Source organism: Sesamum indicum, linkage group LG6 (genome assembly GCF_026168435.1).
Source record: "Sesamum indicum cultivar Baizhima isolate 11 linkage group LG6, ASM2616843v1, whole genome shotgun sequence".
Taxonomy (NCBI): domain Eukaryota; kingdom Viridiplantae; phylum Streptophyta; class Magnoliopsida; order Lamiales; family Pedaliaceae; genus Sesamum; species Sesamum indicum.
The window spans coordinates 16,541,541-16,608,891 of record NC_142662.1 but is presented as its reverse complement, the minus strand read 5'-3'; the positions used below and the strand labels follow the sequence as shown (position 1 = coordinate 16,608,891).

Sequence of the window (67,351 nt, the reverse complement as noted above, 5' to 3'; positions counted from 1 at the left end):
ACATTCTCGATATTACATGATATTATTCAGTAAATAAAATGAGTGTTCACAATTGACCTTTTTCTTTGTTGTGCTCATTCTGTATGTTCGTATTCGCTTAACATCACAACAGAGGCCACAAACCATTTAGACAATCGTGCAGTTGGACCGCGCATTGGGTGGTGCTTATGAAATCAACCGTTAAGAGATTGGGCTTGAAACATTCCAAGTCGAGTACCTCGAGAATGGGCATTGAGTGTCCTATGGAGGCTTGCGCTAAGAGTCGCATTCATTTGATGAGTGCCGCATTTCATCGGCGACAAATATGGGACGTCTATGGGATCCTAGTGGGTTGATTGGCTAGGTGTCAAATCGATGGAACTGACTCGCGGGGATCGTCATATAGAAGCCTTAGAGGTTTGGTTGGTATGAATTGAATCCCCAGCTCTAATAGTATGGGAGTAGTCCCCAGACTTGATGAACCATGACAGTCACGTGCGTGCAACGACTGTATCTAGATCTGATGAGAGGTGATTGTGTTACAGACATGATTATTATAAGTCTTGTCCAGTGCAATCAGAGTATGTCGGGAGGACGGTGAGCTTCAAGAATAGGATCTTTTCCCTGTCAGTATATGATGGAGATATCTCCTATGCACTTGGAGATACGTTTACGCCTTAAGAATCGACCACAGTGATTGGTCGAATAGGAAAAAGAGTTTTAATGTCGAAAAATTAAGCGTGGCGAGGTTTCAAATATTAAAGCATAGACGCCTAATCAAGGATGGGAATAAACGCCAAATTTCACGTCCTAGACTAAGGCCGGAGATGGTAGACGGAAGGACTGCACATGTATGGAATCGAGAGCCTAACATGGACATTTACCTAGTCTTTAGTGCCATGGACCGTTGTTAGACGACCACCCATGATAGTTGCCGTTCTTGATCAAGGGGTTGATCAAGAACGGTTAATTATATTGGATTTAATAAATCGATAGTGTTGGACAGTAGTCCAAGTCTAGTTGAAATGTGAACTTAAAATGTCACACACAAATCACATAGAAAGAATAAGAATTTAATTTGGAATTCTGCAAGGTGTAAGTAATTAGATTACTCACACCGGAGGGATCTATTGGATGGATAGCCAAGTTTAAATTAATTGAATTAATTCAATTGGACTTGTATTGATTAATTAATGAATTGAATTTATTAATTAAGAGATATTTTTGGGCTTGTGTATTTAATTAGATTAAATACCTATTGGGCTAAATTAGTTGGATTTTATTAAATTGAATTTAATTAAAATTCGTTGGACCTTTAATTTATTTTATATAAATTTGGCACAGTAATTGAGGCCCACTAATGGAAGGAGAGTTGACCAAGAAATTACACTTTTGGAAAGTGCAAACTTGGCCATAATTAGAACCCTCTCTATATGGCATGATTGGATCATACGATATAGATGGATGGGTTACCTTATAAATAAGTTGAATGTATCTAGACACATTCCTACTTATCTATATATATATGTATTGTATATAATTATTTAAGAAATAATTACACAATACACAACACACAAAAATCTCTACCTCTCTCCAACAATTCGGCCACCCCTCCCCTCTCTCATTTGAGGAGATTTTGATCTTGGTCTCCTCTAGCAAAGGGATCAAGGTCTCGTTCGTTACGGTGTGGTGTGGAATTTCTTTATAGGATTCCTATATTGGAATCTTGGATGAACAATTCAACACACCTAGCTGGTTGGAAACTTGAATCTTTCAAGAGGTATTTTCGTTTTTAAGTTTATGCATCTCATCTCGTTTTACAATCATAGCCTCGTATGAATATTTCTATTCTTGTTTTTCATACTACATCAAACATTCGGAAACATCAAGGAGTACACCCCTTGGTAAAGTCGTTTATTTTTTACGCTATAATTTCATCTCTCGCTTTCGCTAGTGCGTTCTCAATCCAATTCGCTTGTCATTTTAAGTACAAGGGCCAAAGAGCGTAGTCGAGATTGAAGATGGAGAGAGGTGGGGACAAGCAGGGTGTGGTGCAGCAGGAGGTGGTGACGTGATTTCGTGGGGCACCTTCCACAATGCAAGGAAAGGGGCATCGTTTGGCAAGTAATTCACAGTAAACGACTACTTCCGCCCTAGAGCAACAACAACAGAATTCCCATTATCACTTGCACAGGGAGCCGACAAGAATGGCAACATGAAATTCGACAGCAACAACATAAGCAAGTAAGGTGCAGTACGAAAGTAGTAAATTGAGTGCAATTTCAGAATGTCAATTTCATTGATAGGGAAAGTAATAAATATTATAAGCGATGCTAGCGCAAGGAAATCGCCTTGAGGGGAACAGTAACACGTCGACTATACCAAGCTTCGAATACTTATTCTCCTTATAATAATCTTAATTTTTTTTTTCAATTTACAACTCTAGATATTGAAAGGTTGAAATTCGCACCTCTAGAGGCACAAAGTCCCTCATGAGTAACCATAAGTATTTACAAGTGTGCACGACAAAAGATCTATGCCTAAAACTCTAAGACTGTGGAATCCAGCATCTGCCGATGAAAGTTGTTGGTAAGCCTAAGTGAGTAGTTGCTTGGCGAATATGCGTCAAGGGTGCTTGGAGTGGGCGATCCCAAAAAATATTAGGTTTTTTGGACGGCGTTTGGGATGGCCAGAGCAATCCCAAATGCTATCCCAAATATAATAAATAAATAAAACGGTGCCATTTTGTGACAAGCGTCCCAAACCCTATCCAAAATATAATAATACCATCCCAATAACCGTCCCAAAATAATTTATTAAAATTATTTAGCAATTTGAAAAATTTGAAAAAAAAATCTAAAAATTACTTCTAGGGAACCTAATTGTTTAAAATGAAATATTAAAATTTATGTTGCAACCCAATCAAATTGCATATTAATTTTTCTTTTTATATGTTTATTAAAAATAAATACGATAATTGAATGTTCATACTTATAATAAGAGCTTGTTGTTGTAATCAACAATTGTTACATTGAATAATTCGATCAAACTATCCAATTTTATATTAGTCCGTTGGATATGATCACGTTGATGCTATATTACTTTTCTTGAAGCTCCAAGTTAATCTGGATGACAAATGTCCATATGTCGTATCTAAAAAATTAGGCTATTGTTAAAGGACAACACTTTGGGACGATGTTTAGGGCCAAACAACTCCCCGACGAACTAAAATGGGGCCACAAAGGAGATTGAGAATTTACGTTAGTTTTGTGTCTATCCCGATTATTACTTATCTTGGATCAATGACCGGTGATCAATTCACTACTAGGTACTTGGATTGTCATTCCATTGAGATAATATCCAGACATTAGGCCATTAGGGTGAGAAGATAAAGAAATTAAAAAGAAAAAAGATATTGTATGGAATGCAACATCGATTTCTTTTATTGTACCACAGACTAATGACAGTGAACTTGAACTTCAATAGATCATACATTTGCAAAGTGTTGCAAATATGCTATTAGATGCATTTATAGATACCGAAAAGGTGATAAAATCACATATGCCAATAGAAATAATCTAGCTCGTTTAGAAGTCTCTAAAATTATTCTTAATCAATAGAAGGCATTTGAATCACGAATGCCTCGAAAGCGTGGTAGACCACTTAGCCTTAAATATACAAATCCTCGAAAGAGAAAGAACCACGTTCTCTCAATTGATCATGATGTTAATGTGACCACTAGTAATATCCCTGATGATAAAGTTTCTGACGATGTTTTATCTAAAGAACCTAACCATAATGAGCAAGATCTCGAAGGCAGTTACGAGATGTCTATTAGTTTGCTCACAATAATTTAGGTTGATACCGAAAAGAAATTAAAATAAATGAGATTTTTGCGTATTCTATAGCCATTAAAATCATGGGCAAAAGTAAAAATGATTGTCAAACTATAGAGGAATGTAGACACTAAAATGATTGAAAAACTTGGAAGGAAGCAATATAAGTTGAGCTTGACTCGCTAAATAAGCAAGAAATACTTGGACCTATAACTCCAACACTAAAAGGTTTGAAGCCAGTTGGTTATAAGTGAATTTATACGAAAGAAAAATAAACAAAATAAAGTTGTAAGGTACGAAGTTAGACGTGTGGCCCAAGGCTTTTCTCAAAAGTTAGGAATTGATTGTACTTAAACGTTTTCACCTGTAGTGGATGCAATCAGACTTAGATTTTTAATTAGTTTAGTAGTAATTGAATAATTGCAAAAGCAACTCATGGATGTTGCAACTACATATCTATATGGGTCATTAGATACAAATATATACATGATAATCCCAAAAGGATTGAAAATGCTCAAAGAATTGAAGTCAAAGCCCCATCACATGTATTCCGCCATCAAATTGAAAAGATCTATATACGAACTTAAATAAGTATAATCGTCTTAGTGAGTGCTCAATAAAGAAAGAGTTTTGTAATAATAGAAAAGTCCCTGTTTATTCAAAAAGAGGACAAAGTGGGGATTTGTATTCATAATTGTGTATGTTGATGTCTCTTGAAGAGATTCGACAAGCAGTTGATTACTTAAAAAGTTAGTTTGAGATGGAATATTTAGGTACTACAATGTATTGTCTCGGTCAGCAGTTCGAACATACTAAAGGTGGAATTTCGTTCACCAATCGAACTATACAGAAAAAGTCCTTAAGCTCATACAAACAACACTAATCCACTAAGTATACCCATGGTAGTTCGATAGCTTGCTGTTAAGAAGTATCCGTTCTGTTCTCGAGCAAATAATGATGAGATTTTGGGTGTAAAAGTATCATATCTCAATGCAATTGGTGCATTGATGTATCTTGGTAATAATACCCAACTAAATATAGTCTTTTCAGTTAATCCACTAGCAAAATATAATTCAAAACCAACAAAGAGAAACAGGAATAATATCGAACATATTCTACGTTATTTATGTGAAACAAATGACATGTGACTATATTTTGAACGATATAATGATACCAAATCAATAAATCTAGTTGGTTATTCAGATGCGGGGTATTTTATATGATCCAGATAAAGCTATATCTCAATTTGGATATTTATTCATGTATGGTGGAACTGCTATTTCATGGCGTTCAACCAAACAAACTTTGGTAGCCACCTCATCAAATCATGCAGAGTTAATTGCATTTATACGAGACTGGGTGTGAATATATGCGGCTTAGATTACTGATATTATACATTCGTGAATCATGTGGACTAAAATCAATTGAGAAAATTCCAACAGTAATAAATGAAGATAATGCGGCTTGCATCACCAAATTAAGGAAGAAAAATATTGAAGGCATCGAAACCTAGCACATATCACCATCTTTTTTCTCCACTCACGAACTTTAAGTGGAAGGCAAAATTGATATTAAACAGTATCTATTAAGTCAGAATTTAGCAGATTTGTTTACGAAGTCATGACGAATAAAAGTATTCAAACAACTCGTACATAATATTGGCAAGCGATGTATAAAAGATACTTGCCTAAATCGTGGGGGAGATTATACAATTGTATTCTTTTTCTTAGCCTTGATTTTTATCCTATTGATTTTTTCAGGCAAGATTTTGAATGATGCAGTATGTATATGATAAGAGGTGTGTACTTAAGGGGGAATATTGTAAATACATATAATTAATCATGTATGCACATACCTCTTGGAATTCCCCTCTACTGCTCATAACCTTTTGTATCCCCATAACATTTGTAATTATAATCTTTTAGGCCTCCTTTACTTAGCATGATGGGATTTAAGTAGTATAGATAACTTTAAAATTGCAATCCAGCCATAATTAGCTATAGTAGCGGGCTTTAGATACTAATAGAGGGCCAATACAAAATAAAATAAATAAAAAATTAGATGTGATTAAGTGAAACAACCCAACTAGTAACTTAAAGTAAAAGTGGCCTAATAGTATAGTTTGTAACAACCATTTTGGTGATTTGTAAATACCACTATGTCTTCTATATGAAAATAAGCTTTTTGAAGAATAAGAAAAGTGATTTGGAGAGAATACTTATCTTGTTTTTCTTATATACTAGGAGTGATAGGCTAATAAATTTAAAATTTCTCTAAATTTATAACACAACCGACTTTTGCCCAGGAAAATTAAGAAAACACATTGCATACTCCTGATGGAAATCTCAAGAGACCTTATCACAATGTTTTCTTGCAATAGAATCTCATATCCTTCGCAATTCTTTTCTTTTCTTTTTTTTTTTCAAAGACATAGAAAAACTTATTTTGCGACCACGTTTTTGAAATGGAGGATGGTTAAAATAACGGACGACAATAATGTGAGATGATAAGCCTTCACAAATTCAAATTAATGTTGTCCACCATTTCGATGAAAACATTTATCGGCCATACCATTTTTTATAGTGTATGATAGTGTAAATGTTGCAACGGGTTAGGGTTGTAGTTTCGTCTCTCATTTTGCGACGGACTGCCCTTTTCATATTATTAATTTGCAAATTTGTAATGACTTTGCAACAGATTTTGCTTTATTTTTTAAAATTGATTTATAAATTGCATAAGAAATTTAACCATAGAAAAAAAGTTAATGCATGTAAAAAAATTTAAAATTTGAATTTAAATTAATGTAAATAATTACAACGGGTATGTTAAGGATTATAATTTAAAAAATAAATGAATACATAAATCCTTATCTAGGTCCATTAGCTTCTAATCGTCTTCATCAAGAGGCTACTCTATTGGGATGGGGCTAAGTCGGCTAGAGGCTCGGCAGCTAAGGTGGCTAAAATGTTGGCCTTCTTTTTCCAACATTCGGTGAAATCTCCATGAACTTTGGTGACCTGCTTAGCTGGGTTCCTATTTATAGAAAATTCTAATTTGAATCCAACTCGTCTAATTTGAATCAATTATATGACAAGTGCAATACACTTGTCACGTAATTAGTGTACAGTTCAGTAAAAATGATTAATCACATAGCAAATGTGATACACCTACTCTATAATTGATTTGATTCGACCAAATTTGAGTCGGACAAATTTTTTTCCCTATTTAGACGTTACAAAATGAAAAAGGCTAAAAGATAGGATGTATATAAGTATTTATTAATTCAAATAAATTAAATTAAAATTGATTAATGTTTTAAAACTTACCAACTTTCTTCTATGCTGGCCGACGGAGGGCGAACTACCTCGGTAAACAGTGTTGGCCTAATTTTGATTTGTGACCATGACGGTCCAAATCAGGTAGGGAGGTAAATTGTTTCATTTTTTAAAATATAATGGGGTAAATTGCTATTTATTTTTTATAAGGGAGTAATTTGTTCATTTTTAATATCACAAGAAGGTAAAATATTGATAGACAGACGAAGGCATTCAATGGAAAAAGTATCAAACTGTATTATAGAATAGGTGATTTATAAGTAGCCTGAAAATGTGTTTTAGTTAGGTTTCATTTGGGCAATAGATATCGTTGCATGGGATTAAATGCAATTTAATCTATCTCATATGTGAAACGAGTAAAAAAATCTTCCTGTAAAAATATTTTTGGCAAATTATCCCATGTGTTTTAATAAATGAAGCAAATTACCCCTATTCATACTTTCAAAACACAGGGGATAATTTCTTTTATTATTTTTTTTTCACATGAGCTTTTTTACTTATTTCTCGTATCACAAGAAAATCATTGTATTTTCCCTTTGTTGGATGTAAAGAACCATTTTCACTGAGAATGGGCAATCCAAACAAGTTTTGGCTTTTAAAACTGAAAATGGAGCATTTGAAAATAGATCCAAACAAGAGCTCTCTGAGTATTTTAGTATTTTGGTCCTACATCTTTTAAATTTTTATCATTTCAGTCTTTTTATTCGTCGAAAATATGTTATTTGATAAAAGTATTTAGATAAATATTGTCGTATATATGTTTGCAATGTGCAATAACAATTAATTAAAACCACTAAATATTCTTTTATACATATTTTATTGTATAGTATATATAAATATATTAAATACCAATATATAGAAAATAGATAAATGTCTTATTTAGTATATCTATATAGTCTATTGTGTGTGTGTATATATATATATATATATAGAGAGAGAGAGAGAGAGGTGGGGGCAATTGAGTGAAAATTTGATCTTTTTGCTTATTGGGCCTGCGAAATATTTTATTATGGGCTCACATTTTACTACGGACCATATAAAATGAAATAAATATTGGGTCTGGAGGGTTGGAGTGGTTATCCGTTCCAATTCCTCAATATAACTATGGTCTGAATATATATGTATATATATATATATATATCAATAAAATATATATTCGATAATATATAATGACATCGTCGATACAGTAATATTATCGATGATATTGGGATGTTATTGATGATAATTAATATATATTAATTATACCATTCCACATAAAAAATTATTTGACTTGCAATAAGTCAATAATCAATCAATCGAGGGTAAATATCTATTTTCATCCATCTTTTTTTAATATCAGCAAATTCAATGAATTTTGACTGACGGAGAGACTTATTTATTAGGTGGAAGCAAATCTAATAGGTTTTAAATATAATTTTTTAAACCATAAGGGGTCTATGTGTAATTATATCAAACTTTAAGAAAAGGGAATGTAATTATCCATTAATTCTATTTAGTTTTATTAAGGAGGAGGAGGAGGAGAAGGAGGATATATTTTGTTGGGTTTTATTTGTTAGAGTAATTTGTTGGATTAATTGTTATTTGTTTGTTAATTGTTGATATATTTAGTGTTAATTATTTTTTTGATATTTTGATGATAAAAACTTTTTTTCATTATTTTTTTAAAATAATAATTTCTTAAAGTACACATTTTCTGAAAATTTGTAATTTTTTTTAAAATAAGTCTATATATTTTATAAAAAATTGTTGAAAATGTATTATTATGAAAATAATATATTCTGAAAAAAATAATTTTTTATTTTTTTTTATTCTGTTAATTTTTTGAAAATCTGTTAATCATGTGTGTAATTTATGTAATTTTAGGATATTTAAGAAAATATGTGAAATTCTTGTAATTTTTTATTTTTTAAGATAACAATGATTGTAAATTTTTGAAATAAGTATTTCTTAATTTTTTGATAATTTTATTTAATTTCTGTTATTTTTTTATTTTTTTGATAATTTTATTCAATTTTATGTAACTTTTTATAATTATTTGTAACTTTTGGTAATTTTCTGTAATTTACAAACTATTAAGACATTTTCGGATAATTCAAAAAAATAGTAGAAAAATTAGGAAAATTATTTAAATTTAGTACGCATATATAATTGTTTGGTTTTAGTCTCATTTTAGGAAAAATGACTAGGATTTAGTGCACATTTTCTAAAACTTATTAAATTTAATGCAAATTTGAAAAAAAATATAGAATTTAGTACACATTTTAAAACAATTGATAGGTTTTAGTCTGATTTTAGAAAAAAAAATGTTGGGTTTAGTCTCATTTTAGACAAATTATAATACAATGATTTAACATACTTTATAATAAATAAAATGATAATAATATATATTCATATCATTATAGTAAAGCTTATAATAATTTATGGAATTTATAATAATATAATAATAATATAATAATAATTTATATACTTTATAATAATACACTTTAATATATTAGGAAAAAATTAATTTTGTACATAATATAATACAATTAGAAGCTTTTAATTGTATAACTTTTTTAAAGTTGTAGATCCATGATAATCGGTGGTTCGTCCCCTCTAGGACATGGTCATGGCTGCGATCATAGCCTGCCCAGTCCTCTTCCAGCCATTGATGCGAAGCATGCACCTGCCATAGACCATGCCAGTGGATCCGATCACAGATGGGTCATCGATCGGGAGCTGTTCTTGAAAATGGTGGAGGAACGTCAGAGTCAGCACAACAATAATCAAGACCCTCTTTTGTCCTCTTGAAGCTCGGTAACCCCGAACGAGTGACAAGTGTGTCTGTCAGTAGCGAGCGGCCGGAATAGGGGCTGAGTCTTCGATCTCGGCTCCGAGACCCACCACATTGTTGCTGGATCATCTGACACCAGCAGGTCCACTGCTCCATCACCTCGCCACCACAATCGTCGCGCCCCGACCTTGATGATCAAGTAGCGAAACTCGTGGAGTGGATGCAGCGACTGGATCCCACCTGGCCCGATCCTCCAGCGCCCCAGCCTCCAGCTGATATCCTTGTACCCGACGGCGACGACGAAAAACCCACGATCGGAGGAGGTGCTGATTTAGATTAGGTTCTTTTTTATTTGTATGGATACAAATTTTAAACAATACTTTTATATTTATAATTAAATTATTTTTATTTTTTTGTTATATTATGTATTTTTTATATAATATTGCATATTTGACAAAAAAATCAATAATTTATTTTTATAAAAATAAATATTAAAATAGATTAAATACAATTAATTGTTATAAAAAAATTTGTCATTGCTTTTGTAACGACATTTGGAATAAGTATATCTATCATAAGGTCACGTGGCCGTTGCAACGATCGCGTAAAAGATAGCTATCAATATTGAAAGTGGCAGTCCAAAACGCTTAAAAAGCAGTGAAAAAGACAGTGGCAAAAATAAAAGCAACATACGGATAAGGAGTTACAAGGCCATTATAAAAACAGTTGAAAAAACAAATACAAAGACCGATATAACAACCATTACAACATAACTAACTGCCGTTACAAATAGTTTTCCAATACGCATAAGGAGTTACAAAGGCCGGTACATAAACAGTTGAAGAAAGAAATATAAAAACCGATACAACAACCATTGAAACATAACTAACTGCCATTATAAACAGTATTCCAAATACCACTCCTATATTGAAGTACAACCATATATATACGTGTTACAAATGCCGATATAATAATAATTAAATTAAATTTGATTAAGTCGTTAAAAAACTAGGCCCAAATGCATTTTCTGAACTTGGACTACATTTATAATGGTCTCCATAGGCCGTTACAATTAGTAACAGCTTCCAAACAAGCCATTACAAATATTTTGTAACGCCCGAAAAAGTCGATTTAGGGTGTTCTGTTACAATGGCCATCACAAATTAAAAAAAACTCTTACAAAATAATAACTTGATTGTTACAAATGTCGTTACTATAAATTTTTGTAATGTGGTTTGTTACAATTACAAATATCTCTTTATTATTTGAAAAATTACAAATACCCCCTCTAAAATTACAAATACCCTATCTGAAATTACAAATACCCCATTGTGATAGTTCATTCTAGAGAGTACTTATTAGGATATCTGTAATTTTTCAAATAACAAAAATGTATTTGTAATTAAAATAAATTTCAGAAAAATCTCCGGTGACTTACCAAAAAAAAAACAAAAACAAAAAAAAGAAGAAATATTAGATAGAAGATAGAATTAGTCTTCCAAGTATTTGTTTGGTGTTTCTTTATGTGAGAATAAGAAGAGGATTAAGCACAAGGTAAAGCTAAGAGTTAGTGAGAGAGATAAGCATTTAAGTATAGGTGGAAAGCATATCTCTTGCTTACTTGAGATGCACAAAAGTGATTCTATTGCACATTCTTCTTCAAAATATATGCCATACTCTCCTCCATCATCACCCACACCACACTACTCTAAATTATATATAATAACAAGTTGTTCTATTTAGTTTATAAGCTCTTTAAAATATTTTATAAAATATATAAAATTCTACGATGCATTTAATAAATTTTATAAAAAAAATGATATTAGAATTATATAAGAAAATATATATTATAATTAAGAGTATAAGCTCATTTAAAAAAAAAAAAAAAAGTAGAAGAAGAAGTAACGAGTTCATGACTTATTTTTAAAATTTGAGCAAGATTCTGTAATCCTGCTCGTATTAATTATAAAATTGTCATTCCCGACAATTTATAAGCTCAACGAGCTTATTTTTATCTAAATGCTTCAAGAAGTTATTATTAATATAATATCTATTTTATAAATTTTAAAAACATCGTATATGATGTACGAACTTATAAAATTTTTTAAATAAATTTGAAACAACTTCCAATGTCGAAAACATATTACTTTAGAAAAAATTATAATTTTTGTCCTGTAGGTATAGCAGAGTGATATTTTATGACCCTGTACGAATATGTTTTTACAATTTGATCCCGTAATTTTTTGAACCTCACGAATTCTGAACAGTTGCACCATAATATAGGATGTGTAGTAAACGTGGCGTACTAGTTGGGAATTTCCGACCAATATTATGAATTTTTCTAACTTATAGAACCAAATTCCGAAAATTGATTTCAACACAACCAAAATAGTAAAAAGACAATCAGTCTCAATTCATTTTATACCTTATTTTCCGACATAATTGAAATTCAAACTCTTTTTTCTCATTATCCAATATGGTTGTCTTCAAGATAAAATTTCTTGCTCGAATCTCTCTGATGTCGTCTCCTTTTTCCCAAGTCACATTCACACACAATACTGGAAAATTTTTTGTCTGGATCTGATCAAATCAAACCAATTAGAAAACAAGTCTGTTATATGTGATTGCACATTTTTCTTTAATCGTACACTAATCATAAGAAAAATATACTGCACTTACCACATAATAAATTTGATCAAAAAATTGAGTCGGGATTATAATTTTCGTTGTCTGAGAGCATCTTATCAAACTCCAAAACCAAGGAATTGAATAATGTGGAGAGGAGAGGAAGGGAAGAAAGAAAGAAAAGGATACGCTTCAAAGTGCCAAAAGACATGCAAATTTTCAATCAAAGCAAAAGCTAGCGTACGCAGTCCAAAAGAAGAATCCTGCCCACACCCACGCAACCTATTTGCCCACCCCTTTTATGACCAAAATGCCCTCACTGCTGCACATTTGAACTCATGAAATCAGCCATGGCATCTCATTTACCTACCTACAAAGTACTTCTTAATTTATACTCTTGTTTGCATAGAGAACAATACGAATACCTTCGATTCTGTATACAACGTCAATGCGTAGTTGTTCGTGTTCTTGTACTATAGTGTGATTCTATTTTTCCACGTACTCCTAATATTCTTACGCGTTTTTGTGTATATATATATATATATATATATTTAAAATTTGATGAAATTATACGTAGCTATATGTGATTTGGCAAATTATATCTAATATTTTTTAAATTTATTTTCGTGTAACAAATAAGTTCCTCAATTAATCAAGATTCACTGAATTTGTTGATATTAATATAAAAATTGAATGAAAATTAATATTTATCATCAGTTGACTTATTATTAACTTATTATAGGTCAAATAGTTTTTTTTTTTTAACTAAACTACCCTTCTAACAGTAAAGATATACTTCCTCACGTTCATTCACCTATGAATAAGTATAAGGGTAATTTGGTCATAAAAAGATTTATCTGACCTGCAATAAATTAGTAATAAGTCAATTTGGGATAAATATAAATATATTTCTAGATAATAATAAATTCGATAAATTTTGAGTAACGGATTTATTTATTAGACAGAAGCAAGTCTCAAGGATGTTAGATGTAATTTCTTAAACCACAAAAAATCTACGTGTAATTTTATCAAATCTTAAGGGAGGACAGTGCAGCTATCCCTTTTTTTCTTTTTTCGGAATTCTCATTTAATTTGTTTGGTTTTATTTTTAAATTATCCGAGGGGCACGCAAATACATTAGGGATCTTTCGTTTTGTTTTTTCAATTTTTTGGTACAAAAATACTATTAAAAAATATTACGTCTTTTTTTTTAATAAGAATTATCACAAAATATTATGATCCAAATTCATTTTCATTCTATTAAATCTAAAACCTTACAAAACATCTAACATTCAAACGTTTTCACATTTTATCAGGTCTTTTTATAAAAATACTTGTCATAAAATAGAGTTTGGTGATGCAGTCCATGCGTATTTGTACACACATAAACTATGAATCTTTAGATTGCATATTATATTATCATCATCTGTTATTTCGATCTTTCATAATTTATGTAAATGCAAATTCACATAGATGGCATCGAATTTTTCTACAAAATATATTAATAAAAAATATTTTCATTTCTTATGCAAAACTAAAAGAAATATTACCAATTTAAAATTAAGTAAAAAAAAAAAGACCTAATTTTTTGAGCAGATTGGATTAAATCAAAATTGAATTTGTGCAATGGAGAAGAGGAAAGGGCATCAAATGGCTAAAAAGAGGAAAAGCATAGCTTGAAATAAGCTCACAACTCCCTAAAACTTTCCTCATCACTCTCCCCACTTTTCTTCACTTTTCCTTAGTGCCTAAGACTTCTTCTCTCCTTCATCTCCCCCATCTCTTTCTTTCACATTCTGCGTCCATTGCCAAGATCCAAAACCCAAGTTTCTCTCTCTTCTCTTCCATGGCGGATGCAGTTTCCCACACTTCCAAACCCCAAATGCGAGCCCCTCAACTCCCGTCGGAGCATGCAAATCCCAGTAAGTTCTTCACCCATTTTCTGTACAAGGCCGTCCTTGTTACGGTCTTTCTAGTTTTGCTTCCGTTTTTCCCGTCACTGGCGCCTGAATTCATCAACCAAACTTTACATGCAAGAAGTTGGGAGCTTCTCCAGCTTATTTTTGTGGGTATAGCTGTTTCTTATGGATTATTCAGCAAGAAAAACGATGAAACTGAGAAAGATAACAGCGCCAAGCTTGATAATGCACAGTCGTACGTGTCTAAACTGCTTCAGGTTTCATCAGTTTTTGATGATGAGTCTGAGAACCAGACTGTGATTGATGAGAACAAGGTTCAGACGTGGAGTTCTCAGTACTATAGAGGGGAACCTGTAGTTGTAGTGGCTAAAGAAAGCCCTGTCGTTAAACAGGAGAATGGCGTCAGTTCAGAAATCAGCCAGAAGCCTCTGCTTTTGCCCGTCAGGAGCCTGAAACAGCGTGTTTCTGAGCAAAACCAGGCCGATTTAGGTGATGAATCTGGCCGGACAAATGGGTCTATTACTCGGTCTAGTTCTGGTTCAGGCTCAAAGAGATACAGTAGCAATTCAAGAAAACCAAGAAACGGAGAGCTTGGAGGGTTGAATGTTCAAAAATTGGAGGAGAAGTTGGAGGAAAACGTCGTCCTTCCGTCGCCAATTCCGTGGCGATCAAGGTCTGGAAGGATGGAAATGAAGGAAAATGAGGATGGCACTCTCTCCCCTTCTTTGGAGGAGCCCGAATTGAGTAGGCTTGATTCAAGATCTGTTAGGCCATCTAGGTCTAATACATCATCCAAGAATTTGTCACCTTCACCATCTGTGCCGACACCTCAGAAGCTGTCGCCATCGACGTCGTTCTCATCGGAATCACAGGCCAAAAGTAGGGAAGACGCGGTGAGGAAGAAGAACTTTTCCTCGCCTCCACCGCCACCACCACCACCCCCACCACCGTTTCTTCGGAAAGCAGTGCTGACTAAGTCCAACTCCAGTGTCACGAACAATGCAGCCGCGCCTGAGAAGTTATTGAGGCGAAGTGTGAGGAGTGTGCCTACAGAGGAATTGAGTGAGAGTGAAATGGAGGAGCCCTGGAGAAGAATGAATCATGGGGTGGAGTTCAAGGGCAGAATGCAAATCGACAGCGGGGGGAAATCCGTTCGGACATTTAGGCCTAATGAATTGGTCATAGGGACAGAGAAACAACCTATAAATTACAAGACGAAGTCCCTTGAGAAAAAGGGATATGTAGATACAACAGAGAGCTATGTGAAGTCCCCGAAGGAGGAGAGGAACGCATTGGTCGATAACGTTTTGATGGAAACTACCGATGAGGACTCTGAGGCTGAAACTGAGGATGATTACTTTGAAGGAAGTTCAGGCAATGGAGAAGCTGCAGCTGATAACAGCGTTAACGACGTTGGACCCGATGTGGACAAGAAAGCTGATGAATTCATAGCGAAATTCCGGGAGCAGATCAGGTTACAGAGAATCGAGTCAATCAGAAGATCGACTGCACAGCGCGCTGGGAAGACACTGAGGTGAAAATGGTGGAATGAAGCAACATGCAATATACTTTTTCTTTGTTTTTTTGGGTTTTTTCCCTTATTGTTTCCCAAATTATGGGTAGTGGTATAGATGGATTTCAGTGATGTACCAGCTGGGGTCTTTTTACTAAAATTCAGGCAGATAATTGACTATGGTTTATCTGATATTAAACCCCTGATCATAGCTTTTGCATGAATGAAGATGCAAGAATTTCAAATTAAGTGACTTCCAAGGCACAAAACATTGTATGTGTGATCTGTTTTTCACTAATGTCACAAACATCCATCAGACCCTTAATATTCATGGATCTCTTGGACGAGTGATATATGTGTTGCGTAGTTATGATCACAAGTGAACATTTTTTAGCACCCAAACGTATTATTGATAAGTAGAATGTCCGAAGAGATTGTTGTTAGAGAAATGAGCCTACACAACCATCCAGCAGCAAGGCTTAATGTTCTCTGCTCTGTTCTCTTTTTCTGTATTTTGCAGAAAATTTTTGTCTGAATCATGTTTGGCCCAATCAAACCTGAACTATACTAATCACACAACAAGTGTATTGCACTTTTCATATGATTATATGGCGGCTGACGTGTAGAGGTAGTTATCGGCAGTTAGGATTGTTCTTTTTTTCCAGGCGTCTGTGCAGCTATTTAAGAGCTACCTCAGCTTGAAGATCAAGTGATTTGGATGAGAGATTTTTCCATAAGCTTACAGTAAATGGCATTGCCCTTATTCTCATACTCTTTTAATTGCGGATTCGACACAATTACACCCTAACTAAACACCTACATCTCGAAGCTCTTTGCTGCCTGCATGATTCCTCCATGCATCACCAACACTTTTCTAGCTCGTTGATCGCCCTAGCAAGCAAAGTCTAGTTTCCGATGGTGGTGACCTCCTCAGAGCCAGTGCTTTCCTTAGCCGCGGCGCTGTCATGAACATCCGGCCGACGCCTGCTGCCCCGCAAGTATGGAACAACATACTTCTTGATATCAGCATCTGACATATCAATATGAGCGCCTGCTGCTTTGATGAACTTCACTCTTCCCGCTTTGTCCAAGCTTTTCAAACCAATCCAGTCCTCGGTGTAAAGCTTCGTCTGAAGGTGAAAACTAGCCTTAGGATATAATTTATTTCACAAGATCCAAGTTTATAAATAGGTGAATCGACTCCGAAAATTCTCAATTTATACCAAACACCTTTCATTATGGTTTGGAAGGAAAATACTGATATGACCACAAAAAATTACATAAATTTTTAGTTTTGCCCTTCATTTAACATTCATATATATAGTTTTGTATTTATAAAGGGATAAATAATATATATATATATATATATAGAGTGAGATTAACATCATTATATTTTTCTCTTCATAAGTTCAAAATTGTTACATGAAAACACTAACTGAGGGGTAAAATTAGAAATTTGTGCAACTTTTTTAATTAACTTCAACATTTTTCATCCAAATCCTAACAAAAAGGATCAGGGGTAAACGATGAATTTCAGAAGGGGTACAAATGTAATTTCAAAACCTTTCTGAAAGAAAATATAATTTCGTATGTTTAAAAATGATGCAAGTATAGTTAACTTTTTATTTTATTTAATAAAAGATTTTATACGCATTACATGTATATGAGAATTGAAATAAAAAATGTAACAAAATTTTGAATAAAAAGTTGAATCCGATGGGCAGGTACCTCCTGAGGCTGTAAAATTGTTCCTAAGCCCCCATCTGCATAATATCCAAACCATGAGCTCTCTTTGGGCTTGATCACGGTGTCATTTGCATTCTGTGGAGACAAAAAAGCATTGGCGGTAAAGCGATGATTCAAACAAGTAATATAGGAAACAATAAATGTATAGGTACAAAAGATAATTAAAGGTTTGATTGGACAAAATATTTTTGGGTAAATTGCATAGACCCCCCTATATTTTTATTGTTTAGGTAAAAAACCCCTGAGTTAATTTTATAAAAAAAAAATTCCTGTATTTTTTAAAATAATGCACAATCTCCTCCTCCGTTAATTAGGTTAACGGTATTAAGTTTTTAAAGAATTGACCGTTATGCTCTTGTGATGATAGCCATTGATCTTCACTAAATAAGAATGAACAATCCAGTATTTTAAATATATATTTTATATTATAACAAAGACCGCCAATCTTTTGGGTTGCCCCTGCAAGTAAAATAGGTTCTAGGCGACCTCACATAGTCTGGGTCGCCCAGATCCATGAAGAGGCGGTGGAGAAGGCGATGGTGGAAGCTTGGGAAAGAAGACGACAGTTTTTCTTTTTTTTTTTTAGTTTTTTATTTTATGTAAATTTTGTATATAAATATATACATATAAAACAAATCTACATTTGATAATTTTATTTTTTGTAAAATAAGTAAAAATAATCTAATTTTCTAAAATTTAAAAATAATAAGAGAACTACTAAGTTTTGAATGCCAAATTTATAATAATTAGTTTTTGTCACACGCGATTTCCATGAGCATAGTGTGAGAGAGAAATATGCAGTAGTGGATAGTTAAGAGAAAAAAAATATAATTTTGAAATTATTAAAAAAAATTAAAATTATTAATTTGACCAAATTTTTTTAAAGAGAAGAAATAAAATGAAGGGTAAATTTGGGTATTTAAAAATTTAGACGACAAAAAATTTTCTTTTTGTAATAGTATAGATGTTATAACAAATGAAGGTAGAAACAAAAAGATAGCTTAATTAAGGCATGCAGAGGGACAGGGAGAGGAAGCATACTCCAAATCATGAAAATGGGACATTCATACCATGATAAGCACAAGGTTTTTCAGGCTGCTAAACCTTTTCTTGTAAATAGGGTTTCTTTGATCAGGACGTTCATTGTTGAGCTTTGGGAGAAACCTGCATTTCTCCAAGTAGTCTGGAATATTCTGTCAAAATAAATGTTTAAGTTGTCCGAGACAAGAATTATTTAATATTTAATATCTTACTGTATGAGTATAATTATATCTGAATTATCATTTAAAAATATAAAATTATACTTTTCTCAATGAAATTTTTAAAATTATATTTATACCCCTTTTAAAAGTTTGTTGTTTACATCAAATCTCATTTTGTTAAGATTTAGACGAAAAATGTTTACATTAGAAAAAAAAATGCATAAATTAAAGTCTGATGTGGCAGATGAGGTGGACTTATTTTCTTGAGTAATAATATTTTTTAGTCCACTAATTTTGTCCATGGTTTAATTTGTCCCATGCGGCACTAAAGAATACCTTGGCACTTAAAGTAGATATTTTTTGGAAAAAATGCAATTTATCCCCTTGTGATATAAAAAATGAGCAAAAAGCCCCCTATAAAAAATAAAACAGCAAATTACCCCCCTATCTAGACCATTGATAGGGGGTAATTTGCTAATTCTTTTTACACAGAGGGTGTTTTTACTCATTTCACATAATTAATACAGAGGGGTAAATTGCATTTAACCCGATATTTTTTATCTCTTCTCTCCCACATAAATACTTAAATAAAAAAAATGGTCAAATTTCATAAAAACAAGCTTTGACTTAGAGCTAAGTTAATAAATTAAAAAAAAAATTATCCCTTTATAAGTATAAAAATATACATGTAAAATGAGGGTCGAAATTTAAAGTTTATGTAATTTTTTTTTTCGCTCACATCAGTATTTTCCCTCCAAACGTAATCGAAGGGGTTCAAATGTAAATTGAAAATTTTTTAATGGGGTATAAATATACTTCCAAAAATTCTCAAAAAAAATATAATTTAGTATTTTTAGATGGATGTAAGTGTAAGTAAACGTATAATTTATATGAATCTTGAAAGCGGAAAGGTAACGTACATGTGGTAACTTGGTATATCCACTGGGAGCAAACCGGTTCTGCAAATTATATATAGATTATAGTTATTTTTAGAGGAAAAACACATCAACTTACAAACCTGTTTTTTTTTAAAAAAAAAAAAATGCATCATGGTTTTTATTAATTTTTCATATATTTTTATTTTTTGTATTACTTTTTCGTTTCCCTTACAAAAATCGACACTATAAAAAATATAGCATTTAATCATGGCTGAAATTGTTAATATAGTCGTAATAAAAAGTTATTAATTATGACCATGCAATAATTGTTAGTTGTGATTTTTGTGAATGTGGATAATATATTTGTCATGACAGAAACATTTGAACCCATGACAAAAATAATTTTCATTGTGAGTAAATTAAATTTTCCATATTAATTTTTTTAATTGTAATTAATAATAGTTATTTACTATTTAATCCAAAGCCACTAAAGCCGTGGAAAATAGTAATTTTTTTTAAGTACAACGTGCAAACATAGCATATATAAGGTAACATTTAAATATACGTCTAGATTGTACCATTTATTTAATTGTGTAAACTATTTTCTTTTCATAATATCGGCTCAGTCTGAATCCTACAAGTCCTGATTGGGTTTGATATGAAATCAGACCACATGTGATTTTGATTGAGAAATCCAGACAGGCGGACCTTTTTCCTATCTTTGTTACAATTAAAACTTTTTCATCCATCACTCAATCTAATCAAGTAAATAATTTATAGTTTTTTATTAATTTATCAAACTTACAACAAATTCATTCGAGCCCTATAAACCATTTATCCAAACTGCGAAAGTAATCGAGCCCTTAATTTTGTTTTCTATCCATCTCAACGGACTTCATTTTTCAGCGTGTCGGGATTGGAATTTAAGAATTTAAGTCTACAACAGTAAAAAGGGGGTTTATTTAGAAGAATATTGTACCTATTTCAATTTTCACAGAGGCAACTTGAATTTAACCCCATGCATATATCAGTTTCACAAGGGAAAAAACAAAGGAATACATATATATATATATATATATGTAGGGTTAATTATGTTTTGCTATCCAAACTATGATCGTTTTTTACTCTTTGATATCTAAACTTTTTTTTGTATCAACTTACTATCTCAACTTTATAAAATTTTGCACTTTGTCATTTATAACTGTTTTTTAACCAAGTTTTTTGTTAAAACAAAATCACATGCACTGCACATGTAATATTAAGGATTATGTGATGTGATATTTTTCGCATATGCACAATATGCAATGTTTTTCCGACAACAAAAAGTCAATGAAAAAAAAGGGTCATATATGGCGAAGTATAAATTTTATAAAATTGAGATAATAAGTTGATACAAAAAAATGATGAAATAATATAAAAACGACTATACGTTGAAAGAAAAAATATAATTTACCCATATATGTATATACCTGGACATAGTCGGAGTAAATGCCAGCTCTCATTATTTTATCTGCTATAGCACGAGAGGGCCCTGTCTGCATATATATATATATATATATATATATCAAATACAAAATTCATTCCAAGAAATTACCGAGAAACAAAGCGAAGATTATGTTTTAAAAAGTTGTGATGAAATTACTCTCAACTAATAACTTTTCATAAATGTTCAATAAATTTAAAGGTAAATTACACACATCTTTCCTGTCATATTGTAACATAATTACAAATACGTTTCATTATTTTAGAAAGTATAAATATCCCTCAAATAGAACATAATCATGTAGACCCTGAACGGCGATGTGGAAATTACTATATTGCCCTTGTTGATTTTTTTTTTTTTTAAAAAAGCATTTGACTTAATGTAAAAAAAAATTGAGCTGCGGGTGAGTAAGTAAATATTCCATAAGGAGATACTAGTACATAAAAATATTTTGAAAAATTCTAAAAAAATATATAAAAATTATAATATATAATCAAAAGGGACATTCTGACTAGTTCACTATAAAAATTAACGAAAGCTAAAGAAATAAACTTGTTGTTAGACAAACGTTAAAATTAGAGTAGGTATTTTTAATTTTTTAAATAATAAAAATATTTATAATTATGTTAAATTTCAAGGAACGTGGCGATTATTTTCCCATATATTTAATCAGACAGAAAGGAAATATCAACTTACATAGCGGGGAACTGAGGCAATTCCAGCTTGGGGTGCTCCTATAGAGATAAAATTTTGAACCTGGTGCATATATAAATATAAAAAATCATATATAATAATTATTCTGGTGAATATAATATATGTGTTATTAAACACATATTTTTCTTTAAAAAATGAAAATAAAAACATAAACAAACACGATAAATTTATAAGATCAAAAAATATCTTATAAATAAATTTAGCCAAACACAAATCAGAAAAAAATTCAGAAATACATCACCAAAATTCACATTTTTGGGTGAATAGCCATTTACCCTATGTGATACTGGAAATGAGCAAATTACTTCTGTACCGAAGAAAAAATAAAAAGTAATTGACCTCCTTGTATTTTTTAAATTGCTGCATTTTAAAAAGCACAAGAAGGTAAATTGTCTTTTTTTTTTTTCTGTATAAAGTAATTTGCTCATTTACAATACCACATGAGGATTGCTTGCATTTTTCTCTTTGTTCACCTGAGGTGCCCCTTCACAAAACTCCACAATGCCCCGGCCAATAAGGTTGCCCTAAAACGACACAAATTACATTTTAGAATTAATGTTAAATTGATGAGCATGCAAATATTAAAATTGGACCATATTATATATATATATATATGTGCTTTATTTTAAGATATAATTATTATATATATACAAATCAAGAAGCAATAAAATTTACTTTGCTTATGTTGTCCTACGCAAAGTGCACCAGCTCATGAAGTTAATTATTTACTTATTTATTTTGGAAATTCATTTTATTCTTGTTTCTTTTATATAAATCATTTAAATCTTAAAGGGTACTTAAGTATATTAAAATTTCGAATCATGAATTTTTTTAAAAAAATAATAAATAAAAACTATTATATAGTAAACTATATATCATAGATGATCCATAAGCTCTTCATATTTTGATCATACCTCTTGAGTAGGTACAAGAAATATAATATATAGCTATGGTTAATTATCATAATTAATAATAAATAGTTGTAGCAAATAGTTATTGACCACGGCCACGTAATTGGCCGTGATTTTTGTGAGGGTGGATAAAAGACATGGCAAATATTTTTACCATAACTCTTCGCTGTAACAAATAATTCTTTTATGATGAAAAAACCTAATTTTTTCATCGATTTTATTTAACCATAGTTAATAATAGTTATTTTGTTTTAATAAATTTTTTAATAATATAGAACTGAAAAGAAGCAATAATTTTATTAATAATGTAGAATTTTAATAATAATACAGCAAATTAAAATACTGCATTACAACTAATTAAATCAATAAATGATAGATTAAAATCGAAAAAATGTAGTCCAATTATATATTTTTTTTATTTAAAAATAGACTATTTCAATTAATTTGATTACTTTTGATTATATTACCTGGGAAAGGCCAACAATATTGTATCCTCCTGACAGTTCTTTCATCGACTTCACCTATAAAATTAACATTGTCAGTTGGGTAAAACCTAATAATACTGAAGAATTATGTCAGAATTTATTCTTTTGTCCTGTAAGTATGAATTTCTTTTTTAGTTCACTTAAAATTCATTTCGGTAGTAAGTACGTACAATAATTTGAAAAAACGACACGTTGAAGACAAATTGTTAATTTCGCTAGAAAAGAATCATTGTACGTGTCACACGATCGACGTCAGCTAAATTGGCAATTTTCGGCAACAATTGTATAAATAAACTACAATTACCTTAATGTCTGACATAATTACATAGCTGTATTTATAATTTTTGAAATAATAAGATGATATTCATAATTATGTCAAACTTAGGGGAGGTAATCGTAATTTACCCTCTTTTTCAATTATTGTCCTCGATTACCAAGATAAATTTCAAATGGACCAAAATGTAATATCTCTACATTTATAGGTCTAAAATTATAATTTTTTGAAAAAATTAATGCTATCACAAAGAAAAAGAGAGAGAGTTTGCCCACTTTCTTACAAGCTTCTTCAACCTGTGGAGGAGGAAAATAAAAATCAAACCAAGAAGAAAATAAAAATAAGTAGATGCCAAGAAAAAACAAAAAAAGGGGAAAAGTATTATTTTAGTCCGTTAAGTATGCCTAATTTTAATTTTAGTCCGATAACTATGTTCATTTTTGTTTAGGTCCAGTAACTTACAAAATTGCTTACTTTTAGTCCTCTGGCAGAATTTCAGACAATTTTACCCCTATGAGTATATATGGACTAAAACTGCCTTTCAAAGTTGCATAGGGGTAAAATTGTCCGAAAATCTGACAGAGGACTAAACGTAAGCAATTTCGTAAGTTACTGGATTTAAACAAAAATGAACATAGTTATCGGACTAAAATTAAAATCAGACATACTTAACGGACTAAAATAATACTTTTCCCAAAAAAAAATAACAATAACTAATTACCTGCTTCTCAAGGGGAATAAACCATGAACTCCAAGTTCCATTTCCTATCTCCCTGCAAGTTGAGGCCATTTATGAATAATGGATGTTCACTGATAATACGGACCATAATATCATAATCCTTTTTTTTTTTTTTAATTTTTTGATTTTCTACGAAAATTCGAATCTGTCAAAAAGTTTGATCCATGATTTGTAATTTTATTTTATAATTTTAAGACGAAAATATTTCTCGACTTTGAATCCGTATATAAAATGTGAAAATTATCCGCAGATTTAGTTCTGTCTTTTATTTTAATTTCTGTAGCCCTATTTTCTTCTATTGTCTCTATCAATTCAACAGTCGGAACATTGAGGAATTTTTGAAATATAAATTTTTAGTCCCAAAAGGAAAAAAATTCAAGCAATCCCTTTGTGATATTATAAATGAGCAAATTATTTCCCTATGAATATAAAGAAAAAAAAACCAATACTTTACCTCCCTGTAATTTAAAACATACAGCAATTTACCCCCTGTAATTGTCATTATTTTTTTATAGGGGGTGTAATTTGTTAATTTGCAACATCACAGGAAGATAAATTGCATTAAACTCATCCCATAAGTGCTACGAGTTCAATTTAATCAAACTAAAATAATCGACTTTTTTGTTCTTGTTAACAAGAGTCACTCCGTTTCACCCCCAAATTGTGGTACGTACTAAAAGTATCACCGAATTCTATGTACGTACTAAAATATATGTAATATCGTAGAGTATTTTACATACAGAACTGTCTCAATATTCCAGAAAAAAAAAAAAAAAAGAAAGAAAAGCACAACCGGAAAAGAAATAAGAAGGAAGAAACAATTGAAGTAGGTAGCATACAGGCAGAATCCTTTGGAGTGTGACCATTCTGTTAGTCGCGTAATGTACCATGTAGGCCTTGGATTGGAGCACTGAGTATTCACCCCTAATTAAGCACATTGGAAAATATATATATATATTTTAAATTAATTATTTACAGATAATAGATGTTAGACTTAAGTTGAATGACATGGAATGGAAAAAATTATCATTTTTGTTTCATAATTTAGATCCAGTAAAAGAACAAAAAAAATTTAAATCCGATCTAATTTCAGTCTTATTGTTTATAGCATTCTTGGGAATAATCTAGTAACTTGCAAAAACTCTGGTTTTTAGTTGTTGTACCAACTTCTGTTAGGGAATTTGACGAAAACAATCACGTGCAAGTCACATGGCCGGTGTTTTTTTTTTATTTTTTTCAAATGGAGGAAAATGACTACTTGACTTGCACGTAATATTTCCATCAATTTCCTAAGGAAAGTTGATAGAATGATTGAAGTGAGAACTTTTTCGAGTTAAGGGATTATTTTATGAAATTCCATAAGCAATAGGACTAAATATATATACATGACCAAAAAAAGAATTGGGTTAGTTACATTTTGCCATCTGAACTATGATCATTTTTACGCTTCTGCATCTATTTTTTTTTATGTCAATTTACTATTTCAACTTTACAAAATTTGCACTTTTCCATTTATAATATTTTTTCAACCAAGATTTTTTTCTAAAAAACATCACATACAGTGCATTTATAACATTTTTTCAACCAAGATTTTTGTCTAAAAAACATCACATATAGTGCGCATGATGTGATATTTGAAGGTTATGTGACGTGATATTTTTAACATAATGCAAAGCATGTGATGTTTTTCCAGCACAAAAAATCAATAAAAAAGTATATCATATATGGCGAAGTGCAAATTTCGCAAAAAATTAAAAAATTCAATGCAAAAATATAAAAATGGGCATAATTCGAATGACAAAATGTAACCTACCAAAAAAATAAAAAATTCCCACACGGGATGTAAGAATAGTACAAAGATAAGGGAGAAAAATAAATAAAAAAGAAAAGGAGAAGAATTAGGGTTATACCATGAAGCAAAATGAAAGGTTTAGGGGCTGAGAAAGATGGCTTCCAAGAAAACGCCCGGACAGTCAGCACCATGAAGATGACTAAAAGCGATGCTTCCGATTGACAACCCATTGCTTAAGTGATGATTTTTATGCAAAAATATGTTGAAATTGAGGGTTTTTATCTTTTCACGGTGGTTGTGGTGTGGAGGATTTTTGGGTTAGAAATACCATTTTGTTCCTCTTCCTCATAGTTAATGCTTTTTTCCAAGATAATTCTAGGGATTTATAAGGAAAAGGGCTTAATATAATTTACCCTTTTTGATATTGTAAATGAGTAAATTATCTCATTATGATTAAAAAAAATAGTAATTTACCTCACTGTCTAAGGAGGTAAATTGCTTCATTTTAAAAAATACTGAGGGGGTAAATTGCTGCATTTTGAAAAATACAGTGAAATAAATTGCTTTTTTTTTTTTTTTTCTTCTTATCAGGAGTAATTTGCTCATTTATATTAATATCACAGGAAGCTGCTTGCGTTTTTTCCGATACGAAATATGTATGTCTTATTTGTTGTAGAAAAGATTGTAATTAGTTTGAGATTTTGAGTGATGCAGTCATTATGAAGTGTGTTATTGTTTGTTGCTACGGATAAATACAATTAATAACGTCATGCTAAAATCATTAATGTGAGGTCTTGCTCTATTCCAAGAGTGGTTAATTTGGATGTATTTCGAAGAGGAGTTTAAATCTCATTTATCTAATTTTGTAAAGCATTATGGATTGTAGAAAGAGTTCACTAAAAAAAAAATAATTTAATAGCGACTGATATTTTCCACGGCCAAAAACCATTACAATTACTGACGATTTTAGAAGGATCTTCGACGGCTATCAATCGGCAACTCAACACTCGAATTCGTTGGGAATTAATAATTCATTGGAAAATCATATGCAGTTTGATGAAGATTTGGTTGGGGAGAAATCCGTCGCTAATCATTGGAAAATATATCACATTGAATACGTCGACTATTTGTAACGGATTTTTTATGAATGATGTGTTCTCTGAAATTTCCAATGTGTTATCTGAAAATGATCAAATAAGTACTAAAAAAAATTTATCTTTTTACACAAATAAATGAGTGTTGTTTTATTTATTTGAACGTCTAATTGCATAAATAACTTATATAACGTTGATATTAGACTCTTTAGTGTAATTGATTAATCTTTTATTTACCGTTATTTTTATTAAATGTATTGTTGATGTAAGTACTAAATAAGAATAAAAGTATCCTTTTACAATCAGAGCAAACTCTCACAACATTCATATTTTTATATATGGCATACATTTTTGTTTTTAAAATAGAAGCAGTAATTATATTATTACATTAATGTTTGAATAAATTGAGCAGTACATCAATTCAATTAATACATTAATATAATTATTCAGAATTATAAAATAATAAATTATAATAAACTCACATAAAAATGAAACAAACACCCACACTTCTAATGAGACTCGAACCCACAATTTACCAAAATATTTTACCGAAATAGTTTGAATATCTCATAAGATCCGTAACATCTCGTAAGAAACGGTAACAAAATCACAAGCTCATGCAGATATCTCCAAAGCCACCTGAATTTTTGAGAAATTGTTTCCGTAAGTAGTATCTTCTCTTTGCACGTAGAGGAAGTTTGTGATACTATCAACGCCAAAAGGGCCATGTTATCATTTACTACTTCATAGAAGAAGTCCCAACGCTCATGCACTACAAACAAAATTGTGTTCTAGGATTGTTTTTTGGCACGGATATGCAAAATTTTGAAATGATGTATCGCATTTTGGGACGGGCAAACTCCTGTCACTATCAAAAGTTTCAAAAAATATTTAAGGTGGGCAAAATATAACCGTCCCAAGTTCGCAACAGACTAGAGACGGATAAGTCTGACCGTTACAAATGTTGTTCAATAGATGGATGATTTGTTGATTTAAATTTGCAATGAAGTTTAGAACACAACAAATTATAAAAACATAAAATATTTGCATCCGCTTTGAGACGGATTTATCATCCAAAATTTTGAGACGGGCTTCCGTTCCAAATACCAAAGAGATGGGACAAATTCGAGACGAAATTTGCGTCAAGCGTCCTCGGAATGTTGATGGATTTTTCTAGACGGATTTTGTGACATCATGTATGATGTATTTTGCGGTAGTTGAGCATTGACTTTTTTGGTCTCAAGTCCATTGCAAAATGCACCCTAATATTTAAAAGGGTTCTACACTTTGCCCCCTAAACTATTATCGAAGTAGCATTTACCCCTAAAATAATAAAGGGTAAATGTTTTATTTGATCCCTTAAGTTTTCGCTTAAAATCGTTTTAGTCACTCAAGTTCATTTCTTGACTTTAGCATCCCTAAACTTTAATTTTTATCTCATTTTGGTCCTGCTGATCATTTTCCGATGAAAATTAATAGGTTAGAGTTTGACATTTTTTAGGGTAAAATGGTCAATTTAAGTTTTATTTTGTCACTTTAGTTCCTTAAGTTTGTAAAATTATCATTTGAGAAAGTAAACCATTTTTTTGTATTTTTATATGGTATGATGTAATATCTTGTATGAAAAATGAAAACTTTGAACTCTTATGAACGTAATATTAACATACTGCTTAACTTAAAAAAATATCAAAATTATAAATAAATTTATAAAACTTATCTAATTTAAATATATAATAAAAAATTTAAGTTGGTTCTTTAATCTTAAGAGTTAAAGATATGTCTAATAAAATTAAATCTTAATAATATTATTAAACATTAAGAGCTACAATTTCAAAAAAAAAATTGGTGGAATGTACTCAACATTCAACCAAACCATAAGATTTTTAAAACGGACCATTAGATATGATTAAAGAGATAAAATCTTATATGAGTTGAAGTTTGGTACAAATCCAGCTTACGAATATTGAGATTCATACCAAAGAAATAAGTTTGATAAGTCTCTTCGAAATTTGTAATGGGCTTTGTAATGTCAATATATTTAGTAATGGGTTTTTAAAAAATTAGAACTGGTTTTACAATTTGATCTCTTTTGAAATGGATATTTGGAACGGACTTGGTAGCACAAGTCATTATAAATATTGAATTTTTCTCAAAATTTTTGTATCAGTGTCAAATATATTTCAGTTGCTGTAACAATTTCAAATTGGTCGACCCAAAAACCGTTACATATTCATATGGCTACTAATTTGGAATGATTTTTATAATATTTTTTAATGATTTTTATAACATGTTGCCTGTAACAAAACTACTATACTTTTAGCTTAGAAAATACTGAAAATGACGTTATAGAATATTGCAAGACAAACTAATACTGATACTATGGATATATCTAATTAGATTATTTGTTTTTACAAACATTTCAGATCAATAAACTTAAAAATAAAAGACATTGGGATATGGTAGTAAATGAAAAAAATAACACTTTGCATAAATAATATAAAAGATATAAAATAAAATTTTAAAAATAGAAAATAGCATTAAAAAAATATTTAATAAAGAATTTCTCACAAAAAAATTCAAAAATAGGGGACTTTGTTAACTTTATTTTAATATTAGATCTTTTATATTTTACTTTCACATTAATTATTCCGATGCAAAATCATTAAACATAATACTTAATAAGTACAAAATACAAAAAGTAATTTCAAGGAATAATTTTATTTAATAATATCAATTAAATTTAGAAGTGAGCTATAAAATTAGATGGTTTTCTCATCAATTAAAATAAATATTATCATTTTGTTAGAAAATATTACGATATACTAATGATTCAATGATAGAAATATTAATATAAATATGAGTTTAATAAGATTTGTAACTAATGAGTGAGATTAAAAATATATTTTTATAAGTGCATTTCACATGATATTAGTTTAATATTATGTGGGGGTGCTTTTCAGCTATTTTTGAACTTATTTTTTGGTGTTTTTTTTTTATTAAAATACATTCATGGTGTTTATATATTTCTCATATACATCTTTTACTTGCTTTGAGTGGTTTTTTTTTTCTTTGAATTTTTATTTATCTAAAAAATAAAATATTTTTTAAAATATATTTACTTAAAAATATAAGAAAATATATAAAATTTAAATTTTATAATTGAAATTGAAATATTAAATTAAAATCACCATATGAAAATTAATATAGTAAATTCATTTTTTAAATTTAAAATATCTTAACAAATATAAATGTTCATAATTATAAAAATGTATATTATTAATAATTTAAGTTACTATTTAGTTAAAAATATATTTAAATAAATTATATTTAATTTTACATCACTTTTGAACTGAAATTTAAAACTTTCCTTTAATTATATCTAAAAATATTCCAATGAATTATTTTAATGTAATTTTTTAGTCATTTTAAAAGTCAAAATTTAGATCCAAGGCTTGTTAAGTTTTATTGTTCACTATTTCTCAAACATAATCTTAGTTGGCCATCCGGAAGAAAGATTCCTTCAACTGCTATACATGTGAAAGGTTACAAGCCAAGGCCAGCTCTCTTGATTTTTTTATAAGTTTAAAATTCAACGATTAAGATTAATTGATTAGATCTGACAACTTTGGTACAATCGATACAGATTCAATGATTATTAAAATAAGAAATAAGATATATGAAGTAAAGGAACGGTCTATTTTGTACAAAAGTTAACACCATTGGTTATATTTAATAGAGAGGGGCGATTGAGCTGCATTAAGAAAACAGAGAGGGATTTTTTTGGTTTTTAGCAGACCTTTTAAAACACTTGAGGGTTTTATGCATTTAAGCCTTTAAATAGGGGAAAAATGCAAGCAACCCCCTTGTGATATCGCAAATGAGCAAATTACCCCATTATGAAAAAACAAATAGCGATATACCTCCCTGTATTATTTAAAATATAACAATTTACCTCCCTATGATTTTTAAAATGAGCAATTTACCTCCCTGTATAAGGAGGTAAATTGCTTCATTTTAAAAAGTATGGGGAGGTAAATTGCTATATTTTTTTTTTATAAGGGGATAATGTACTCATTTTCAATATCACAGGGAGATAAATTGCTATTCACCCCTTCTAATATTGATGGTTTACTTCTTGTGCTGAAGTAAGGAACCATTTCTCTCCAAGTATGCCGACTTGGAAAGTTGCACACGAACATTTTGTATATGCGTAAAGTAGGTGTTAACATCCAGAGATGTATAAATGTAGAATAGTAAGTACCTAATTTTCCACCCTCCGGGTGGATTGTATTACAGTGAATTCCTTACCTCCATTGGTGGTTTGAAGATAGGGCAAATAAACAAGCAGAATTTTCCTACTGTGTTGTGTGGTGGTATGCTGCTTATTCCCATTGGTAGAATTGGAGAGCTTCATAGGACTGAAGCGGAGACGACTAATGATTTTTTCTAAGACCGAGTAATTCTGAAAAGAAGCTCTTGACTGATGATGGCCACTGATAAGATGATGATCCGTCAAATTTTACTTCAACTGATCCCTCAGCATTCGGCTGACCAAACTTTAGCTCCTTCCACTTGCTGTCCGCACTGCGGGGATGAATGTTACCTTCTTTCGACGTGTCATCTTCCAAATAAGGAACAACATACTTCTTCATATCGTCTTTGGAGATTCCAAGGTGATTTCCAGGTACTGTAATGTATTTTACCCTTCCAGCATCATCTAACGTTTTCAACCCTATCCAATCCTCGGTATAAAGCTTAGTCTGGACATGAAAGGAGGAATGAGTACTGAAATTATGTGACTCAGAAGTGCAACAGAACACTTCAATGTGGACAAAGTAGAAATGTAACTATTGAGATAAAATGACACCAAAATTTGTGTCACTTGACTGTACTCATACAGGTATTACGTTTAACAGATAAAGGTAGAGTAATTACTCCGTGAACACTTGTTCAGGTACAGAACTTGAGCCATTCTAATTGATCAAGGTAGAGTAAGTCTTCTAACAACAGTTTTCAGGTAAAGTATTTGACCCTAAAATTGCAGTTGTTCCGAAGGTAACAAAGTGTAGAATATATGGATCATTCTGGGATTTTGGCATACAGATGGAACAACCATATCATAAAGGTTTTGGAGAATTGCCAGAGGTACTCCTGCACATAATACATAGTACTTCTGGCATGTTACCGAAGACATGTTGTTTATACAGTTACATGAGAGTCCAGAGATTCTGATATGAGGTATGATTTGGAAAGATAGAGCGGTTAACTGCATGCTATAAATCTATAGAGAGAAACTCTCTGAGCACGTTATTAAGTTTGAACATCAGTTTTATGTAGCTTGTAAACTCCTTTCAATAGTGAAATTCAAATATATGCCAAGTATCTAAAGAATATTAGACATAACCCTATTTGACATGGTAAAAATTCTTGGACATGCACTTCAATTATGAGCATAAACATATTAAGTCTCAGTAGGACTCACAATAGACCCCTGAGGTTTGTTGGTTAGCCACCTCTACCTTCTCTGCCTCAGGTTTGAGCATAAGGATGAAGATAAAGACAACCGGGTACTTTCTAGTGTGGTGGCAAATGTGTAATAACGAGTTGAGCATCTAAAATTGTCATTAAAGCAAAAAAACTATTGTTTCTCAATTGTGTACTTTGATAAAGCTGAGTTGAGGTGAATTTAGGTTGTACAATCACAAATTTTTGCAGTGTTTGCAGAAAATTGCACCTTGGCTTTGAAATTTTGAAGCTTCAACTTTGGTTTTCTAAAATAAGCAAACTATTGCCAAATTTCTTGAGATGACATATAATGGGGGGACATTTATGATATATGTGCATATATGTATATTGAGATAACACAACAAGCTCAAGTACGATTCTGAAAACTAAAAAAATAGAAACAGTACCCGTTGTGGTGGCACAACTGGAGTGAAGGCCCCATCTGGATAGTATCCAAACAAAGAGGTCTCCTTGGGTATTAGAACAGTATCATGTTCAAACTGCTCATGTAACACCAAGAGGGAGAATCAGATATAAGCCATGTTTCTAAGCAATTTGAAAATCATACAAGAAAAAAATAAACCAAAATAATTTTATAGCCTGAAATGTTAGAGGTTTTAGATACCATTATAAGGACGAGATTTTGTAAGCTAGTGAACCGTTCTTTGTAAGTGGCGTTTCTCTCACCGGGGAGTTCATTGTTGAGTTTGGGGAGAAACCTGCATTTGTTTAAGTAGCCAGCTATATTCTGAAAAAGAATAAATAAGTTAAAAAGTATGGCGTCTTTGAGTAACAATTTCGGAGTCCAGCAGAGGCTTTTCCAAAAAAATGAAAAAACTACTTTAGGTTCAGGATTACATCGACACTCAATTTTATGAATGTACTATTTGTACAAAAATACACACAAATACTTACGTTTGGCAACTTAAGATAGCCACTTGGAGCCAAGTGAGCCTGCATTTCACATATAAGCAATAAGCACAGAGAAATATCATACCTTTTGTTTGGTACTCTAAAAGAAAGAAAGTGAAGATACATACTTGGACATAGTCAGAGTAGATCTCTGATTTGATTAGATTGTCCGCTATAATGCAAAATATTCCAGTCTGGAAAAACAATGCAGTAACATTTGTTCATGTCAGAATCACAAAAGGCCCTAATGAAACATGCATGAGGTAGGATGGTGCAAGGCCCTACAATCTTGTCTGAGGCCACAGCTAATTGAGCTTTTGATCAATCAACTGCTTTTAAGGGCCGCTATTCCCTGCTAAAACTTCTCTACTGATTGCTAGATGCATCATATTTTAGACACTATAGACATTTTCTAGGGCAGAAATTTCGGTACAGTTTTTCTGTGTACCTTCATAAATCTGAAACTTAAATTAGGAGACACTTCCTCTTCTTTATGGAATTATCCTATTATATTTTATCACAATAAGCATATTCAGTAGAATCAATACAGAATCGTCATGGTAGGGACATGAAAAAATCACACTTTTACTTTTCTAAGGTCATAATAGAGAAAGAAATTTTGTTGCCACAATATTCATAATAAACTCTTGATAACATGAATTGCCCTATCCAACCTCAGTTTCCATCTTTAGCTTGATGATAGAGATGGATTCTGATATTGCAGAATGGAATAAGTGGATGAATTTACCCAATACTCTATGGACCGAGGACTTGTTGAATTTGCATTACTGTTGTATGTAAATAAAACATAATTGCAGATGCAATTGTAACTGCTTTCTGAATGGCTCTTTGCCTCCTGGAAATTTCCTCGGACGTGTATGCAGTTCTTGTCAAATTGAGCATTGTTTATAGCAACAGTCCCATTGGAAAAATTCAAATAAAATAATGTAGTGTTGCTGTCAATGATCAAAAGAGATTCATATAACTAATTCTAGATCCACTTTTAGGGACGACCATGAAGTTTTGAAGGTTCAGCAACCTGGGAGTTGTTTCACTTAAGTGGCTAGAAATGCAAGCCTTTTACAAATGTATATTCATAGAAGTGACTTCTTACTGAAAAATAAAGTTTGAGCTTTAACAAGCCTAGCAAGATATTAATCAAATTAGATGAGATATCATAATGGTTTTTCTTGATAAGGATGCATCTCAAAGCAGATACAAGGTGTCCTTACAACACAAGTAGCACTTACACCACATAGAGGCACTGAAGCAGTACCAGCATGAGGTCCTCCGAGAGAGATAAAGTTTCTGACCTGTCACACAGTCATATTCTAAATATCGTGAGTGCAGCAAAACACAGTGTGCACAATGCACACTTGTTGATAATAGTAAGATATGAATATGATTACAGCAGAAAGAAAGTGAAATCATTGGAGCTCAAGAAGGATCAAGAAAAAATACTTGTATTCAGCTAAAAATCCACAAGGATAAATTGACGTGAGAATTTTATTTTGTAAAGTTCCATCACTATCTCTCTGATGAGCCTGTTAGACATCTAAGCTTCTTGGAACATACAACTTTTCACATAAAGCAGAAACAAAGCTCAACATCATGATTTTATAAAAGATTTTGACAATGAGTTAAACAACAGATGTTCAAAAGAGTAATTAGGCTTGTATCATGGAATCTGGCCACATCTGCTTTTGACTTTCTCATACACATATTAAAACAAGATCCATCTAATAAAATTTGTTGTTCATATAAAAAGGATATCTTAAAATAGTCTGGAAAATAATACAGAAAGAAGACTGGCGAAATCCTTTGATACGAGTCCTTACCGGTGGTCCACCATCACAGAACTCCACAACACCTCGTCCTATTAAGTTACCCTGAATGAACAATCAAGATGATTATCAGAATGTTCCAGTCAACTTCCCAAGCATGTAAATCAGATGACATGATCCCCAAGCTCGACAAAATACCAAGATCAAGGAGACTGGTACTTGTGAAGAAATTTGTACTTCTAAGAAAACAGTCTAATACTCGTTCCTTTCTTTACAATGCTAAAACTTAGAAGGAAAAAAAACAGTTTCACCAAAAAATAAATAAATTAATGAAAACGAGAAGGTAGAGCAGAGAGAGAACTCCAGCAATTAGATGAGATGTTCAGTTCCAGTTTTCCATACATTTGCGACTGTACGTGCACTGTAAGATTCAATTTTTAATACAGGAGATTAACCATCTCAGAAAATCACCTGGGAGAGACCAACAATGTTGTAACCATCCTGAAGTTCCTTCATTTGCTTCACCTGAAGTTTAGTTTGAACTAATTAGTGGGTGAACCAATTGATCAACAAATGATAATACAAATATAACTTCATCACCCACCTTATTACATACAATTTCTGTCTGTAGGCCAAACGAAACAAATGACGTTAAAACCAGCTTTCACAAATAAATTAATGAACGATGAACAAAATATGAGATTATCATCTATTTTCTTCTTGCCTGTTCTTGTAGGGGCTTAAACCAGGAGTCCCATGATCCATCTCCAATTTCTCTAGAGGTTTGATAACAGAATAAAAGCATTATTACTATCATAACGCAGAAGTTCAAAGGTTTCTAATATACTAAAAAGAGAATGGAAAATTTGAAACCTGAAAATAGAATCTCTAATAAGATTAAGGCGAAACTATTTCCACTTTTGCCTATATTTTAAAACAGATGGTCTCATGTTTACTCATGTGCCCATATGTGGTTTGAGTTTCTAGGAGTTTATGTCTTACAATACCATGATGATATAAGCCAAGTAGATAGCCATGTTCATGTAAGACAATGTTACAGCCAGCAGACCCAGAAAAGTGGGTTAGGATTGAATGACCTCATTATAGATTTTTGATCCATCCCCCTCCTAATCATTTAGCAATATAAAGTTTCTCAGACCAATGAGACCAAGCATTTCAATCTTTTGTCAGGACCATTTGTTTCCAAAATTATAGTGTTTAACATCAAGGATTGAAATCCAATTAAACTCAAAGACTCCAACCAATCTCAGTATTTCGATGAGACCTCCCACTTCAGTGATTACTGGATTACCAGTCATAGATACATCTCAAATTTTACTACATCCATAGCAAAACATTGGAGGCTGTTGAGCAACATAATTTGTTAAAAAAGATCTAACTATTCCATAATAAAAGAAACTGAAAGAAGTGTAACTGATTGCACTGAAATTTACAAACGATTCATCCTCGCAATTTGAGGAGCGTCAAGGGAATATTTTTTTCTACATACAGTGATCAAGAAGCTGTAGCACATATATTTGCCTTCGTGGTACATTTGTAAGACTTACAGACATATAACAGCTGCAGATTAGAAAATCACAATAAAGCTTCAAAATACATCAAGGAAATGATTCATAAAGCCAATTCTTGATGATAAATCAGGTTGCTTACATAATGCCTGCTACAACTTCTTCCCAACCACATTACATTTCCTCTATGTTTCTTGGCATAACACACTCAACACAAGCATGAAACCCATATGTATCTCTTCAGCTCAACATCAAATACAGCACAGCAAGTTGCTTTATACGCCAACCCCAAAATGGATACACAACAAACCTCAAAATTCAGCGAGGTCTCCAATACCTAGAAAAAACAAACAGAATCACCAAAAGATCAACAACAAAAATCTTACATGCAATATCCTTCGGACTTGGACCAGTCGCTGAGTTCCTGTGTAAAGTGCTTCACTCCTCTGTTGGAACACTGATCTCCAATCCCTACCATAACGACCGAAACCCATATAAAATATTGCAGTCACCAAATGCCGAAAGAAAACAATAATCACAATAGTGGCACAAAAATCAGAGGAAAGACTATAAATTACCATGGAGAACGATGAAAGGAATAGAAACCGAAATTGGGATGAAAGAGAAGGCAATCAAACCGAAGATTAAGGAACGCATTTTCCTATGATGGCAATTATTTTCTTGAGGGGCTTGCCTTCTCTTTCCAGGAACTTTTGCAGGAAATCCGGGTAATCTCTTCAGCAGATTCAGTTTTTTGTACTATACTGTTGGAGTTGAAACAAGTAGTTTGTTGTTGTCGGTAAACAACCTTCACTGATCACCAATCAGCGCTCCCATCAATTTATTACCTCATTTACTTCTCTTTTCTTGCTTTTGCTGCCGAAATCATATCTTTTTATTGTTATGGAAAACCAGAGATTACTTTCTCCTCCCCTCTTTCATTTCTTTCACTTCTATATATGAATATAATATAATAGGATTGAATGCAATTTACCATCACGTCATATTAATATTCTTATAAAAATATAAATAATAACTTATTCTCGGTAATTTTTAAAATAAAGTAATTTATGCTCCTGTTTAAACAGGTAAATTATTTCATTTTAAAAAATACAAGACATAAATAATTGTCTTTTTAAAAATAGAGGTGAACAACTAGTAAACGGCTCGCGAGCTGGTGAACAACCATAATTGAGCTCGAGCTCGAATCTAGCTCAAAATCGAGCTGACTCGACTCATCTGCCATCCCTATTCATATGTATCAGTGTTTTGAACAGTTTATTAAAGTTTTTCATCTTTATTTCAATAGTACTTCTAAATTAATCTTTTTATGAAATTAATTAAAACGCAACTTGATAGTTTAAATTTTTAAAAAATACAAATAAAAATTTGAATAAGTCAAACTTGATTAATCCATGGAATATATAAAATTAGTTTGGAACCAAATTGTGAAATTATTAAATCAAAGTTGAACACAAATTCAAATGAAGAATTGTTTCATTTATATTAAGAACTAAACTTTTATGTTTGATTTTGATGTAAATGAAAGATTTGAATTTTTTTTTTCCAATTCTATTATAAAGAAAAAAAAAAGAAAGAAAGAAAGAAAGAAAATAACACAAAAAATAATGGGTAAGAGCTAGAGCCTGCCCCATCTTTTTTCCTATAATTTGGGTAACACTTGACATGTATTTTTAAAATAGCGTAATAACTGGTACGAAGACTATCATTGATTATGGATACGGTCTTGATTGGGGGTAATACACCCTCGAGCAAGGGTTTTTTAATGCATAAATTATAAAATATGTTTGGGAGAAATATAATTTGGTCCAATTTTTTACGGACAGTGGCAATTTTAGTCCAGGTCCAATTCAAAATTGTAAATCAGGATAGTATTTTTTTAAAAATGATAATTTATGGACTAAATACCCTAATTTTGTCGGGATCGGACACATACTGTGCACGTAACCACATAAATTTGGGAATTTCTCCAAAATTCAGGGAACTAGCTTACGTGGAAGTATTTTTTTCAATGGTGCTTACATGGCAAAGGTGACGTATTTTAAAATTCCACGTAAGCACCGGCTAAAAAAAATACTTCCGCATAAGCTAATTAGCTGAATTTTGGAGAAATCCCAGAATTTATATGGTCAAGTGCGCATCATGTGCACAATTTCAGCAAAATTAGAGCATTTTGTCCTTAAATTGCCATATTTTAAAAATTATTGTCCTGATTCACTATTTTGAATTGGACCTGAACTAAAATTGCCACCGTCCCTAAGGAGCTGGACCAACATTGCATTTTTCCCAATATGTTTAAATATAAATTAAAATTGTAAGTTTTTGTTGTGCCTTCTTGCCCACGTCAAACAGAACAAGAGCCACGTGCTGCATCTCAGGAGTCGGCGCATCTGTATAAAATAAAATAAAAACATTGACGTCATCCATCTAAACGTCATGCTTTCGAAGTACGGATAGCCTCAATGAACTCCATTTTACCACACGTAATTTGAATATTTGTAACATAAACAACTTCTAAAAACATTCTTTCCTTCAAGCTTCCAAATTCTCGTTTTCTGATTTAAATCGTGCACTTTAACCATTGATTTTTCATTCACTCCAAATTGATTTCGAAAAAATTAAATACTAACTTCTTTTCTTCCCCCAACATTTACATATATAGAGCTGCGATGATGCTTCTTTTACTTTGATGTCTGACGACCATACATACAACATCCGGGAAAAATGTATACAATACTTGTGATATTATAAATAAGCAAATTATTCTTTTGTGAAAATAAAATAATAATTTACCTCCCTATATTCTTCAAAATATAGCAATTTACCTCCCTATGCTTTTTAAAATAAAGCAATTTACCTTTTTAGACAGAAAGGTAAATTGTTTAATTTTAAAAAGCACCGGCGATAAATTATAATTTTTTTATATAAGAATAATTACTCATTTATAATATCATAGAAGGTTAAATTGCCTGGCCATATATAATGGGCGTCCAAAGCTTCATATCGGCCATTCTCTCCCCCAGCGATTTGTTGGTCTCCATTTCACCAGACGTTCCGTTTACCTTTCTCTTCATTTAATTTCTTATAATACTTTGAGAGAGTTGCATAAAACAGCACACCAGCCATGAAAGCAAACGCAATTATGCCTGATACCGTATATATATCTGCCACACATGACATTAATCAACAATATCAGATAAAATTTTATCTAAACACCACCTACTGTTACAGTAGAAAGACAACGCCTAGTGTGCAGTAAAACAGCGTCCCATTCGTTAGTTTTGCCATTTCAATTCTTTTGACAACTTCTTTTAGAAAATTGATAGAAAAAAACCTTGTACCATGCCAACTTCTTTAGAAAATTGATAGAAAAAAACCTCGTACCGATTCACATAGCTATTGTCTTTCAGAGTAGAGAGAACCAACCATAGTCTTGTAACCAATAGAGGGTGGTATGTTTGGTCCTCCACCAGTCAATTTTCTCAATTTAGTTATGTAATTTTAAAATTTTGAAAGTTTTAGTTCTCCGGCCAATTTGAGCAAAAAATTACATATGACTGGCACATAAGCAAATTAAATTATAGTTTTAGTCCTACAATTAACTTAAAATCGGTTGGTATTTTTTGGTCTTGCACGAACTGATACATAGGACTATAATTACAATTTAATTGGATCATAGTAAGTCATGTGCAATTTCCAGACAATTGACTAAATTACAAAATTTTAAAGTCATAAAACCAAATTATAAAATTCAATTCGTACATAACCAAAAACGATAATCTCCCTTAATTACAAGATCAAATTGCAATTCCCCCAACACGGAAATAGTAATTTCTAATAGAGGTAAGTGAATTACCTTTGAAATATTTCTCCAAGCGCCTTGTGCTGCATAGGATTCCAAGCATACAACCTGATGTTGCTTCTTCTTCAACTAAGTTCCACGTAAACCCCAAACCAAAACTGCTGTCTGCAGACAGATACTGACTGTAGGAAAACGGTATTGCAACAGTTCTGACACAACTGCAATAAACGGGCACCGGAAAGGAGGATTCTACGATGTAAACATGATGGTTGGAGCCACTCAGACATGGAACTCGTTCCAAAGAGCCCACAAGTTGGGCTGAACAGTTGATGTATTTGTACTGTTTCACAGCATAATAGTAGCTGAATGGGGTGAGAGAAAGATTCAGGTTCAAGAAAACTTGGTAGACACAAGTTTTGGGGTCGAGAAGGCTCAGCCTTCTTGCATCATAGGAGATGGACTTGACGACCAAATCCCCATAGCTAGGTATGTGGATCATTGTGGTGTTTTGTCTGCAGAAAAGATTGAAGTGAGGGACACCACACTGCGGTGGCTGCCGGCCCTGGATGCGGAACGGGAACCGTATGTCGGGAGAGAAGAGGCTGCACTTAGCTGAGGTGCAGTTGTTAGTAGCAGCAGAGGTTGTTGTAAGGAGAACAATACAGCAGAGGAGTCTGAGTGAGATGAAAACATCCATCTGCAGTGAAGAAAAATGAAGGCAGCAGAGATTTGAAGTGTGCAAGACCAAGAGAATGGGGATTCAACAACGAAGGTGAAGTGTTAGACCAGCAAGGAATCAAGCATCTCATTTATAAAATTTGATTAGTATGTAGGGATGAATTTAGATGGGAATTAAATAAAAGTAGGAGTAAAAAAAAAGAAAAACTGAAACAAAGTCTCATTGGATATGAAATATTATTTTCAAAATGTTTTTTTTTTAATTAAATCACCCGAGAGTGGGGGAGCTTTTCGGAGTCCCTGATCCTTCTTTATTAAGATCAGAAAGCGAGCAAATTTACAACGGGGAGTACTGACTCTCTATCATTTCTAAAAAGCTGTAAAAAAAGGAGTACTACTCCCTTACAGATATTTACCAAAAGCATAAACGAGGAGTACTACTCCCCTACAATAAATCACAAAAAGTATAAACAAGAACTACTACTCCATTACAAAAGTGAAACGAGCTAAGATGGGAGATAAAGTTGGAAACAATAATCCAGTGTGTCAAAAAGTTTCTGCCACTATACTCGAATTATCGGTTCCAACTAGCGCTACAAATCAAACTATACAGGCAATCCAACAGTTGCCACCAAAAGTAGCGCACCATTAATAGTGCACCATTTTGAAATGTTAAATTAATTATTAGTTTATAATCTTTTTCTTTTTTTTTGGGAAGTTTTTGTATATTTAATTTTTATAATAAATGTTTCTTTTGTTTACATATTTTAGCATACATATATATTGAAAATACGGTCCAATTACTATTATATACTAGTTTATACTTAATAGTAATACTTGATAAAATACATATATATATATATATATATATATAAAGATGTAACTAACCTTTTATTATATTTAATAAAATATTTAAAATATAATATTCTTTATATTATAGACTTATATATTTTGAAAACACATATTATTAAATACTTCTATATTGATATTCATTATATTTAATGTATTTAAAATATATATAATTTTGTGACCTTATTAAAAGGTATTCTAGAAATATGGGGGAAGGGGGGGGACAATTTAATCTGAATCTATTGGAAATATCTAAAAATGCCTAATCCCATAAACCAACCATATGTTTCTGAATGAATTTAAAAATGCACATCGCATTCCTAACCTAATACTTCATCCCAATTAACCTAACCTATTTGTTTGTGTCTCCATTTTCAGTTTTCAACGGAAAATATGTATTTGTAATTTTGTATAGATTTTCGTTTGAAATGAAAATAAATTTAGATTAATTAATGAGATTATGTTTTTATATTAAACGGTAGTGTTACCAACGCTTTAGAAGACTTGTGTTTGTGGTGTTTGGTCCCATTGCCCACTTATTCCTTACTCCTACGTCATTGACTGAGGTTTACTTGCTTGATAAGATTAAGAAGTCGCAGATAGGGACAGAAACTAAACCATATGCACAGGCATACATACCTAACTCAGACTGCGACGTTTCATATTTTTATTGCATCTCTTTACCCTCTCCAGTCTTTAATAATACCTTTAACCACTAACTTTTTATATTTAGTCATCAGTTTGTACGTAGAGGGTGTTTAGATGAGCTTCTGGGACTTTAATAATATCCTAATAAGATACTTCTGAGAGTGCCACAAATATAAGGGAGATACCTTCAATATCAGGTGACATATTTGCAAATATCGGATGCAATAGATGCGTGTTGTACAACGCACAATGTCAGACATTGCACAGGGTGATTTTTTGAAGTGTCTCAAAAACCATAATTACAAGTATGAGCGTAGACGATTTTATTTTAAAGACAACTAAATGAATTCTTGGTTTGATCGCTATTTATCTACACAAGTTTCTGTATAAACAATTACAAGATAGGTTGGAGTTTTGTCCTTGGAAAATCTCCTCATAGTCAAAAGGCCAAAAGTTTGCCCCAATTCTCAAAACTATCCAATATCAAAATCATGCAGCAAACTTGACACGACCAAAACCAGAACAGAGTAAGCATACAGTTAAATGAATGATACATATGTACTCGACTACCATTCCAAGAACAAAGGTACTCACACAACTTGATGATGCTTACATTCTTAACAAACAGGTTGGTGATATACATATTACAGTACAAACGCCACAACAGATACCGAAAATGATGACTTAAAAATGAATGGAAAAGTCAAAGAACATCCTTTGCCAGTCTCACTGGTTTGTCTTTCAAAAATGCCACATCACTGTTTGGCACGAGAAGCAGATGATGATCATCCTCCACCTCACTCTCTCCCGCTGCAGATGAAGCACCAGAATCACTTCCATCTGCTTCCGCAACAATTTAACAGTCAGTACAAGTTACACGGGCAAGATGAACACCAAGTGAGATTAGTTATTGCAAAATACAGAAACAAGATTGCGATCAAGTAATATTTTGATTTGACCACATTTGTAATTCATTTCTTGGAAAGAGCATTACCAATAAAAAGTCTCTATATACATATAAGCATAGGAAACTTAAGTAAACCAAAGCAGACACCTTTTAGTTCTATTCTTAGAAGCTATGCAAAACATTTAAAAGTAAAAAAAGATATATGTTAAAACTATTAGTAATATAACACTTTTTGCAGATTCATTCTTGGCTGGCACTTATCCTTTTGAAGAATGTCATAGCAAATTCCAATGTTATTAGGCAACATTGACACTCATTATAGGCAGCAGATCTTACAGAACTTAATATATGGCAGGTTTCTGAACTTTTTAATCTCATATTAATAGCATGTGACAAATGGACAAATATAATACCAAAATAGAAAAAAGAAAACTACTTGCCTGAATACATTTGATTTTCAGGAAGATGCCTGACTGATGTTGCCTGGATACTTTCTGGCAGCAGACAATTACAGAAAGAACCTGAATTTATAAATCACTAATGTAAGACAGAAAGGAGTATCAGTGATAATGATAATGCAGACTATTAGATGTCCCACTTAAATTGAATAAAGAACTACTTTTTTCTTCTCTTACCTGCATTCTGCATGCACACAGGTGGTGAGGGTAGAATTCATGCACAGATTAACTATTTGAGCCATATATGGCTCTGAAGTACCAAAAATTGTTTTTAATCAAGATAAGCCTAAAAATAATGTAAGTCACATCTGAATAAAGTTCGTTTATCAGTCTGCCCTAAGTATGCCTTGTACCATACAAATTTTCATCCCAAATGCTTATGCAAGAAAAAGTACCTACTCACCTACTCGGGCCAATCGATTCACCCATCCAGGTATAGGTTTTCCAGTTAGACGCTGACAAACTTCATCGGTAAAATGATTGCAATTCTTAGAAATCAAGTGATACGTGTCCCCATGATATTTGTTGGAGAGATGCTCCATGAATGACCGAAATTCTGAACGAGACATGTCAGTGCTGCCCAAAAGTATAGAGCGTCTAAATATAAAACCGGGGCAGCTTCTAGGTTCAACCTCAAATACTCCACTGGTTGGGTAATCATGAGCTCCAAAGCCATACTCCAACCCATGTACTACATCACGAAAGATACAAATTATAACTACTGGAATATAAGTATCAGAGGATGATAAAACATCTAAATCAAGGCTACATGACATAAAAATGAGAAAAGAACAAATTCAAAAAAGATGCAGAAAGGCTTCCAATGAAAATGCTTTGTAATGGATTATATCCCCAGGAAAAAATTGGTAACCTAGTATATCTACTCAGACTTTACCCTTTCTGGAACCTAATTCTAAATTTTGCTCTCGTCTCAGAGACACCAACAACATTCTTAGTATAGTATGATTAAGGTTTATTATATTTAACCATTAACTCCATGCATGACTTTGACAATGCGGAGATACAATTGCCAGTATGTGTTGTAAATACAGCCAATAAGCAACAACAAGGTCTGGCTGATTCAAAGTTAAATCAAGGGAAGGTAGATGAACGCATTGACTCGCTGGGTTCACCTAGTCTCAATTAAGAAGACAAGACAGATAGGGGCACTAAACTGAAAGATGCAAAATTTCAACAAAACAACATTTCAACAAAAAGAAATTTCTTCAGAATCCTACCAGAACATAAGATTAAAATAAGATGTTTGTTATATAATATGATCAGCATATCTAACAAAAGGTGCAGACATCATCTCAAACGTCCAAGCTTCAATAATCAATTCTACATATAAGACCTCCTAGACTTTGCAGTAAAAAGTTACGACACAAAATATTTAGCTGTCAGTAATTTGCATATCAAGCAGGATAGAGTGATAACTGATGCATAATAAGGATTTTCGCTGAATGTGCAATAAGTGCCGGTTACAGCCCCAAAAATTTTAAAGCTTTACAAATGTAAAAATAAATTTTTACATAAATCTAGTGGACTCGAACAACTTTCATGTCAGCTGGCTTAGCACTCAACTGTGTCGCAGTTAAATGAATGAATCTAGAGTTCTTGGACTCAATACATGCCTTATGTAATGTACTTATTATATCAAAATTGAAACAAATAAGCATATGAATGGAGCCTCAAACAAGCTCTCTCTCTAATGTGGAAATTAAACTTTCAGATCCATAACAAGCTGCAGAGAATAATACACAAGCATTGGCCCACACAGCCATAATTTCTATATGCAGTCATGCATGGAAAGTAGAGTAGAAATACTATTTCTTGAAGTTGACCAGACTTCAGATCAAATGTTCACATGACATTAAAATTCTTTTTTCTTTAACTGTTTCCCTTCGTAAAATTATACTTGTTTCCACAGATAACATCCATAATCATGGAAACAGAATAAGAGAGGGAATCTCAAACAATTGAAGGAAGAAATGCATTTAGAACAAAAGGAAGGTTCTTGGGAAAGGTAAAGAAAATCCACACAGAATATTTTTGCATTACCTAAAAACATACACAAAGATTGGTCTTTGCCAAAATAGGAAAGTTTTAAAGAAAACAGTCTGGTGTTATCTTCTGTAAAAAAATAAAGATAAAAAGTTGAGGGGGACAGATGGCTGAAGAACAAAATCTCATGTTAACCTCCCCCTAGACCTGGAATCTTACCCTCCACCATTCTTTCTTGTCGAAAGAATTATTCTTTAATTTCTACTCATCTTTTCTTACACGTTAAATTTTACATTGGCTGTAAGCCTTAGTTAACAGACTGGAAATTGGCAGCCAAGCAAAAACAAACAGGGAAATGAAATTGTAGGATTTAGGAAAAATCATCTTAAAAAGTTGACGGCCAGTCAAAGCTTGACTTCAGCAAGTCCACAATAAGAATTGGTATATCTATCTTCTGCTCTATTAACAAATGCGGTGAAGTCTCATTGTTGAAGAGAGGAAATGTACAAAGAAAGAGGACATAAAGACAGAGATGAAGGTTTCACCGAATTTGAGGTGGATATATTAGATCAGAGTCTGTGGCAGAAGAGAACATGACAGATATGCAGCAAGAGGGATAAGGTCAATGAGAGGGAACCCGTCCAAGGGTTTCTTTGAAGATTTGCAATTATCATTTAAATCAGTTGCAGATCTTTCAAGGATCCTGACAGGCAGATAATGATCAACTTTATCATATGCATACAATTTACAAACTAAGTTCCAAGTGACAAGCTTAAAATACTAGATGCCTCTGATGCAGATGTGCCAACCTCCATATAGATTTACTATCCAAGATCCTCTATGCGATGACTCACCATCATCATCAGCAGTACCCATAATTCCCCTTCCTAAATTGCAAGATCAGATCCCTTTCCCTTCAAGCATCTATTAGAGACGTGGAAAAAAAAATGATTTAAATAGTATAGTTATTTTTTTCTTTTCAACTGCTGATATGGAAAAACGAACTCCTTTACACCCTTGCTTGGTAGGTCTTGCTTACGAATCGCTATTCTAGCTCAAACCAGACTATCCACGAGAAAATAGAGCTCACGAATAAGGCAGGTTTTCGTTCGACTAGTTTGTAGTTTGAATGTGAGCTATTTACTATCTGTTACTATTTGTGATGAAAGGAAAAAATCAATGCTTTCTCATAGGTCAGCCGAGAACTTCCCCTTTTTATTATATACGAAATTGTTGAGGGGCGCTTTTTCTTAAACTTAATAAATGGATCTAATAGAATTGTCTTTAGCCAACCTGGCTATAGAATCGTGATTTAAAATGGAGCTTCCATGAGTAAAATATTTGTCCATCAGTAATGGAAATTACATTAGTAGGAATCTAAGCCGAAACATCTCTTGATTGAGTTTCAACTATTGGTAAGGCGGTCATACTTCCTTCACCTAAACTAGAACTTTATTTAGCTGCTCTTTTCAAAAGGCGTGAATGCAAATAAAAAACATCCCCTGGATTCGCGGTGTCTTTCGAGATTCTACTGACTACCCTTTCAACCCATGGAATATTTTCATATCTTCCTAAAGACCAACTTCTTCATCGTCGCAGACCTGTGTTAGACTTCTTATGACTTAAATCCAAAACGGAGGTCCCACTATTTATAAAAAACCAACATCATCAAGTCTTAAGGAGGAAAACAAAATGCTTAAGGGCTTGTCAATCCCTGTAACATAAGCGTTGATCCATCCCATGGAACTAGGTAGAAGAAATGATCAGTGAAATTTTAACATGAAAAGTAAATCGACCTCATATAGCAGTCTTACTGAAACCTTGAAATAGCTGAAGATAAGTGCTACGACTTTGCAGGTAGGGCAGGTTTTGCAGGAACACATCGTGTTCTAGCTGATGCAAACAATTAGAAAGTATATTATGGGATCAAAAAGTGTTTAATGTACTTTGAGATTGTTTGAGGGGAATAATTCCTTATTTAGTTATGGGAGATCTCAACGAAATTGCCAATACTTCAGAAAGATGGCGAATGTACCAGTTACTGAAACAAAAGTTTAATACTCAACAAGCTTATGAAGCATTGCCATTTCCATCATCTTGGTTTTCAAGGAACATCCTATGCATACACGGCCAAATGGAGCAGACAGACTTACTCAGACCATTATCCCCTTCTTTCATATTGTGTGGAGTTATTACTCCACAACTTAAATAAGCTTTAGAAGTGAACTAGCTTGGTCCACTCACAAATACTTTAGCATAGTTTCTTAAACATAATTGAACTACAATAATAATATGAGTCACTAAAAACAACTGGCTAATATTTACGAGTGGAACAAGGATTTATTGTGGTATAGTTTAGAAGAAAACAAAAATAGTTTGCTTGGATCAATGGGATTCAGAATTGGTTTCTCATAACCTCCGGAAACTAGAACATAAACTCATACAGAATGTAATAATATCCAGTTGAAGAGCATATTTGCATTTCTGAAAAATTAAAGGTAGAGGAAATCATGCAGTTTTGAAAATCGAAGATAGATAAATCACCTTTGGTCAAGGGAAAATAAAATTGTTGTGGTCAAAGTAGAAACAAATAAACTCTGTTCATACCCTGGAATCCTAAATAATAAAGCACAATTTATGTGCACACTTGTTCCAACATGGGAATTGGCACTACTATGGTGAGACTGACTTTAGCACAATAGCTTATAGTCATTAATTAGAAAAACAAATGGAAAATCAACATTAGTGTCACAAAGAAAAGGTTAGATTTTGAAATCAGTATGAACTAGGGAATGTTAATAGAAGAAGGAAGAAAACAACAATTACTGAGATTAACCTCATTCACGACCAAGCAGGCATCTCTGAATGCAACTTTTTCATTATATATTAATAATAGGTTCAGAGGGCTCTTTTTCAAGCTAGCAATTTATTCTTACGTGGTTATGTTATGATCAATCTTGGCTTCCGTGCTAAACTTGCAAGTTGAAAAATCAAGATAGCAATTAGCAAGGCATTGTAGTGGTACACCAGGAGAAAGAAAATCTATGTGGTTGATGGGATAGTTCACAAGGAGTTCAAATGAAAAAGTCTTGGCTGGAGAAGCAGTAGACTGATCAGATATCAATATTGCTAAGCTGGGGATAGAGTGGTGAAAAAGAACAGGAACTCTGTCCAATATGGGTCGATCTCCTAGCCTTGTAGGGTCAGTAGGCACTAAACAACTGGCAGACATGCTTAAACCCGAACCTAAAATTAAGAACGACCCTAAGCCTATCAACAAGTAAAATTATTCTGGCAAAAACAATGTGGCAGGAGATTGCTAACTCTGGAGGTAAAAATTATATCTCCTCATTTTGTATACATTTCACAGCATAAATGTAGAAACCCACTCCCGACGTCAAGTTCTCATTCTCATCCAAGAGGATAGAACCGCGACGATTGCCCGGGTACAGTGGTGGAAAACTGTGTTGCAAAACCTGGCACGTCCAACATTACTCGGAAATGGCTAACTTCCTCAAAGTGCTTAAACCCATATCAACATGTACAAGCTACTCAACAGTATACAAACAATCAGACAAATGCACCAACTGATGTCGGGTAGGGAGGTATAAACTTTGGGTAATATATCTTTTTCAAAAACTTAAATAGTACTACAAAAATAGGGACTTCAATACAGTTTTTCAGAAACTTCATGTGCCCTATCCAAGCATGATTCTGAATAGTTTTTCTAGAAGTCAAATCTAGATTAGCTAAGCAAGGGGAATGGTATAGATCTTCTTTATTTTCAATGTGGCCATTACCTGAAGTTATTTTGTCATCTAATCGACACCAACCATGGTTGAGAAATTGATCGTGATGTATGTCAGTCATAAAAATAAAATATAGCAGTGGAAATTTTGCACATGATCAAGAACTAAGCTCAACAAAGATTTGATTGTGTTCCTGTTGCAAATGTTTCAACTGTGGAGGAGGTGACGCACTATTAACCACCAGTAATGACAAAATTGACATCAGCTTTGGTTATCCTTGCCATAGTTGTTAAAAGCGCACGGCGCACCATGGCACATGGCGCAGCGAACGCCATTTTAAAGCACGGTGTACATGTACAGAAATAAATTATATATCTCATACATCAATATATATTCACATTAATAGTGCACGAATAATTAAATATAAACACTAGAAATTATTTTAATCGTCGTAACATAAAAGAAATTTGTAAAATAACAAGTCTAAACGAAAAAAAAAAAGAGTTCGATGATTTAATATATCCTACATAATCATTATAAAACAAAAACAAATATAAAAAAAACTTCTCCCCATTACGTTTTTCCTCTACTTTAGTTTACGTTTAGAAAATGTGCAAAAGCCCTAATTTTTCAGCCCCTATTTTGTTTAAATTTTTATTTATTTTCTTTTTTTTTTAATAACTGAATCAAAGGCTGGGCTAAAAGGTCCAGCCTTTCGCCCAGTATTTGAGAAAAACTGGGAGTTTTTCAAGCCCTAACCCAAAAGGGCTGGGGCTTAAGAGAGGCACACCATAGCCGCCTCTCCACCAGGACAAATGGTTCAGAATGGCACCCCATGGCGGTGCCATTTTGTAAGCTCAGCACCATTTTCTGGCGCTGAGGCTGCACAATGGCACGCCATTAATAACTATGATCCTTGCATTCAAACCATTTTTACAATAGGGGCTAGTATATATACTAGAGAATGGAGTGAGAGATTGAAGAACATCAGGACCTAACTGCCATTTTTTCCTGTGACTAGTCGAACAAAAATCACCAGAGAAAGTTGTGGTCTCTGTGATAGTCCTAGGGAGGACATTCACCATTAGCAAAGATATCAATCCCTCAGTAACAGAGAACCACATAAATATGTTAAAAGAAGAAGCGTCAAGCACAAAAGGAGGCATACCAAAGTAAAAACGGAGAATAGAAAGTAAGCATTCACACGTACAAGTGTGCAAACAAGAATGTTTCTAATGCATGTAACAGTAAGAATGAGAATGATTATCACATATTTATTGATGGAAGCAGATTCATCCCTGATTTAAAACCCCGAAAGATCTATGGATTCCACTAAAGATTAATATCAGTAGCTCTACAGTGCTTCTCGTTTCCTTATTTGTCAGATTATAACCTTCATTAACGCCAACTGTACAACGAAGATTTAAGAAACCTAGCAAGATGCATCAAATTCTAAATCTCTAACCACAATATTTAGATCTGATTATAAGCTTAACTTTTCCTGTAAGAACATAACTCTGAAATCATAGACTAATGAATATCAGCATCGAATGTCGATGAAACAATCATGCAATTGTTGCCCATAGCATTAACAGCCAATCAATGGGAGGAAGAAAGCAATGTCAATGGCTAATTTCAAGTTGCCTATGGCATTAACAGCTACTCAATGGGAGGAAAAAAGATGCTATCAAGATCATGTTAAGACAGATTTCAAATGTAAGTAGCATTACACAAGCATAATAAAATATTAGGAAATCTTAACCAATCACAGGCAAAGGGTTCATATTGAGGACTGGATTAGCAAAGAAACAGTTGATTATACCTTCAATACCGGAATGAAAGATTCCGAGGCCAAACCAATAAAGATAGTTGTTTATAGGAGTGAGATCATATACATTTAGGTACAGCATTGCACGACTTTTCTCTGTGTTGCCCTGCTCCATAGGTGAACTATCTGAGCTGGATGAAATTGGAAACAACCGCATCCTATCTAGCACCCCTCGCACACCACCAACCAGTACTCCAAACTATTTGTATATTTGTATGTACTTGCTATATCTCCAGGTCACCATCCAGCACAGAATAACCTGAAAACCCCTAATTAAAAGAAAAAAGGTATTCCATTATTTTTTTGTGCGATGGCAAATCACTTCAAATTTTAGGGCTTTAATGGGTAGGGTGTTTCCCTAACAAAGCAGATGCCAGAGCACACCGCCCAGCTTCACCCATTCGAGTGCGAGGCCAATGGGTTGGGTACACTTGACCAATCTTATATTTTGGAACCAGGTGCTCTAGAAGTTGGTACCCGAAACTTGTTCAGCCAAATTATTATAACTAGCAATTAATACATAGAAGTTGCAAAAATTAATGCAAAAATATAATGTGACCATCCACATCACAAACTTAAAAAATTTGTATGTTAAATAAGATTAGAACAATTTCAAAAATAACATGAAACCATGCAAGAATTTGAGCAAAGTCATTTTCATGATTCTGGATTACAGGAGGAACCAGAAAGGAAGAAAAATTAAGCCAAAATCTAAAAAAGGATGGGAAAAGGAAAAGAATACAATACCATTCCCATATTTCTCCTACATATAACATTACTGATGTCCAAACTTAGAACAATTACTTATTACTCTGCAGACATAGAAACCAGACAAAATGGAAGCTTACATGCACTCCTCTATTTGGAAGAAATAAAAGGAGAAAAGACACGAACTTTGAGTTCGTTATCGTGCAACAAGAACTGTTGAGCCAAGAAACCTTCTTCCTTGGGATTCACAATAGCCCAAACCTTCGATTATGAGAAAATGCATATTAAAAGTTCACGAAAAAAAAGAAAATAATAATAACAAACAAACAAGGACATCACTGAAGAATCTACCTGCTAAATAGAAAGCAAATCCTAAAACCAGTATACTACGGAGATTTCAATTTGGCCAGAAAAAAGAATCTTCCAAATTAATAAGAATGCCTTCAATTTGGCCCGACAAAAATCCCTATATTAACAAGAAATCACTACCAAAACACTAAAAATTGAATTTAATCAAATGATAGAACAAAAAATTAAACAAACAAATCACCGCATATTTAGCGAAACGGTCCGACGGAATAACATGATTTCAAAGCAGTACCATCGTAACCACCAGACCATAGCGAAAATGTATCTTACCGTCGATATCACCGCCTCCTGAAACTGGAGGTGGACGATGGATGGTGGCGGAGGCTACAATGAACTCCGGGAAGAGAAAACCGGCAGTCCGCCTATGGTCCCGTGTGTAATGTGCACGAGGGAAGAGGTATAAAGGGTTGGTTCCCGGTCGCGGCAGCCTTCAGATGCTCCGGAGGTCACACGGTGGGCGGCGATGGAGCCTGGATCGGCGCGCAGGGTGAGGGGACAAGGAAAGAGGGAAATTATACAGATGAGAGGGGGACACGGGAGCGGTGGGTCTTGTTTGGAGCTAAACTAAAACCGTTGTGTCTTATCAGATCCAATAGTCTTTCAGCCTTATTATAAAGTCAACAACGGGTATATAGATTTTAAGCTAATGTTTTAATTCTTTTTCATTATTAATTTTAAATTTTAATTAAATATAAAAAAATATTTTTTAAAAATATAATACTACCATAATTATTTAAATATAAGATAATAGTACTAGTGAAAATTTATATGTCTATATTTTAGATTTTAGGAAAAATTGCATATTATCCCGGTGAAATGGAAAAATTGTTAAATACTTATATAATTTAATAGTTTAAAAAGATTTTGTGTAATTATGGACCATGCAAGAAGATCTTCTTCATTAAAACATTTCGGAGGATTTATTTTATATTTTATTATTAAAAAAATTATATTATTATAATTTTATTTAATATTATAATAAAAACATGACGAGTCGTTATTTAACGTCAATAAATTAAGTTGGAAAAACTAAAAAGTGGCCAAGTCGTGATTCTGAATCGCGACTTGGCTTTTTCCTCTTTTTTTTAGTTTAAATAAATTTGTATAATTTAATTATATATAATTAATTTTTAACAACATATTAAAATTCAAAAAATTATAAAATTAACATTGCATTAATTTTAAACATTACAATTAAGGGTACAAATGCAATAGTGTATTTATTTTGTACAATTATAAAAAATTTTAATTTTGCATTCGCTCACATTTTGCGCTTCATTTTCATCACCACCGAACCGACAGTTCGCTTACCAGGATACACAAAACCATCAACTACAACAGGAGTAACGGAAAACAAATCGGTCGAGCACTATAAGTTTTTTTCTTCAGGATGGTCTTATCCATCGATCACTCGAGGCCCTAAAACCGTATTCATGGATAGGGCTTGGAGCATGTGGCCATCATACTTGGACGAGTTTCCGCACCGTTGAAGTTGTACTCCTGATATTCAAGAGTACAAGATATTCAAATAGTATGAACACTCTCAAAATACACAAAAACTTCAATGCGATAAGAGACCATCCATCGCTGCATAATTCACCACCAAAATGCAAAAAAATTTGAATTCGAGAAAACGAAGTAGACATAGTTAGCAAGAAACTAAGAAATAATGCATGACTGAGTTTGGCGAAGAGTGAATGGGTTGATGCTTGCTATTTATACACGAAGGGATCAACTTTTTTATTTAAAAAAAAAATTAAAGAAGGCTAGCAACAACCTTTAATCAAAGGCTGTTGCACCAGCCTTGTCATCACTAAAAAGGCTGACCGTGTGGTCAGCCTTTTTAGTATACATATATATATATGCATATATATTTGTATAATTTAATTATATATAATTAATTTTTAACAACATATTAAAATTCAAAAAATTATAAAATTAACATTGTATTAATTTAAAAAATTATAATTAAATGTATAAATGTAAAAGTGTATATTTTTGTACAATTGTAAAAAATACAAAAAGTATACAATTAGTCCTGGCAACCCGGTACTGGCACATCTGATTGTGTTGAAGAATTTCTTTGTTGGGCTTGTTGTCGTGCACGCGTTTGCGCCTAATCCATCTCGTTGTGAATACGTGTTGTTTGATTTCGATCAGGGTGCTAAGAGATGCAAATAGTAGGATCGTGGACCAACTCAAATTCCGGTACATCCCAATAATCTTCAGAATGCACATATTCAAATGACTTAGAATATGTATTCTTATAAGCCATTATATTATAATAATTCTTCACCATTGATGCAGCATTAATCATGTATGCAGCGCATACCTTTTGAGCGTGACTGCAAGGAATACCAAATTAAGTCCATTTGCCGCAAGAACATTCTCGGTTTGTAATTTTGACAACATGGGTGTTGACTCCATGTCCACTGTGACGTCTTGTAACAACCGAGGCGGACTGTTGGAACTGATGGTATTTGGTGACGGTATGTTCAACAGAATTTTGATGCCAACGTGTGAACATCTTATGTGCAAAATCCGTCCACAGTTGGTTGTTGGCCAACATTACAGAACTTCTCGCTAACCTCTCACGGAAATAATGGACACTTCGCTGAAACATCAGCAATTGCTGTCAACGGTAGGCGGCGAGCGCCTTTCAATACTCCATTTATGCATTCCGATATATTTGTCGTCAGAATTCCGCATCGCCATCCACCATCATGAGATGCTGTCCATTTTTCCTTGTCGATCCTATAGAACCACTGAAACGCCTCAAGTTTCTGGCTCTTTATCTTCTCCATAATGCGATTGAATTTTCTGATCTGATATTCAGAGCCAGCTTTCCAACAAAGATCCTTCAACACAACATTTTTGTGTTTACTGTTGAAATTAGAACACACATGCCGCAAGCAATACCGGTGCACGCCGTTTGGTCGCATGAAATCCGGACATTCACGTACAGCTCTGGTGATACCAGCATGGCGGTCAGAAATAAGGCAGATACCCCGTCGCCCCCGTATAATGTGTCTGCTCAGTTGTCTAAGAAACCACTTCTAAGATAAATATGATTTTTCATCGATAATTGCAAAAGCAAGAGGGAGTACCTGTTGATTTCCATCCATGGCAGTAGCAATCAACATCTTGTTCTTGTATTTGTGTATAGATGGGTCCTATCTACACTGATAGGTTTGCGATAGTGTTGGAACCCTTCAATACACGGCTTGAACGCCCAGAATACGTATCCTATCACATATGCACCGGTTGATGTGTCGCGGCTTTGTGTTGCCATTCAATAATCGTTCCTGGATTATATTTTTGGAGAGCTCCCAAGTATTTGGATAGCTTTTAAACGGAGCTCTCCCATGTGCCATAAACCATCTCATGTGCTATAGACGTTCAGTTTACGGGCCTCGTGATGGGACTTATTATCTCAACAAGCCGAACATAGGTCCGACGATATTCCTGAATGTGATCTAGATGCCGTACTATAGGCACGACGTGCGGATGGTAGCTTTTGGACTCATTTTTACCAAAATAATATGTTCGAACATGTACAAGAAATCCTACATCAAATAGGATTTTCTGGAGTTTACAGGTGCGGACGCCTTCAATTAAATCAACACCTCATCACTACATTAGTGTAGAGGTGGCGATCGGAGATGCACACTTTTTATTTTCGTGTAGGGGAAGCCACAATTACCCTACAAGATATTCAAATAATATGGGCACTCCCCATAGACAGCGAGTCGGTGACTGGAATTGATTTCGACGCATAACACAACAATGGCAGGAATATTGCCTTACTTACTTAGGCTTTAGCCCGGATGCAAATGCGTTGGCGGCGGTCGAGATCACTTATAACACTCCTCACAACCTCGTCATCCAGTACACCCATGCTGTTGATGTGCCCAAATTCCTCAGGTAACTATGTATCATTACTATATCTCTCAAAATTAGAAGATAAAGAAACAACGAGGAACTATAGTTGGGGAGTGTTGTGCTGGCATTTTTATATCGTGAATTATGCAATGCCAGCACAAAAGGCAAAGCGACAATTGGTGGCGCGCTGCAATTGCTACAAGTAAAATTTACTTAATAACTCTTGCACAATTTTTTTGCTATAAATATTCATTAATAACACATATTTGTATTGTTCGTGCAGATTTGGGCATGGTCACGGATTACACCACTTTGTCCTGGACTTGGTGCCCAACGACTATTTATGGACCAAGTCCAAATGGACAACAATCGCTGGCTCCCAGCAGCGCCATATGGTGCTACTTGGAATTGTCAGCACACTTTCACCAGCACAGTACGGGGAACTGTCCGAGTCATACGAGAAATATTGGATGAGATGCAGGCGGATCAGGTAATTTATTTTTAATATTATACGTGTATTTATACAGTGAATTAAATGCGTATTAATTTACATCTTTGTATTTATTACAGTTCATATGGCAACCATATGACATGGACTCGAATGTCATTATGGCTTACGCCGATGGATTGAACCCCCAGTTGTGGAGATCATCATGTCTATTGATATTCTACGCGATAGTTGAAATGCATCGTCCCTAATGGGTTGTTCGCCAATTCGGGATGAGGCAAAATGTACCAGAATCGACGGATACCGGGATATGAGCCCCCATCAGATTTTTCGTAAAAATCATATGGGCGCAGATTGGTACCTGCAACACATACAATATATCACTAGATGGCAAAGACGATATGACACGATTATACAGAGGCCACCCATTTCGAATAGAAGGGAAACAGAACAAGGTTATTGGGAATGGTACTACAACATAACAAAAAATTTCGTGTCGTCATCTACTGATACACGTGTGGAAAGCAGGTACCAACCTGGAGAAGCACCTATGTTGCAAGTTGTGCTACGTTGTTATATAATATTGCATATTTTATGGTAGATTTTTTTTTTAACAACACAAGGCTCATTATTTTTCTACAATTTTCAGGCAAATGAGGTGAATGCCCTTGAAACTTTATGTCGATCTAGACCACCAAATATTGAAGGATATAGTCAATTGATGGATAGATTTGAACATGGATTACATATTATCAAGGAAGCTATAACCCAACAGTCACAACAAATTGCTTCTCCATCCGATAATGCTCCCACAACATCCCACAGGCAAAGAAGAAGTTCTAGCCGAATGTCTATTGGTTCAGTTGAACGTTATGATATTGGGGTGGATATAGCTGGTCCTTCTACAGTATATCCACCTCAACCGCCTCAAGATTATTACATGCCTCAACCGTCTTAAGACGAATGGTTTCAATCGACTCAATATATACCAAACCAAACACAAGATTATTCTCTTGACCTTGGTCTTGGTATTAATCAACCATATACACAAGGATTTAATATTTCACCAATTCCATTTCCATCATTTGGTGCATATCGTGACAATGTGGAGTCAAGTTCCGCAACAACATCAAGTCGGTTCGGTGGTGATGAAAATGAGGCACAAAATGAGCCAGTTCAAAATGTGGGCGAGGAAATAAGAAGACCTCGGCGCCAACACCACAGACGGAATTGTGGAATGGGTGGACATTTTTTACATTTATAATTGTATAGTTCATTGTAATTTTTTACAATTGTACAAAATAAATATAATATTACATTTGTACCCTTAATTGTAATATTTTAAATTAATGCAATGTTAATTTTATAATTTTTTTTTGATTTTAATATGTTGTTAAAAATTAATTATATATAATTAAATTATACAAATTTATTTAAACAAAGAAAAAAAAGAGGAAAAAGCCAAGATCGCGACTTGGCCACTTTTTAGTTTTTCAGGTTAATTTATTGACGAAAATACGACTCATCATGTTTTTATTATAATATTAAATAAAATTATAATAATATAATTTTTTTTAATAATAAAATATTAAATAACTCCATTTCTCAGAGTTGTCTGTACGTGATAGGTATGTGAATGAGATTTTTTTTTTTTTTTTATGTATTTTAAGTCTTTATTCTCTACGAATAAACAAAATTGTCCCTGTCTTTATTGTTTTTGGTTAGTTCGTTTTATTTTTTATATTTTGTTGAAAAAAAAGTATGATAAATAACTACAAAAATAATATTTATAGGTAAAAAAATATTATTGCGTCGAATTAAATTATTATACATATCAAATTTTTAAGATTATTCAATATTATTTATAAGTTTTTAAAATCAAAATACATGATTTAATTTCTGAATATTATAGTTAATTTAAATTTGTGTTGGATATGGTTTGAAATTATATTATTTATATAAATCATAGTAAATAAATTTTAATTTTTAGTATAATATATTCGCCTCGCTTGAGGTGGGTTTGGTATTGGTTATGGCGGGTTCGGGGTAGGTTCGAGTCCATTGGGTTGGGACCCAGCCGAATTCAGTGCGGGATACGAGTTTTTCGAACCTGACCCGATTTATATTTTATATAATTTTTGTTATTCATTATTCATATGTATATGATGAATAAAAAGTTATTGTACTATATCTAAATCCTTAAACAATTTTGCATATATCCAACTTTATATAATAAATACAAAAAATAAAAAATTAGTTGATTGAATTATTTGTAGATCGTAAAATAATATTACTTAATGAGAAAATTAATAATTTAGGTGAACATATATTTTGTCTTTTACAATTCATTTTAACTACTATTATGTACCATGTGCAATGAACATTTTTTTTTGGGGGGAGGGGGGAATTGCATTTTACTCTCCTATATTTTAAAAATAAGCAAAAAACTCTATGTGATTTCTAAAACCCTACGTGAAACCCACCCCTTCCTTTATAAACTAACGAAAGGTAGAGTGCACTTGCGGGTGGTGGGGGTTGGCTTGTTTTTTTTACAGGTTTGGGCCATTTTTTGCTGTTAATTTATAAAAATGCCCCTTGTTATGTTTAAAATTACAATAACCAAATGTACTTGCTTTAACCTTGTTTTTAATGTTCTTCTTTTGCATTTTCGTCCTATCTAAAATATAAATAAATTTATTCTTAAATATATTTATTTAAATTACAAAAAATGTAGGTATTTTTTTATAAAATTATAATTTAAAATAAAAAATTCAATTAAAATCATAATACAAAAAAAATACTAAGTTCATTTTTTAAAATTTAAATATTTATATCAATGTAAATACTAATCAACAATAATAATAATACTTTTTTAATTTATTTAAATTAATACTTAATTTAAATATACTTTAATAAATTATTTACTATAAATAATATTTACATTTAAATTACTATCATATGTATTTACAATGAAAATTTTAGTACTTTCTTTTATTATTTTTAAATTTCAAAAAATCAATTTTTTTGTTTTATCTAAATAATAATTTTAATTTATATTAAAAATAAAAAATAAAAAAAGTAAAAGAGGCAACAACGACGATCACATGGGCGACCACCGCATCACTGTCGCCCTCAGGGATTGGGGTAGGCGGCAGTTGGAGGGGGTGAGGAGGGGGAGGGGAATAGGGTTAATTTATTATTCTTATTTTTTGTAAATAATAATTTAGATTTTATATTTTATAATTATAAATATAATATACATCAAAATTAATTAATCTTGACCTTTAGTAATTTGACATCTAAAGGTTGAGATGGATCCTACGGCTATTATATGATAAATAAGGATCCAATGGCCATGAAAATAAAAAATAATATATAATAGATTATGGCATAATGGTCTTTTGACAAAATAATTAACACTGTCAGTTTCAATAAGGGTGAATAGTAAGTGTGCTATATTTAAAAAAATGGATGGATTTTTTTGCCTATTTTCAAAATACAAGAGGATTTTTAACTTAATTTTGAAAACACAGAGAGATAATATGCAATTTGGCTCTTTTTTTTGGGGGGGGGGGGAGGGGGAGGGATTGTATTATATTTAATTAGTCACATTGTAATGAGTATCATTCAATTAGGCAATATAATGTATTTGTTTTATTCATGAAAAATAATAAAATTAATAAAATTACGTAGTCCAAACATTAATAATTTATAAAAAAATTACTGTATAAATGAGTGCATTTTAAACAATTCATATTTTGCGAACCATTATAATTTATGATTATCCTAAGGATCCCACCTTAATAACCACATTCTGTTGTTCCTGCTCGTTTGTTGAACTGTACTTGCTTAGAATACAACAGAGAGGATCAAGTCTATCCGAACCCCAGCTGGCTTTCAGGTTGGAGATAGTACTACACAAGTATATATTCATTTACCCGGAAGGGATCAAACATATCTCAATAAGTTGAGATGCATAGGATTATTTTGAATATCTACAACGCAGAACCTGTTTTGATAGTCTTACAAGACATTTACTATACATTGAACGTCGTAATTAGATGGAAAATGGTGAAAAAAAAATGGAAGAAAGGTAGAGTGGTGTTAAAGTTATGGTGAGTTCTCACGCCAGGCCATAAATCAACAGACAGAGAGAAGCAAGGAATGTGCTCCCAAAGAAGTGTTATTTACATTATATATATATGCATCACAATTACATTGTTTTAGCAATTAGAGTCGTCCTTCAGTTGGCTTGACAATCAGAATCCTTATCTTCAACTATGTTGAAGTACAATGAGGATGTTTTGCCGTCAAATTTGGACACCAGCTGGTGCACAGATAATCCGCAGTAACGCTTTCCAAGCCTTGCAATGCAGATTTCAATTATTTTCTTGAACATGCTGTCCCCTTGTATTAACGGTTGGTTCACAAACTCGTCCAAAGGCATCCACTGTGTGCGCATAAAGAGATACCGTAAAAAAGTTAGACAAATTCATCCAAACTGGTAAGTGTCCCTTGAATCTTTAGTCATACTTAAATGCAATTCAAATGTGATCACATAATCCTTTACTGGCGGTTTGTTAGTATCTTTCCGCTCCCCCCCCCCCCCCTCGCTGTTCATATTTTTTGCTTGTGCTTAGTTTATTTTCAATCATAATCCACCTAAATACTCAAACGGGATTCACAAAATGTGTGGATATTTAGGTATAAAAGGGATTTCAGGCAATAGAAACTGGCTAACAGACCATTTTGTAGTTTGAGTATTTGATAATTGTTCATGAAGAAATTCTAAATTGAAAGTAAAATAAGTAAAAGAGAACTCTCATAAAGTCGTTATAAGCCTAAAACTGAAGATAGGGGCTTGATCTAATAAAAGGGCGATAACTACTCCCTCGTTACTCTTGATCCCACATGTGATCAACTATAATTGATTTCTCAATAAGTAGGCAAAAATGACTATGCACCTTTGCTGATGTCGTTTTGTCAGCACCTTTTCAGTAAACAATACAAATGACCTAACCCTCATGATCTGCTCCCTAAACAAGCAACTCCTAGTTTGTGAGATAAGTCTTAGAATCTTGAAAGCATTAAACTGTTATAAGCCCTGTTGACACACTCAGTTTTTGAGCAATTCAAGAACGCTTTTGATAATGTGAGGATAGAATTTCCATGGATTACTAGACCTCTATCAGCATTCCTCTAGTTTCAGTGGCATAGAACCCATTTCCATTTCACAAGCCAAATTGCAAAGTGACCCAGAAAATTTCATGTTGACAGTATTTGTCTTCTCCGTGTAAATGTTCATTCTTTTCAAGTTGCCACTCCAAGAAATTGGTAAGCAAGAAGGATTATCATCAACATTATCACCAAACGGCAATAATGGTAGACATGGATATATATTGTATATTTATAACAAATCATGTTACCTTGGCCGCTTGAATTTCTAGATCATCAACCATGATTTCTGTCGACAAGGGCCTTAAGATGCAGACGAAAAACAGATCTGACTTCTCAAAAGAGACATTCTGGGCGTGCCTGTAGTATATGTTAATTATAAAAACCAGGTTGAATATGCACAAACATTCAACACAAAAATCAGTTTGATCAATGAGTTGTAACCTTAAAAGCAAAACAAATTAATTTTCCATGAATTATATTCCAAACTAGCATGTTCAGAGATTGCATGTTCAAAGGCCATGAAATCACTGTAAGAATTGGAGATTGTAGTGTAATCCAATTTGTCATACTAGATGATCCAAAATTGAGGGTTCTGAAGAACTTTGTTTTTCCTAATTCTTCATGCTAATTTGATATGAAGCTAAATTTTCTTACACAAGTTTTTTCTGTTTCAACCAAGGAAACCCTTAAAGATATGTTTCTCTACAACCAATAGTTGTGGTGTAAGTAGTTTGCAACCATTTCTTTGTCAGAGATGAGAAGATTACAGGCTTATATTTATGGCAGTTAAAAGATGGAACTCTCTAAATACAAATATCGAATTCAAAAGTAAAGGGAAGATTTTCTTGTACCTGAAAGCTACTACTTCCACAAATTCAGTATCAACCTGGAAAAGAAAAGAAATGTTATCCTAAAAGATCTGCAAGTGCGATGTAACAACACCAAGAGAAATTTGAAACTAGAATGCTCAAGCAGAAATTTCACTAAGCAAGTATCATACCCCTGTTTCCTCTTTTACTTCTCTTACAGCTCCTGTGTAGATTTCTTCTGACTGATCAGTAGAATAACATTGTATAAGGTATGGACATTAACAGACATCAGCAAACATATATATTCAGAGGTGTTAAAACATACCTCATGAATGAAACCAGTTGGAATTTTCCAAAGACCAAATAGGCTGGGAGTACTATGTTTTTCTTGCACTACTAGGACCTGTATGGAGTAAATACATCAGAACTACAGAAAAGGTTTTTCTGGATTTTCAAAGCTGAATACTCATGGATATAGATTGGGTGGAGCCAAACAGCATGAAAGGAACACTCGGCAAACGGAAACTACAAAGCCCTAAAAGCAGGAATAAGATTCTGAAACGGATTTCATTGAGGCCTATGACAAACTTGTTTGATATACATAGGGCTATTAGCTACACAAGTCAGTAACCGTAACGAAGCAGAACTAGTATAAGGAAATAGCTTCACGATCTCCATTTAGTAAAGAGATCTGTGAAACTTCTTCAAATGCAAGTATTTCTCTTTCTCATTGATTCATGAGAAAGTAACTAAAAAAACAAGTAAAATGAGATACATGACCCAGCTGGTAAAAGTACCAAAATAACACAAGAACATGCAAATACATTGTCAAAATAGAACCTTCGCCAAAAGGCCAAAAACTAAAAAAATGTACACCAAACAATTTTCACTGAACCATGCTCACAGAATTGATGCTTAACTCTCCCAGAACCAGTAGACCTTAGTTCTGGGTAGAGAAACTTAGGAAGACAAGGGACGCAGGATGTATGTAAAAATATTTCTGGAATTCGAGGATGAAGTTTTCCAAGAACAGAGGATGCATTTGTTTTAGCAGTGGAAAACATACCTCATCTTTATCATTGATTACAAACGAACCAACTCCAACATGATGAGAAGCATTTGATGGAAGCAGGCAAGGTCCGTCAGCAATCCAGTATGTCATCATGACATAAGATCTCTCAGCATGATGATACTGAAATCCTTCCTACATAAAGCCAAACCTTAAGGCACTGCTCACTTACAATGAAAAACTAAGGGGCAGGATACTTGTCATTTATTGTTTGCTATTTTGAAAATAGAATAAGTAGGATATGTATGTCACCTGTACAGCTACAGGAACAAGGTCAGATCTTTCCAGGGGTAGCTTGAGCCAAACACCCTTCTTTCCCTGAAGTCGAGTGGCTTTAGATTATTAATTCCCTGACTTTGAATTTTAGAAACAAGAAAAGAGCTCACCTCTGGTTCATCAATTATAAAGTAATGAAAAATAAGCTAACATAGTATTGTATAATTTATAAACACGTAAAACAGAAACCTACATGGTAAAGTCATATTTTTCTGATAGAATGATATAATGGCGTTGATGATGTGAAAGCTAAGACATAAATAACAACTAAATATTGAAGAAGAACTTATAAGGACGACAATTAAAGAAAAATATCTTGTTGACAGCTGCAAATTACGATAACTCAATTATTTGAACTCTTCAGAAGATTAGCTACAGAGGACCTGCTGCAGCGGTGCCAATAGAGGTAAAGCAAACACATAACAGCAGATACCTTTATTCTCCAATGGCACATAGATGAACGAAGTGCAGCTGCAAATACAGTAGGATTAGAAGGTAGTGTCGTCGGATTTACAACAACTCCATCATACTCATCATCAAATGCATCAAGGACTCTGACACTTTTCAGGAATGGACTTGAACCTGAACCTTTTGTTCCATTGATTCCATATGAATTAGAGTCTAGACGATCCTGTTGGCTAACTGCACTAGTGCCAGTTGGTGAAGTACTTGGGTATGAAGCCCTCGGGACAATGCCTGAAAAAATCCAGCTAAAACATAACTAGGAAAGAAAGGGTACGATGAGATGAAAGCTAGATTCAAAAAGTAGGTTTTGATAATACACAAAAAGAAATTTTCTGGCTTTATGTATATTAACACATTTACATTCAAATCTACTTGTATATACACATACTGACATGCAAGAACGTATAATAATGTATACCTATGTACACATGTAGATATATATATAATAAGGTTTATCTTTGTGATACAGATCATGCCATTGAAAACATTAAACATACTTTATCTGAGCATGTGAGCAAAAGAAGGAATTGATAATACACGGAAGGACCAAAATGTGTGGATCTCACCGATCAAAAAATGGTTCAATTGAAGCTCGTCAGTGCACTCATCTTTAACATTTCTTTCAAGTTCATAACGAATGCATATTGCTCATTAATCAATGACAAAAGAAACTTCACTAACAGGGCGCAGAGCCTCAAACAACAGAACTGTTAGTAAATCATAACACAAGACTTCGCAGTTCGCACTAACCAATAAGCAAGCTTAAAATCAAAGAGACTGAAAACGGACTAATCATCAACGCACATTTTTCTCAAAACCATTCCCTTTCCCAATCAAATAAGGAATCTTAAAGTTACCTCTGCAGGAACAAGAGTGCGGAATCACTTTCATAATCTGTCTCGAGTTCAGGAAAGGGCTTGAAAGCATCATCTCTGAACCGGAAGATAGCGACTTCGAGCCAAACAGTTTCAGCTCCATTAATAAGTAGTAAATTCCTCCCAAATCTAGATTACCCAATAACAAACTTAGTCCGGAACTCCAACTAAGTAATAGACATATATATATGACAACAGATCACAGAATAAAAATATTATCTCATGGTACTCTGAAAATATTCGGAGAATCCCTCGAAATTGCTCCAAAACAAGAAATATTCTTGGGATTCTACACCTTCGGGATAAACTAAGCAAACCAGATAAATGCTCTCAACAAACCACGAAAAGGGTGAGTGGGAGAGACAAAGAATCAGAGAATGCGGTTGGTTTCTCCCTCAGGCGCCAAACCAGGAAGAAGACAAGGAATGTAATCCTAATACCGGATGATTAAAATCATAAACTACCCCAAAACAGGTTATTTGTATTATGAAATGGGTCACCCCATTGCGAATTTGTGGTGAGAAATTGGCTTCGCTGTGAGAACGACAAACAAATCATAAAATCCACTTTAAAATATCTCAAGTGAAAAACAAAAAAAAAAAAGAGAAGAATCCGACATAAGGAGAGAAAGAGAGAGAGAGAGAGAGTTAAAGTGACAGTGAGTGAAAAAGGAGGAACATGTGTTTGAATGCGTGGATAGAGCAACGTCATCAAGGCGCGTGGGCCACAGATGATACTGCCCATGACGCCTCGGTGCTTCAATTATTTTATTTTAAGAAATAATTAATAATTATAGTTTATTTAATACAGACATGTAATGTATATAATCTTTTTTAATAATATAATTTTTATTTTTGGCAATCATATCTTTTTTTCTTATGGTAAAATAATCATAAATTTGGAAAAGGAAAACACATATTTCTAAAATTTTGATGTTACTTTTATTCCTTTCTCGTGGGAATATGCTTATGCAGTGTGTATATATATATATATATGAAAAACAACAAACAACTCTCTCGTCATATTTCAAATAAGCAAATTACTCTCTTATGAAAAAAAATAGTAATTTACATCTCTATATTTTTAAAATACAACAATTTACTCCCCTTATTTATCAAAATGAAGCAATTTATCTCACTGTCTAAAGAGATAAATTGTTTTATATTAAAACATAAAGAGGGTTAAAATCACTATTATTTTTCATAAAGGGATACTTTTGCTCATTTGCAATTTACAAGAATGTAAATTACATTTTGATCAGTTTATCACAAAAATTGAACGGAAAACGAACGGAATGAGC

At 32.9% G+C, this 67,351-nt stretch overlaps 6 protein-coding genes across 9 annotated transcripts; 1 reads left to right on the top strand and 5 right to left on the bottom strand.

Annotated features, from left to right (window-relative positions):
* The first annotated feature begins 14,230 nt into the window (after nucleotides 1-14,230).
* LOC105164357 (uncharacterized) lies at nucleotides 14,231-16,229 on the top strand. The gene has a single exon (XM_011082990.3). It carries the CDS (start codon nucleotides 14,395-14,397, stop codon nucleotides 16,003-16,005), a length of 1,611 nt encoding a protein of 536 aa, XP_011081292.1. The 5' UTR covers nucleotides 14,231-14,394; the 3' UTR covers nucleotides 16,006-16,229.
* Nucleotides 16,230-16,730: 501 nt separating this feature from the next.
* LOC105164448 (uncharacterized) lies at nucleotides 16,731-26,540 on the bottom strand. Its single transcript, XM_088882269.1, has 12 exons — nucleotides 26,323-26,540; nucleotides 25,252-25,336; nucleotides 24,395-24,446; nucleotides 23,949-23,969; nucleotides 23,382-23,435; nucleotides 22,477-22,527; nucleotides 21,986-22,045; nucleotides 21,276-21,341; nucleotides 19,849-19,887; nucleotides 18,797-18,919; nucleotides 17,709-17,801; nucleotides 16,731-17,110 (listed from the first exon to the last, which is right to left on the bottom strand). Exons 1-12 carry the CDS (start codon nucleotides 26,432-26,434, stop codon nucleotides 16,886-16,888), a joined length of 981 nt encoding a protein of 326 aa, XP_088738395.1. The 5' UTR covers nucleotides 26,435-26,540; the 3' UTR covers nucleotides 16,731-16,885.
* Nucleotides 26,541-31,475: 4,935 nt separating this feature from the next.
* LOC105164358 (uncharacterized) lies at nucleotides 31,476-37,740 on the bottom strand. Its single transcript, XM_011082991.3, has 12 exons — nucleotides 37,607-37,740; nucleotides 37,415-37,499; nucleotides 36,224-36,275; nucleotides 36,104-36,124; nucleotides 35,971-36,024; nucleotides 35,554-35,604; nucleotides 34,966-35,028; nucleotides 33,844-33,909; nucleotides 33,719-33,757; nucleotides 33,429-33,551; nucleotides 33,211-33,303; nucleotides 31,476-32,058 (listed from the first exon to the last, which is right to left on the bottom strand). The coding sequence occupies exons 1-12, from the start codon at nucleotides 37,683-37,685 to the stop codon at nucleotides 31,732-31,734; spliced, it is 1,053 nt and encodes a 350-aa protein (XP_011081293.1). The 5' UTR covers nucleotides 37,686-37,740; the 3' UTR covers nucleotides 31,476-31,731.
* Nucleotides 37,741-37,787: 47 nt separating this feature from the next.
* Nucleotides 37,788-41,679, bottom strand: LOC105164359 (RING-H2 finger protein ATL22). 2 transcript variants are annotated; one of them, XR_016066242.1, is made up of 4 exons: nucleotides 40,906-41,679; nucleotides 40,019-40,213; nucleotides 38,772-39,439; nucleotides 37,788-37,919 (listed from the first exon to the last, which is right to left on the bottom strand). XR_016066242.1 is itself a non-coding variant. In XM_011082992.3 (2 exons), the coding sequence occupies exons 1-2, from the start codon at nucleotides 41,546-41,548 to the stop codon at nucleotides 40,092-40,094; spliced, it is 765 nt and encodes a 254-aa protein (XP_011081294.1). In that variant the 5' UTR covers nucleotides 41,549-41,679; the 3' UTR covers nucleotides 39,653-40,091. The 2 variants fall into 2 exon arrangements, 1 of the variants encoding a protein (XP_011081294.1); XM_011082992.3 differs by lacking the exons at nucleotides 37,788-37,919; nucleotides 38,772-39,439 and having other exon boundaries at nucleotides 39,653-40,213.
* A 1,881-nt stretch (nucleotides 41,680-43,560) lies between these two features.
* Nucleotides 43,561-53,635, bottom strand: LOC105164360 (deSI-like protein At4g17486). Of its 2 annotated transcripts, XM_020694762.2 has the most exons (6): nucleotides 53,320-53,635; nucleotides 52,821-52,941; nucleotides 51,967-52,241; nucleotides 44,795-45,082; nucleotides 44,374-44,454; nucleotides 43,561-43,866 (listed from the first exon to the last, which is right to left on the bottom strand). In XM_020694762.2, the coding sequence occupies exons 3-6, from the start codon at nucleotides 52,127-52,129 to the stop codon at nucleotides 43,730-43,732; spliced, it is 669 nt and encodes a 222-aa protein (XP_020550421.1). In that variant the 5' UTR covers nucleotides 52,130-52,241; nucleotides 52,821-52,941; nucleotides 53,320-53,635; the 3' UTR covers nucleotides 43,561-43,729. The 2 variants fall into 2 exon arrangements, with proteins under 2 accessions (XP_020550421.1, XP_011081298.1); XM_011082996.3 differs by lacking the exon at nucleotides 52,821-52,941.
* Nucleotides 53,636-61,312: 7,677 nt separating this feature from the next.
* LOC105164361 (nudix hydrolase 8) lies at nucleotides 61,313-66,637 on the bottom strand. Of its 2 annotated transcripts, none has more exons than XM_020695138.2 (10): nucleotides 66,034-66,637; nucleotides 65,300-65,407; nucleotides 65,145-65,182; nucleotides 64,688-64,753; nucleotides 64,433-64,570; nucleotides 63,692-63,769; nucleotides 63,558-63,608; nucleotides 63,409-63,443; nucleotides 62,806-62,914; nucleotides 61,313-61,829 (listed from the first exon to the last, which is right to left on the bottom strand). In XM_020695138.2, the coding sequence occupies exons 1-10, from the start codon at nucleotides 66,152-66,154 to the stop codon at nucleotides 61,623-61,625; spliced, it is 951 nt and encodes a 316-aa protein (XP_020550797.1). In that variant the 5' UTR covers nucleotides 66,155-66,637; the 3' UTR covers nucleotides 61,313-61,622. The 2 variants fall into 2 exon arrangements, with proteins under 2 accessions (XP_020550797.1, XP_011081302.1); XM_011083000.3 differs by having other exon boundaries at nucleotides 65,145-65,407; nucleotides 66,034-66,180; nucleotides 66,281-66,637.
* Nucleotides 66,638-67,351: the final 714 nt, after the last annotated feature.

Coding starts and splice junctions, on each gene's coding strand:
- LOC105164357 (XM_011082990.3), top strand. CDS start 14,395: ATGGCGGATGCAGTTTCCCACACTTCCAAACCCCAAATGCGAGCCCCT.
- LOC105164361 (XM_011083000.3), bottom strand. CDS start 66,154: ATGGAGCTGAAACTGTTTGGCTCGAAGTCGCTATCTTCCGGTTCAGAG. Junction 65,408..66,033: donor GCACTCTTGTTCCTGCAGAG/GTAACTTTAAGA, acceptor GGATTTTTTCAG/GCATTGTCCCGAGGGCTTCA. Junction 63,444..63,557: donor AAGTAAAAGAGGAAACAGGG/GTATGATACTTG, acceptor TTTCTTTTCCAG/GTTGATACTGAATTTGTGGA.
- LOC105164360 (XM_020694762.2), bottom strand. CDS start 52,129: ATGCGGTTGTTTCCAATTTCATCCAGCTCAGATAGTTCACCTATGGAG. Junction 45,083..51,966: donor CTTTCATTCCGGTATTGAAG/GTATAATCAACT, acceptor TTCGTGATGTAG/TACATGGGTTGGAGTATGGC. Junction 43,867..44,373: donor TGAAAATCAAATGTATTCAG/GCAAGTAGTTTT, acceptor TTGCGGAAGCAG/ATGGAAGTGATTCTGGTGCT.
- LOC105164358 (XM_011082991.3), bottom strand. CDS start 37,685: ATGCGTTCCTTAATCTTCGGTTTGATTGCCTTCTCTTTCATCCCAATT. Junction 37,500..37,606: donor TCCTTTCATCGTTCTCCATG/GTAATTTATAGT, acceptor TCGTTATGGTAG/GGATTGGAGATCAGTGTTCC. Junction 35,605..35,970: donor ACATTGTTGGTCTCTCCCAG/GTGATTTTCTGA, acceptor TTGTTCATTCAG/GGTAACTTAATAGGACGAGG.
- LOC105164448 (XM_088882269.1), bottom strand. CDS start 26,434: ATGGGTTGTCAATCGGAAGCATCGCTTTTAGTCATCTTCATGGTGCTG. Junction 23,436..23,948: donor TTGAAGAAGCTTGTAAGAAA/GTGGGCAAACTC, acceptor TTAATTTTATAG/GTGAAGTCGATGAAAGAACT. Junction 18,920..19,848: donor GATATACCAAGTTACCACAT/GTACGTTACCTT, acceptor TTATTTTGACAG/AATATTCCAGACTACTTGGA.
- LOC105164359 (XM_011082992.3), bottom strand. CDS start 41,548: ATGGATGTTTTCATCTCACTCAGACTCCTCTGCTGTATTGTTCTCCTT. Junction 40,214..40,905: donor CTTGGAGAAATATTTCAAAG/GTAATTCACTTA, acceptor CATGTGTGGCAG/ATATATATACGGTATCAGGC.